The sequence below is a fragment of the Quercus lobata genome, chromosome 4 (genome assembly GCF_001633185.2).
Source record: "Quercus lobata isolate SW786 chromosome 4, ValleyOak3.0 Primary Assembly, whole genome shotgun sequence".
Taxonomy (NCBI): domain Eukaryota; kingdom Viridiplantae; phylum Streptophyta; class Magnoliopsida; order Fagales; family Fagaceae; genus Quercus; species Quercus lobata.
Genome location: NC_044907.1, coordinates 33,572,662 through 33,644,750, shown reverse-complemented (window position 1 = coordinate 33,644,750; position 72,089 = coordinate 33,572,662). Strand labels below are relative to the sequence as shown.

The following is a 72,089-nucleotide window of genomic DNA, read 5'->3' as shown; positions in this document are numbered from 1 at the left end:
CCAGAATATTCCTTCTCAACACACACAACAAACAGTCCTTTCACAAACCCACAAACCTAGAATATCCCTTCTTAACACACATGGAAAATGAGTCTTTCAAAATTTTCAAAAATCCAAAAGAAATAAATAAACCCAAGATTGGCTTTAGATCATCTAGAATTCAATCCCAAGATAGAGAGAGTGAGATGAGAAAGTGATAAGGAGAGGAAAATGTGGGCCTTTAGATCTACTTGGAAACCCACTCCACACACAATACACAACCAAAAAACCAACCCACCACCTTTGAACCTTGCCGATCCCACTACCTATAACACATTCTTCCTCCTCACAAAGTGAAGCAATAGGGCAGAGTTGTGGAACCCATTGACTTGGAGGATCTTACCAACTTGATAGTTGTGGTGGTGACGACGAACGAAGGAAATGAACTTTGGGATTGGCCATGGGAGCTACCGAACTAGGGTGAAGAGATGTTGAAGAGTGAGAGGGAGGAAGTTTGATATTAGAGAGGAGGAGGAAGTTTGAGATTAGAGAGGGTTAGGTCATTTGAAATGAGAGAGAGAGTGAAAGAAAATCTATTCATAATTTTTTAAAATATTTTTTCAATTTTTAAAATTGAGAAATTTAAAAAGGTGATGGTTTTCATTTTAGAATTATTTTAAATGCTGACATTGACTTTTCACCGACATTTCTTACCGAGATTTTTTTTGTGAATCACGAATGAAGATACCTTCCATTGATTCTTGCCTCTCTCCAATCAAAATAGACATTAATTCTTCTTCTATCTTGCATATGGATACCTTCTTTATTCTTTTCTTTCAACAAATCATGCATACTGTTTATGTACACGGTTTGCCAACAAACAACTCATTTAGAACTTAAACATATATATATATATATATATATATATATATAAATTTAGAACCTAACAGCCTTAATATAAAAGCATAAGTTCTTTGTACGCATGACATGTAAAGTACATTGGGCCTAACCCCGTTGGGCCTATGGGGTTGTTTGGGTACAATTAAGGGGAAGATGAGATGGTTTGTGTTAGCGGTTTGACACATTACTTTTTGAGTGATTCATCATGTGTTTTAGCCATTATTATATTTTCCGTATTTTATTATTGGACCATTACACAATTGCACATTAAATACATAGGCATCTTAGCACAGCATCTTACCATTTTGTTAGTATACCCAATATAAAATTTAATGAAAGTTAACTGAAGGATATAAATTAAAATATTTTCAAAATTTTAGGGATGAAAAATGCTTTATAAAGTTTGGAGACAAAAAAAAAAAAATTTGCAAAGTTTTAAAGTATATTTTACGGATGAAAATAATATTTTAGCCATTATTATATTTTTTGCATTTGCAAATTATTGAATGGCTGAAATTGCTAGTCAAACTTGAAAATAATTTCAGATTGATGGTAAAATAAAGATTATTTGGGGGTAAATATTTTGTGTTTCTACTTTTAGTTTTAACGTTTTATACCCGAAAAGGTGTGTTCACATTTGATCAACATAACCACTGCACCCAATCACCCGCCATACCTACCACCTGACCCAATTAATCACCATGACCCACACATGGATTGCTTAGACCACCTAAACGCCCCCACCCTAAACTCCACTCCTCATCCTCGTCTTTGCTACCTTGTCCTTGTCACCATCTTTCTTGCTTTGTCCTATATCAATCTAAGTTTCGCAACCTCCAACACTTACAATCTTCGTTGCAATTTTGCAACCACTGATCACCTAAAACCACCAATCTCAGTCTCTCTTCATCCATTACGTGACCATCGATCACCAAAAACCACGTCTATGTTGTCCAATATCTATCGCCCACAACCAACGAACTCAATGTCTGTCTCCATTTTTATTTTTATTTTTATTTTTTTTCAGATTTTATGGTTTGAAAAGTAAGATTTTTGTTCATTAATAACCATTTGGGAGATGAGAAAATATGGGAAAGTAGTAAAAAAATATATTCTTTGGAGTATTTTTCCAACCCATTGGGACCTTTCAGGATACATAATTTCTCCCCTAACAATTACTTCTCCATTAGGCAAATGGATTAGCTATTTACCTAAACCTGTAGGTCATTGAGCGGATACCATGTTAGCCCTAAGGCGTTGGACTCTAACCATAAAAGTAAATGCTTGAGCTTAAGAAGATTTCGGTCCAGCAGGCCCGTAAAAATCATTACAATAAGTGGTATTATTGAGCCAAATATAGCAACAAGAAATAAAAAATAAATAAATAAATAAAGCACCTAAACCATAAAAAAAATGCTTTATTATGGAAAGAGTTTTGGAATAGAATAAAAATTTAAAAACTATTGGTATATTACTTTTCACTTTTTTAAGTCAATAAAAATCATTTTTTACAGGAAGGGAGGACAAACCAAGGGAGTCAATTTTGTACCTGAAGCCATTTTGATTTAGTCATTGAAATGATATATTTCGATATCGACTAATAACAATGTAACGTTTCGAGATTATTGCTATATATATATATATATATATATATATTCCATAACAATTTAAATCCTATGTTTTAAGTATATTTAGGTCCAATTCATCATTAGTTTTATCTTGCTACAATGGCCTAATCCATTACATATAAATCTAAATTATTTAATCATTATATCAAAAAATAAAAAAATAAATAAAATAAAAATTTGGAACAATTGTAAAAGGGTCAAACCGTCAGAGACCCCACCAAACTCACATGAATTTTGAATAGAATTCAATGCCTAAGTTTAACTTTTACCACAACCACACGTTACTTTCAAAAAGAATAAACACAGCCATATGTTTGTGGGTGTGTGTGTGTGTTTTTTTTTTAACATGATAGAAATTTTACTTTAATCTAATCTAAGTGTATATGTGTGTGAAACTTTCTCTTGGAGACTTGAACTCCAACCCTTCCCCCTCACACCATACAAACATTTATACTTGTGGAGTGACCATTGCGCCAAAAGTGTGTGATAATGCCATATGTTTTGAAAATGCATTGCGAAGCCAAATGCATTGAGTAGCCAAACACTCAAGGATGAGAAGACTGGTGTTGAGCGAAGAAGAGGAGAAGACAAAAAAAAAAAAAAAAAAAAAAAAAGAAGAAGAAGAAGAAGAAGAAGAAGTAAGAAAGAGAGATGCAAATTATCAGAACGAGGTCATGATGTAGTGGTAACTTCACCGGAACTTTGCCATTGTCTCAATGTCACAGATCTACTAGTTTTCACAAGCAAAAATGATTTCGGACAGAAATTAATATTTTGGCCGGAATGACCAAAATGCCTCGAAATAGTCGAAATCACCTGAAATAGTCCAGCATAAAAAGCGGTACGAAATGGGGGGTCACCTATACCGGTTTAGTCACCGAAACGATATATTTCAGCTATACCGGCCAGTACGGTACAAAATTGACTTCTTTGGGACAAACCTATACATAAAACAGGACAACATGAAAGCCATGGCGGCTCTAGGAATTTTGTTTAGGGGCATCATTAAAAATTTTTAATAAAACGAGAACTTGAATATATTGAGTTATCAAAAAAATAATAATAATAATATGTGAAGTTTTACAATTTTATTCTATTAGTTTTCAAATTTTGAATGTTACATGATAGTTTATTACAAGTATCTATTGCTAATGTGGATAGCTATGAGCTTATGACCATTTTATTTTGTTAAATTTGTCTAACATTTTTATCTTTGTATAGTTGTTATTATCTATTTGACTTTGTTTTTATAAAAATATTTTAGACTAAATGAGTAATCTCAACTCATTGGCCCGTATTAATTATTGACCCATACAAACACACTCATTCATATGTAAAAGTATACACTATGTGTCTACTTAACCAATCAAATGCTTAAACAATCACTAATTTTACAATTTTTTTCTTTAATTTTGCTAACTTTATAACAAAAACTTATTATAATACAATAACAATACACACACATGTAAAATAACCCTCTTTATATCCTAATTATTAAATTATATTTATATTGTACACACAAATATCCACACACATCATAATTTACACAAATAACAATATAACAAAAAGTAATATACATAATCAATATTAGACACTGTCGAACCGTGTGCCTTACCAATTCATTCAACGACCAATTGGTAAAGGATGAGAGGGCACAAATTTTTATAGCATTCGATCGCAAACTAAGCCCATTGATATTGGAGCGAACTGTGAAAATCCCTCACAATCCCTCCCTCACAATGCGGCTCCAACAACTCGAACCTATGACCGAGTTTTGATACCACTTGTCGGATTGTGTGCCTTACCAATCTATCTAACGACCAATTGGTGAAGGATGAGAAGGCACAAATCTTTTATAGCATTCAATCGCAAACCAAGCCCATTGGTATTAGAGCGAATTGTGAAAATCCCTCACAGACACAGTTACGCATATAATATAAATTTATAAAATAGAATTACACTTACAAATCACAAACACTTACTCTTTACTCTTAGAATTGAAAATACTTGTAATAAGGGTGTGCAAGATTTAAGTTAGGGTGTGCAAAAAAATATTTTTAAGAATAAATTAAAGTATTAAACTAACAGAAAAAAATATTTTTTGTATATAATAATAATAATAATTATTATTATTATTATTATCATTATTCTTGAAGTCAGGGGTTCATTTGAACCCTTGAATAGGCTGTAGCACCGCCCCTGCATGAAAGCATATGAATTTGTTGATCTATGAACTGTAATGAATTTTTTTCTTATCATAATTTATTTTTGGAGAACCCCAGAAGAAAATATATTCCTTTTATTCTACTCCTATCCCTAGTCAAAATAAGCATTGGTCCTTCTTCTATTTTGCATATGGATCCCTTCTTTATTCTTTCCTTTCAACAAATCATGCATATGGTTCCGTGTGCAAAGTTTCATGATGCATAAAGTGCTAAGGTATTGTTGAAGTTTCATAAACTTCAATGAGGCATCGTCTTATCTTAATTGTTTTGTGAATCGCGAATGAAAATACCTTCCTTTGATTCTTCTTTTCACTCCAATCCAAATAGGCAACGATCCTTCTTCTATCTTGCACATAGATCAATTCTTTATTCTTTCCTCTTTAACAAATCATACATATGGTTCCGTGTGCGAAGTTTTATGATGTGTGAAGTGCTGTAGACTATAGTATTCTTGAAATTCCATCTATCTACTTCAATGAGATTTCGTCCTATCATAATTTTTATGTGATTCACGAAAGAAAATACCTTCATTTAATTCACCTCTCTCCAATTGGAATAGGCACCAATCCTCATGTATTTAACACTGCACATCATAGGTGTGAAAGTGACTTTCCAAGTATAAGTATTTGTGAGATATAAGGAAACAAGAACCGAAGTTCTAGTTTTCAAAAAAGAGTTTTATACACATTTACACCTAAATTGAGGTAAAGTAGAATTTTTGTCTTGTAAAAAAAAATTCCTTTGTGTATCATGCATCCTGATCCCTTAATTATTCTTTCCTTCCAACAAATCACACGTACGGATTATATGATGCGTAACGTGCTATATATAGTAATGTTGTGGGGCACCCATGACCATTGATTTCTCTCTATAAATAATGCAAATAATCCTTCTTCTTTTTTTTTGTCAAGAAGGACGATTTTCATGAAACTAACTCCAAAGACATGTCTGACAGTAGCAACAAGTCCAGCGATGCTCCTGTTAGCAACCTAAACAAGGCACTCGGTATGTTTTCCTCCTATTGTTTTCTTTCTTATTTATTTCATTTCAATATTTATAAAAGTACAACATTATTGTGATTTCTTTTTGCCTAAACTTTAAGTTGGAACTCTTTGATGGTGTGTATATATATATATATATATATATATATAAACACACAGCACACGCGCTTTGCACGTGTAATAATACAAAATTTTTTACAAACTGCTAATGTGATGAGTGGTTATTGATAAATGAAAAAGTGATGTTAATGATAAGTCTAGATGGAAACTAATAAAAAGTTGGTCACATTACCAGTTTGTAAAAATGTTGTAAAATAGTTTGTGACGGTAGCACTACTCTTAAAAATGATATAGAGATAGTGTATAAGTTTTAGGTTGAATAGAGAAGATAAGAGTAATGCTACAGATGCAAACTATTTTACAACATTTTTACAAATTGCTGATGTGGTTTTAGTATTTTCCAAATAGTTATTGCAAATAAAAATGTGATGTTAGTGATGGACCCATGTTAGAACTAGTAAGAATTTGCTACATTAACAGTTTATAAAAATGTTGTAAAATAATTTGTGTCTGTAGCATTACTCGAGAAGATAAAGGAAAAACCCTAAAACTTAAGAATAGTAAATTACTCTTTTAACCAAATAGTAAATTACTTTTTTAATCAGTTTTTGTTTTTTAATTTAAAATTATTTAACTAAAAAATAAGAGTATTTTAGAAAAATTTAAGAATTTGTGTGAGGGTATTTTAGTAAGCTAAATGTTGAAAACAAAACAAAAAATCTTGTTATTAATAATATGTATATATATATATATATATATATATTTTAACTCTCTGTTGAGATGTCATTTTTGTCACATAATTTTATTTATTTATTTTTATTTTTTTTTTTTTGAGAAAGAGAATTCACCTCATAAGTTTTGTGTTTTAAATTTTCATCTCTAAAGTTCACATTTGTTGCTAAGGTTAATTGTTCTATCCTCAATTAAAAGTTGTGCCAGCTAATTGAGTTACAATAGTTACTATAGTTTATTTGAATTGGAATATATGTGTTTTGGCAGATCTGTGTACTGCCTTGTGCAATTAGGAAAGAAATTTCATAATAATTTTTTCCTTGATTGAGATAATTTGGTAATAATTTTCTGTCTTTCTTCTTTTTCTGGTTGGATTTATTTAGTAGTTATTGGTATTATTCAATTTTGTTGATGAGAAAACAAAAGAAAAAGGGATTGATTTTATCATATTTTACCATATTTATTTTGTGCATTTTTGTCCTGGTAGATTTGCCAAAGCTTGATTTAATTTTTTTTTTTTAATTTAGTGCGTTTGTGTTTTAATTTTATTTATAATTAAAATAAATTTTAATAGCTTTTGGAAATAAAAATCATTTTTAATGGGCAATGGTGGTTTGTGACAAAAGGACCAAGGGTGGCAAAAAATTTGAACAGCATATACTAAAATGAAAAATAGAAATTTAAGGGGAAATAATGAAAATTCACAAACCTTAAAGAGTGTAATTTTTTTAAAATAACATTTTTCTTACACTAATTTTTGGTGGATTTTATAGTATATTTTTGTGTTAGAACCTCATTTCGTCTTTCCTGTTTGTGTATTTGTTTCAAAAACAAAAAAGTAATTGTTTTGTATTACTTAAGAAAATACGTTGTATATAGTATAACTTATCTCATCCTCCTTTAAAGATTATACAAACACATTTAGTTGAATCATAAGTGCATGGTTCTTATTAAATTCTCACCCTCCCTTATTATCTGAGGCGCGTGATGTTTACCGGTGAATTCTCTTTCATTAATATTTCTATTCTTCCATATATATATATATTGAATTTTATGCCTTACAAACATTTTATTTTATCTCATTTCTTAAAAAATGAAACATATTCTTATTCTTTTTTCAATTGCCACGGTTTCGAAATTTAGTGCTATATCCCCTTAGCTTTTACAACAAATTCCTTCTGAAACAGATGCAACCCCAAGCAAGCTAGGGGAAACAACCATCAATAACACCACGCCTCATTCCGGTTGGAGAAGGGAAACCATCAAACTTGGAGGCTTTTAATAAGCTCAGAGCTGATATCGTCAAGTCCATTATAGATCTAGAAGCAGAATCCAAGTCTACCATTTCCTCTTCTACTAGTCTCACACCAGAGACCACTCCTGATAAACTACTTTGGGCGCGTGAAGAGCTTAAAGTTTGTTTAGATTCCACCATTGATAGTGCCTTTAGAACTACTGCTGACTTAAACCTGTTCAGAGAAGACGCTGCACTCCTGATTGACAAGAGCCAAGATCTTAACGATACCGAGCGTGGCCTTTTAGCTGTCTTCAGTAATGACCTTGATAGGATAGATAAGAATGTAAAGATTGCGGGTATAGAGAAGGAATATCTAGATGAGGATGCAGTAGAACTAAAGGAACTGGTCAAAACACGAGACGATTACAAGAGTGAACTTCAAAGCTGTCTAGATGATATGAATAGGTTGAGTGATGAGCATGAACAACTGCTGAAGAAGCTTCGTGAGCATGAAGCAAAAATGAATGAAAAGAAGAGAAATTGTGACAAAGTGTATCGTAAAAAACCCAGCATCGTTGGAAAAATAGCGCAACTTAAAGAAATTGAGGTGCGTTACGAACAAGAAGCTGCTGAGATTGAAAAATTGCGTAAAGTCCCTGAAATTGGTTGGAAGGGTTTGAAAGCTATTAAAAACTTACAAACTAGTTAAGCAATTAGTTTGACGAATGTAAAATTTATGTTTGGAAATCAAACAATAAATCAATTTCACAAATTTAAATTTGTATTGATGAATAAATATGTATGATTCTTTATATTTATTGTTGAAAATAAAAGAGAAGTGTGGGAGAGAGATATTGAAATTGCATATATATATATATATATATATATATTATTGGGGCAAAACTTAGGTATAATTCCTTAAGTACAGTTACTTAGAGGCTATTTGGATGAGTGATTTCCATAACTCTCAATTCTCTGTTTCCATAACTTATAAGTCAAAAATGGTGAGACCCATAACTCATTATCTATTTGGCTACACGATAACTCTGTTTCTATAACTCTGTTTTCATCACTCAATTCTCTGATTTTTGAGTTATAAGTTATGGAAACTGAAAACACATTTTGACTGTTTTTAGTTTCCATAACTCATAACTCAATGACATTTTCGTAAATAAACAAATATGAGGGACCCACAGCCGCAACTTTTGACCATTTTTCCCCCTTTCTTCTCCACTTTTCTTTCTTCTTTCAGTACTGGTCTCTATTGGCTATCCTCTTTTTTTTTTTCTTCTTCTTTCACGTTGGCTGGGTTCTTTTTTTCTTTTTCCTTTTTCCTTCTTCTTTCACTAGTCTCGTTGGTTGTTTTTTTTTTTTTTTTTTTTTTTTCATGGGTTTGATTTCTGGGCTTTTTTTTTTTTTTTTTTCTTTCACTGGTTTCAGTTTCTAAGTTCAATTCTTTCTTTTCTTTTCTTTTTTTTCTTTTTTTTTACTGGATTCGGTGAGTTTGGGTACTAAAAAAAAAAAAAACCTGCACCAAGTGACAGGTATTAGGTCCACAAATAGTGTGAAAAATATTGAGTGATGGGAAGTAAGTGATGGTGCCAAACAACCTTGGTATTTTAGAGTGATGAGTGATAAGTGATGAGTGATGGAAATTGAGTGACCAAAAATATACATCCAAACAACCTCTTAGGTTTCCTTCTTAATTTTTTGACACCTGTAACTTAGCAAATGGTTGTTGAAAGACCCATCTCTTTTCTTTTCTTTTTTCTTTTCTTTTTCCATTATTTTATTTTATTTTTTGGTTGCCTGACCTATGATTGCAAGAAAGCACAAAGCAAGAGCTTTCTTTAGTTTAGATCTAAGAACTTTGAATATTGATCATACCAAGCTTCTCCATCTTCTTCAATGGAATGGAAATCCCAACCGTTAGACAAGTCAAAAAGCAAGTCTTGAAATCTAATCCACTGCCGCCGCCGAAGACCTCGGAGTAGTCGAAGCTAGAGCTCCGAACATCAAAGAAGACCTCGAAGCCTTCCTCGTTGACCGCCAGGAGATCAGGGACCAAAATGGAAGTGGCACATAAGGCGTGGAAGCTTGCAAATATCTCGTTGTAGTCCTCGGCGCGTGGCAAAAGTGTAGCAGCCACTCCAAACCTCAACGGCCTACCATAAACGTCGTCGTACAAGCCTTCGCATCCGCCATCGGTATGATCAATGTTCAAAGTTCTTAGATCTAAACTGAAGAAAGCATCTGCTTTGTACTTTCTTGCGGTCACAAGTCATGAAACCAAAAAAAAAAAAAAACAAAATGAGATGGGTATTTTAACGTCCATTTGCTAAGTTACAGGTGTCAAAAATTAAGAGAAGAACCTAAGTAATTGTATGTAAAAACTTGTACCTAAGTTTTGTCCATATTATTATGTATGTGATACGATACAACAGACGGCCTCAACATGGAGGCACATGTAGTATGTGTGCACAACATGTAAAGTTCATTGGGCCTAAGCCTGTTGGGATTATGGGTTTGCTTGGGTACAATTAAGGATTATGTGAGATGGTTTGTGTTAGCCATTTGCACATTATTTTTTGAGCGGCTGCTCATGTGTTTAGCCATTATTATATTTTCTACATTTTATTATTGGCATTTAGTATTGGACCATTGCACATTAAAAATATAAACATCTCAGCATTCTTTTAGGATACAAAGGATAAAAGTTAAGGAAAGTTAATGGAAGGACATAAAGTTTAAAATAAAACATTTTCAAAATTTTAAGGATTAAAAATTGAACTTTTCAAAGTTTGAAGACCAAAAACAAACTTTTTGCAAAGTTTAAGGATGAAAATGATATTTTAGTCATTATTATATTTTCCGCATCTGCAGATATTTTGGGTGACTAAAATTGCTTTTCAACCTGCAAATAATTTTAGGTTGATGGTAAAATAAAGACTCTTTGGGGGTATCCTGAATCAATCTAATTTTCGCAAACTCTAACACCACAGTCTCTGACTTTGTACCACCAATTATCCACAACAACCAATCTCAATCTCTCTACCTTTTATTTTTGCAACCATCAATCATCCACAACCACCGCTATTTTGTCCTATATTGATCACAAACAACCACCGATCTCAATCTCTCTCTCTCTCTCTCTCTCTCTGTTTTCTGTTATTTTGAATTTTATTGGTTGAAACGTAATATTTTTGTTTATTAATATTTGTTTGGTAGATGAGAAAATGCTAGAAAGTAATAATAAAAAAATATGTTTTTCATAACATTTTTCTAACCCAATGAGACCCCTTAGGATGGATAGTTTCTCCCCCAAAAATTACTTCTCTAGTAGGTGAATGCATTAGAAACTATCCGTCCTAAGGGGTCTCATTGGGTTAGAAAAATGTTATGAAAAACATATTTTTTTAATTACTTTCTAGCATTAGAAATTTACCTAAACCGGCAGGTCCCTTGATCCCATGTGAGCCTAAAGGCTAACATAAAAGTAAATGCTTGAGCTTAAGAAGATTTCGGTCCAATGAACCTCTAAAACTTACTAGGATAAGCAGTAATATTGAACCAAATAAAAAATTTTAAAAAAGATAAAAACATAAAAAAGATAAAGCGTCTAAACTATAAGACAAGTAAGCATTCCTAGATCATGCATGCACATGGTGTGCCCATACAAAAGGTTCTGTTAAGATTTTTGGAAATAAAAGTTAAAGGCTTATTAGAGTATAAATAAGAAAGATTTAGTACTTGTTTGATATTGTCATGGAATGTAAAGTTTTAATCATAGAGTAGCTTTTACAATACAGAGGTTTAGCTAGGGTATGGCTTCAATCCAGTGTCCTGTGACACTAGACCCACTGCAATCATGACATGCGTCCATTTTCAAACATGTGTCATGATCATAACGGGTCCAATGCACTAAAGACACTAGATATAAGCCATGCTCGTTTAACTAAATGTATCTTTAGCAGTTGGACTTCCCAAAAAAAAAAAAAAAACTTTAGCAGTTGGAAATTTACTTTGAATAATACTTTTAAGGTTTTGAATTTATAAAACTTGAATAGTGAGTTGTAGTGCTTTTTCCTAAAATTTTAAACTTAAAGTTGCTTTCAGCTTTAAGGTCCTCTCAAAACCCTTTAGCAAAAATTCCAAAACATTGATTATTTCAACTAAAAGAGTTTTAACCCCTTAAAACACTTCTTGACTCCTCCGAAAGAGATTAATGTATATAGAGATTGTCTTGAAAAACTTTAGTATAGTATCAAATTTTAATGCTTTTACATTCATTTATTTTCTCAATTTATTCTTGTTAGTTCTTTTAGACCCATGTACACTTAGATTGTTTAACCTAATTAATTAACCAAGCTAATACTTAGGTTTATTATTCAGATCTAGGTTAAACACAAACAATCATATCACTAAGTGCGGAAAAGTAAAGAAGACAAGTGATATGATGACCTACGAAACCAACAAAACCGTATAGTTTCAAGGCAAAAAATTTAGGGAGGATTTAACCTAAACTATCCTTAAGGCAACAAATTCACTATATAAAATGAAAGTTTTACAATAGATTTTTCCCTAAATCTAATGCTATCCCTTGTAGTACTTACTCACGTGACCACACGCAACTCCAAATCCATGGACTATTCTATCTAAATTTGTTGCACACAAACACCCCCATTTGTGCCTCTAAAATCCCACTCAAAGCTTTAAACCATTAGCAGTAGTTGATCTTGTAACAGCAACTTCAGATCTATCGGTTCTAATGATGTGTAGATGGAATTCCGGTAGTGACTTTGAAAGGAGAAGGCACAATATCTTTTAGATCTCTAAAGAGCACTACTAAAGTCTTTTCCAAACATGTCTTAGGGTTTCCTTTAAATACTTAGTGAAATAGCTTTGAAATCCAAATCACTTAATGGGCTAATGGGCTTAATTAAAAATTCTACAGATTCATGTCTTGATCGATCGAACCATAGTCTCAATCGGTCGAGCCATATTCTCAATCGGTCAAACCTAGTATGTTTTGAATTCCTGAACCTACAACTTCCTTATTCTTGTATTTTTGACTTTCAACACCTTGATTATTGTCTAATAAATCCTATAAACTCTAAGTTCTATATTTAAACAAGTTTGTATTCACGGATTGCCAATTGTTCTAAACATTTAAAACCTAACAATTCTTAAGTAATCATGTTGTCTAATTAAATTTATTGTGTTTAAATTATTCTTTTAAATTAGCCTAAAGTTGCATTTGTTTTTATTAAAAATATTTTCCTCATTTTCGGGTGTTTGATTCAAAGAAAAATAATGGTAAACCATAAAATATTTTAGGTTGACCAAAAAAATAAGTCTCTCAAACGCATAAAACAATTTATGCCTCACAAAAGGCCCCCCACCCCACCCACTATTGCGGCATAACTGACCCATCGAGACCCGCCGTGAGCCATGCATAGTGACAACTTTGACCCACCTAAAGCGTAATTGGGGCTCGAGAGAGTGTGTGGCATATCACACACACACTCTCTCTCTCTCTCATCAACACATGCAATCACAAACCCATGGCTATTGCTACACCAATGACAAATCCATTACTCTTCAACCATATCTACTTCGGCGATCCATCGTGACACTGTGATACCTCTCTCTCTCTCTCTCATTGAGACCAATGACAATGACAAACCTATGGCCACCACAATACCACTAACTAACCAATGACCCTTCGGCCATCGTCTCAACGACCCACCACAACACCATTATCTATTCTTCTCTTTAAGTGTGTGTTTCCCCACTCCACCCACCCCTTAGATTTTCGGTGAATTTTCATCATATTTTGTTAATTCATACTGGATTTTGATATTGTGAAGTTTGTATTCATGAACTTTTTGTGCTTTCAAAGTATTTTCACCACATCCAAACATATGAAAATATTTTCAAAGTGCATTACCAAATAATGTTAAATAAAATTGTTTCCTAAAAATAATTTTTTGCTTAAAATTTCTCACACTGAAAAATATATTTTTACATCAAAACGAACATAAATATTATTTATTTATAGTAAGCATTTTAAGTTATACTTTTTTGGGAAAAAAATTGTAACTTATACTCCTTTCTTAACATTTTTCCGAATCAAATTTATTTTATGTTTTATATTTTAATACTTTCCTCTTTAAACTAAATCTCGGTATGCCAATCCTACAGTATATAATTATCCTTCTTAAGTGGCTATAGAAAATTCTCTCTTAAAATTTTTTTTTAAAAAAAGTGGCTCTAGAAAATAGTGAACATTCTATATGTCGATCACTAATTTGGCCTGGAAAATGTACCATTATTTTTCTATGTATCTACAAATTTAACTGGATAGCCTTGCACCCCTTCATTTCCAAGTTCCAACCAAAGACTATTGCGTGGTTTTAAGGTGCGTTGCATTGTTGCGGAGTATAAATGTACTTTGATTTCCCATGATATGTTTTGAAGTGCTTTGCATATTGTTCCAAGGTACACATGACCTTTGATTTCCCTCTATAAATATAGCCATGGTAATTGATATATTTAAACCCATCAAAAATTTTTTTTGATATATTTAAAGTTCTTTGCATTGTTGCCATGTACACCTGCAGTCTGATTTCCCTTTGATTTCTATCTATAAATACATGTCTTGTATTGTAATTTTTCGCTCATAGTAGCTCAATATATTGCTCTCTTGTTATAAAAGACATTTTCAGAAACCAAATTCTTCAGTAATGGGGCGGTTCTCCTATCAACCAGGATGAACTCGGTATGTTCACTTTCCCTATCCAAAGTTATTTCACTCTAATATTTCGTTTCATATTTATTCATTTTTATGTTTATATAAAGTATATATTATTTTCTATGATTAAAAAAAAGTACATCATATTTTCTAGAATGAAAATAGCCAAATACGTTTTGGCAAAGTTTGTGACAAACTAGCACTGTTTTAGAAATGCTTAGCAATTTAGCATTTTTTTAGTACTTGAGTTTTATAAAAATGAGTTCTAAATAGTACTCGAGCTTAGCCAGTGCCACGCTGGTGACTCACTAGGAACTCGAGTTTACTAAACTCAAGTATTATTTATAACTCGATTTTGTGAAACTTGAATACTAAAAAAGTGATAGATTGCTAAATATTTTCAAAACAATGCTATTTTACCACAAATTTTGTCAAAATGTGGTATTTGGCTATTTTCACCTATTTTCTAGCGCTCAAGTACTTCTATGTTTAACTCTGTGATGACTTCAGATTCTGAAGGTAAGAATAGGGCTCCTAAATGCCAATATCCCATTCCAAAGGACCCAAACCCATCGAACATAGAGATATTATGTCAAATCTAATTCTTTTATATTTATTATTATTTTATAAAGTAGATAATAGATGGTTGAATTTCACTTTTCTAAAAAAATTGAGCTAGTAGAATATGCAATGCCATTCAATATGTCCTTTGCTAAATTGTGTATACTGAACAGTGAACACATTGGAATCGTGATTGGATTTGGCTTCTCAAATGAAATGCAGAAGATTTGTGTTTATCTAACGATTGCCTCTTTATTGTACATATTGTATTGCAGAAGATCAATAAGACATTTTCCGCCAACTCATTTCTTAGTTAAGATAGAGTTGTATGGTTTATTGTCCGACGATTTTCCTGGGAAGGTACTCAAAGATGCAATGTGGAGTGATACTAGGGCAGGAACAAAGAATTCTTTTGACTTTCACATGGATGAGTTGAAGAAGCTAGATGTAAAGGCATATGAGTGGCTTGTGAAGTTAGATGTAAGAACATGGAGCAGATATGCTTTTAATCCAAGAGGCAAGAGTGACACTCTTGTAAACAATATAGCAAAGTTTTTCAATGCTTGGATTTTGGAGGCTAGGGATAAACCAATGTTAACAATGATGGAGATCATAAGAGTGATGCTGATGCAAAGGTTGCAAACCAAAAGAGATCATATGAGAAGGTATGAAGGGAGGGTTTGTCCAAGAATCCATAAAAAGCTTGAGAGGATAAAAAGCAAGGTTGTACATTGCATTTCTCATTGGAATGGAGAGTCCAAATATGAGGTGGAGTATATTTATGGTGGAAGATATGGGGTGGACTTGAATGAGAGGACTTGTGGTTGTGGGAGATGGGGATTGAGTGGAATCCCATGTTTTCATTATGTTGCTACAATAATTGAGGATGGAGAGCAACTTAAGACTTATGTAGACATTACTTGCAATAAGGAGACATTCCTTAGTTGTTACCAATAGATGGTAAGCCCACTTCCAAGCTATGAACAGCGGCCAAAAACACCCTATAACTCAATCAAGTCCCCAAAATTTACAAAGAAAGTAGGCAAGTGTAAAAAGGAAAGAAAAAGGAAGGCTAGAGAACCCATTAATGCATTTAGGGTGAATATGAAAGGAATTGCTATGAATTGTGGGAATTGTTTCCAATGGGGCCATAATCAAAGAACCCACAAAGCTCCTGATAACCCCAACAAGAAGGCTTATAAAAAGTAAAAGAGAGAGCAATCAGGACAATCATTTGAGTCTAGAGCTAAAGGGAGTCAAAAATTACCAGTGAATTTCAAGTACTACTTTGTTGAACTTTTCATCCAAATGGTTTCATTGATTGAATATTTATTGTATGGTTGTATATTATATAGGGTACTCAGCAATCAAATATGGGTACTCATCAATCAAGTCAAAGTCGTACAAAGAAGGACAACACCAATGGAAGCAAGAAGGACAAGGGAATGGCTAAGGCCTAGTGATAGCAAGAAGAAAACTAATTTTTTAATTAGTTCGATATTTTGTTTAGTGATACACATCCACTGATGGGGCCAGTATACTTTTGTTTTACAATTTCGCTGGAAAAGTGGAATTATTAATTAATTGGGTGTTTTTTTTTGGTAAACAATATATTATTTGTAAACAGTCATTTGATATTTCAATTCATGACAAATTGAGATCATTTTAAGAATACTGATGGAGCCAGTATAGTTTTGTGTTACAAATTTTTTGGAAAAGTGTAATTATTAATTCATTGGGTGTAATCTTTTTTGCAAACAATATACAATTTGTAAACACTCATTTGATATTAAAATTCATGGCAAATTGAGATCCTTTTAAGAATACTAATGGAGACAATATACTTTTGTTTTTCAATATTGCTGGAAGAGTGTAATTATTTATTCATTGAATGCTATTTTTTGGCAAACAATATATACTATTTGTAAGCACTCATTGATATTTCAATTCATGGCTGGTTGAGACATGTTCATTTTTTGGTGTTTATGTAATGATATTAGTACATTACAAACTTGAATTACTTTGATGACAAGATTTATTTTCTATTTTTCTATGGGGATGTAAAAAATTGATTTTTTTTTAATTTTAATAAAGAAATTGAAGAGCCGTAGAGTTCAATTTGGACAAGGACTTCCCCGTACCTTTATTCCAATGGAAAATAAAAAGTGCACCTTAAAATAATCCCATTTAATTTAAAAATTAAGCCAAATTGAGAACAACAAAAACAAAAAGTTATTTCCCTCTATCATATATTGCAAATTTTTTTAAGTATATTAATTTGAATGAAGTGAGTTTTTACTATATTGAATTGTAAAATAGTAACCGAAATTGTTTACACCCCAACGCAAGTGCTCTTACTCATGGGTTGAAATGTTGCATTGGAGAATGTTTTTTCTTTTTTCATAGGGTCATAAGTGATAAGACAGTCGGTCCAGATTCTGGGGACGCCAATGCAAAGTTGTCAAGCACTATTTTTCTTTTTTGACTTTCTTTTTCTATCATTTGAAAAATACATTTGACCTCCGACCCCCCAAACGCGCCTTTATTTCCCTCTATCTTCTATGTATAAAAAGGATGCAAATTATCAATGTTTTTCTCAAAAAAAGGATTTCCAGAAACCAGAAAATTTTGAAGTGATGAAGTCTGGCGACTCTGCTACTACCAACTTCTGCGACGAACTCTGTATGTTCTCTTTTCCCTCCTCTTCACAATTATCAAATTTGAGTCTATTATGCTCTGTTTCTTTGTTGTTTATTTCATTTCAGTGTTCATAAAAGTACTTCATGAATGTTGTTTATTTTTCCATATGAGTTATATGAATTAAGCAATTAGAATAAGTTCGATTTTTTATTTTTTTGAATCAGTCTGTCGAGCCCGCAAATATTTTGCTGTAGTTGTATGTGATAAACATTATAATCGTCATAATTGAAGTCGGCATCTTAAATGAGAAGTATATGATAGTCTTTTGCTGGAAAATAGGTTGGTGCCTACTAAGACCTCTCCAAAACCCCGCAAAAGTAGAAGCTTTGTGCACTGAGTTCGACGTTTTTAAGCCTTTTCTTATACTGCTTAATCTCTTCTAAAAGCTACGATACACGATTATACAAAGAAAAAAAAGAAAAAAAGAAAATGGAGAGTGTACACAAGACTGAGACAGACTTGAACTATTTTTTGAACCTATAGAGATATCTATGCATTTCTACTTTGGAGTTGGGGTCTTTATTCCTGTTATAGCCTATGTGACTATTTTGATAGGGATGACATTGTAGGTTTTGGAAATAGAAGGATTAGAGTGTTAAGTTCCAATTTACGATAATGAGATTTTTTTTTTTTTTAGTTAAAATTTGTTTATTTGTAGAAAATGGCTCAATTTAGGATTAATAAGCACTTTCTAAATGTGTTTTGCACTTCACGAAGTATGTCATGTCCAAACATGACATTTAGATTTTATCACTTCAATTAGATTTTCAAGGGGACTCTGAAATTGTGTTCAAGGCAGTATTGTTGGCTACACCCCATCCCTCTCTCCATGATCATTTTGTTAAAGACATTCAGTCTATCTCAAACTCTTTTAGAGCTCACTCCTTCTCTCATGTTAGAAAGCAGGGTAATCCTGTAGCCCATGCTTTAACTAGGAGAGCTAGGTTTTCTTTCCCTTTAATTGTTTGGATGGAGGCTGCTCCTCCAGAATTTTCTTCCTTTGTAATTGCTGATTATCCAGTGTGATTCTTAATAACATCGGGGTGGATTCTCAAAAAAAAAAAAAAAGAGTCAAAATGGTCTTTAAAGTATCCATATAGAGGGGAAAAAAGTTTTTCATGTAACAGGTCTGCAGTTGTCAATTTATGATCCCAAAATATTTTATGTTTATTTGTATGACATGCCCAAACTTAAAATTAGATTCTATCACTGCACTTCAATTAAATCATTGTATTTTCAAGTTGGATGATTGAAAATCATTAAAGAAAAAGAGTCAAAATGGTCTTATTATTATCATTATTATTATCTTTTGCTATGTAAAAATGGAAGAGGGGGGGGGGGGGGGTGAGATGGGGGAGGTTGGGTTTAAACCTCAAATACTGGGCATTATAGAGGGTGCTGGTACCACTGGACTAACAGCTCGAATCCCCCCAAAAGAAGTACGTATGACTCCAAAAAAAATTTATAGGAGTCTTGATCAAGTAGAGAATATGACTAGGCAATGAATAGACAATGCATTTAGCTATCAATAACATTCCATGTGATAGATTACAAAATGACATCTGCTGCATTTGCATGAACCAGTACTGCATTATTCATTTTAAAATTCCTTTAGAGTTCAATGATTCTGCTTTAGGACTGCTTGTTTGAAAACATTTCCGAACCCCAATCCATATGTCATTACCCAATATTTAGTAGATTGCCTTTTAAATATTCCTAATGTATTTGCAGCAATCAAAAGATCAAAAAGACATTTACCTCCAACTCATTACATGCTTAAAATAGAGTCATTCTCTATACTGTCCGAGACTGTGGAAAAGTATGATTCCGGTGTTTTTGAAGCTGGCGGGCACAAATGGTGGACCCTACTGCTCTACCCACTTAATTATTTGTTCAATTAAAATATAAATGTTTTCTTTGTCAAGAGGTCTGTCTTCTTTCACAGGAGGTTGTCTCTCTATCCCAAAGGAAACAAAAAAATGAATGGAAGTGGTCATATCTCCCTTTACTTAGCAATTGTAGAGACAGAAAATCTTCCTCGTGGTTGGGAGATTTATGTCAACTTCAAATTGTTCGTGTTTGATCAGATTCGGGACAAGTACTTGACCATTCATGGTTTGCTCTCTCATAATTGATGCAAATAAATATGCATGTATGTATAATGATTTCGTAAATTTATTTTCTATATCATCTTTTGTCCAGATGCTGATGATAGTTCAATTAAAAGATTTCATGACATGAAGACTGAATGGGGCTTTACCAAATTTCTTCCCTTGGATACTTTCAATGATGTTTCTCATGGATACCTTGTCAATGATTGTTGCCTATTTGGTGTAGAGGTTTTTGTTCATAAACAAAGTGGCAAACTGGAGTGTGTTTCCATTACAGAAAAACCTGCTAATTGTACTTTGACTTGGAAGATTGAAAACTTCTCGGCACTAGATGAAGAATCATATTCTCAAGAATTCACTGTTGCAGATTCACAATGGTATTTTTATTACTGGAAGTTGCACTTTTATTATCATTAAAAGGAAAGTTAATTTTTATGTTTATCAGCATTATTTTTAATTCCTTTTGCTGAATCCAGGAAGATACTGGTTTATCCCAAAGGAAATTCTAATGGAAAAGCCAAAGCGATTTCTGTCTACCTCTGCTCATGTAATTGTCTTCTATCGGATCTCAAATATTTTGCAGAATTCAAACTGCGAATAAGGGACCAAATCAACAAAAATCATGTAGAAAACACAGGTAAATCAAATATTTTCATCATATTTTCATTTCAAATGTTGGGGAAATATAGGCTCTGGTGGGGGTTTTGTTTCTCAATTTGCTTAATATTCTACCAGAGCTATGGTTAAACCTGAATTTCCTCATTATGTATGTGTTTCCTGTTCTCCTTCACTTGTTTTGTTCCACTGTAAATTTTGTTTTGTTCTCTTTTTTCAGCTAAACATTGGTTTTCTAAATCATTGAAAGACTGGGGCTTTTCGCAATTTTTGCTTCTACAGAATCTCAATGATGCATCGAAGGGTTTTCTGGTGAATGACACTTTAATTGTGGAAGCAGAAATTATGGCTGTGTCCAACATTAAGCTGTTCGCATAGTGATGGTGCCTACTATTTTTCTTGGAACCGCATTTGGTAAGATAGGCCGAATTTTTTTTTTTTTTTTTTTTTTTGAGACTGGGAGATTATCCTTATTGCAGTTGTAGAGATAATATCAAATTTGGAATAACTTATATATTTGTCATGGTTATCGTAAATTGTGCATGTTAATGTTATGTTACATGAATGTTCTGACTAATCTCTTTAGCTCCTAGTGTTTTGCATGCATATATATATATATATATATATATATATAGAAGGGTACCTATCAAAAATCATTTTTTCTGCATCTTAACCAAAGCTTTGACAGAATGCCAGCCTAATGGTGGTGCAATTCAAATTTCTCTCTCTGCCTTATAGACCTTCTCTCTCCCTCTATCTCTTGTTCTCTCTCTTTTTATTTTTTATTTTTTTAATGAATAGTAAACTTAGTGCATTTCATCCCTATAAAAATAGTCACATGTTGAGAATGCCATCCTAATGGCTGGATGTATGGTATCCAAGCCATGTTCTTATTGTAGTCACTTTGGTTTTCAAGTTTAATGGCAAAATTAAAAAAACATAATTGATACAATAACTTAGTATAAAAATTCAAAAACTTATATGAGACACATGACACAAAATTGAGAATTAAATTAGATTTTCTCTGAGCTTTACCTCTCTCTTTATATATATATGGATGAAAGTTCCTCCAATTTAAATCACATGATATATTTTATAATTACGTGAACGAGTGCTTAAGGAGAAGAGATAAGTGTTTGTCCAAATAATAACACCACTTACTTCAAGTCAAGCCCCACACCTATGATCCATTTTGAAGGGAATTCAAATCCTGAATATGAAAGAGTCTTGGGCTATATAATACGGTCCAAATACAGTGTAATGAATCATATTGGGCCAAATTCCTTATATAATTATTGATTCATTGGGTGTTATTTTTTGGCAAACAATATATTATTTGTAAACACTCATTTGTTATTTCAATTCATGACAGATTGAGAATACTAATGGAGCTAGTATAGTTTTGTTTTACAATTTTTCTAAAAAAGTGTAATTATTGATTCATTGTGTGTAATCTTTTTGGCAAACAATATACTATTTGTAAGCACTCACTGATATTTCAATTCATGGCAAATTGAGACATATTCATTTTTTGGTGTTTATGTAATGATATTAGTACATTACAAATTTGAATTACTCTGATGACAAGACTTATTTTCTATTTTTCTATGGGGATGTAAAGAATTGATAGTTTTTTTTTTTTTTTTTTTTTTTAAAGAAATTGAAGAGCATTAGAGTTATTGCATAAAGTTCAATTCGGACAAGAATTTCCTCATCCCTTTATTCCAATGCAAAAACAAAAAGTGCACCCTTAAAATAATCCCATTTAAGTTAAAAATTAAGCCAAATTGAGAACTACAAAAACAAAAAGTTAACATTTCCCTTTGTCATAGTTACAACAATATCTTGTTAATCATTGAACACTATCAAAAAAATTAATCAAATTGGGTACAAAGGGGTGGAAGCAGAATACTAGTTCCATTCTTATTATGTCACAAACCATTTTTTTAGTACTCATACATAAATAGTCACTTCAAGTGACATCCAACATTAACACTTGGACTTAAACAAAATCCTCTTATGCTTTGCAACTTTGTTCTTTTTGCTACCACTAGGCCTTGTCCTTGGCCTTTCCCTTGTCCTTCTTGCTTCCACTAGTGCTATTCTTCTCTATATGAATTTGACTTGATTGTTGAATACCCATACATGATTGCCAAGTACCCTATATAACAATACAAGCACAATATCAATGCATTATTTTGAGGGAGTGACAATGGACATTCATCCATGATTGTGACACAACAACACTTAAAACAACCCTCTTCTATGTCACTGAAGTACAAATAGCTACATTTGCAACCACACTACACAAATACAAGTCCAATAGGCAGTCAAACCCCAAGCCTGAAAATTAAACCAAATCAAAAAATTACAGAGAATAATGATGTTAAGAAACAATAGAAAAAACTTCAGCCTAGCTAAATCCTACTCCTGGGTAATGCCTACACAAGTGAATCCAATGAGAATAGTAATGCCACGTTCAAAGTGTTTGTGAAGGACATGAACAAGATGAACTCAAATGGCGAATCATTTGAAGGTTTCTGCATTGAAGGCTTCCTAAGGTTAGGGGTGTCCAGCCAGACCCGGAACCCAACCAACCCGCCCAACCCGGCCGACCCGGCCTGAAAACCGTCCGACCTGACGCCGACAACGGTCGGCAGCGGTCTCCGCCCAGAAAACCCGAGACTGGCGGGTCGGTTGACGGGTTTGAACATGAAAAACCGATTTTCAACCGACCCGACCGGAAAACACATCGGAATTTCAGTTCTCTGCCGATTGGAGTGGGTAGCCGGCCTCATTTTGTCCGATCTGTCGAGATTTGGTGAGATCTTGTCGAGATCTGGCCTGATCTAGTCGAGATCCGCCGAGATCTTGCCCAATCTCTTCAACTTACACTGAGAATCGGCCTGATCTCGTTGAGATCCAGCCTAATCTCGTTGAGATCCGCCAAGATCTCTTTGAGATCCGGTCAGATCCAGCAAAAACCAGAGATTTTGGCAAAATTCGGTGACGATTTCTACAAAATCCGGTGATGATTCACACAGTTCGAAACTGACCGATACCCGATCAGAAACCGATGACATCCGACCACCCAATCCGCTACCTTCGGTGGGTCGGTAGGGGGTCCAGGTTTAGGAGACCCGAAGTGATCAGGTCGGTTCTGGGTTGGGCACAAACCCGACCCGGACCGACCCGTGGACAGGCCTACATAAGGTGCTGGAACCATTTAGAAGAAGAAAATTTGAAAAAGAAAATGTTACAGTTTAAACAACTAAATGTAATATAACCACAGCTTTTTAAAATTTCCTTATGCAATTTTTAATTTCAATTAGTTTATATGAAAGCACACATAAATCTAGCCATGAAAATTATTTTTAAGTAATTGCAAACCCATCTAAAATCCTACCAAACAACAAAAACCCATTAAAACATTGGTCATATCTCTCTTAGGCAATTCATCAAAAAATTGTATAGCATACTCAAAACCAGTTTTGTTCAAATGGAAATTTCACCACAGCCAACTCTACCCAATCCACCACAAGTCTTGAAACACCTGGATAAGTGTAAAGTGTAACAGGTAAGCCCAAAAATTAAATCAAACAAAAAAAATGCAAAATTTCACATATGGAGATTGAGATTAGAAAAACAGAGAGTAGGAAAAAAAAAAAGTGTACCGATGGCAAGACGAGGTATTGATTTGATAGGTGTGAATAGTTTAAGGAGTAAATTGGCCAATATAAAAGTTCAGGACTTTTGGCCAATGGTTGAAAGTTTAGGGGGGGTATGAACATTTTTCCCTATACTTAATACTAAAAAGGGGTAATTACAGTAAATTCACCTGTAGTTTGGCCTAAATTCATATTGCCTACCTGTGGTTTGAAAAGTGTCACTTTGTCCACCTGAGGTTTGCACCGTTAACCTTTTATAACCCACCTCTCAATTTGCCATTAAAAAAATACATTTTTAGACAAAAATAAACATAACTTTGAATCAAAAAGATAGGGTTTGAAAATTTTTCAAAAATGGATGAACATTGAAAATGAAATTTCAAACCATTACAAATAAGCACTTTGCCTTCTTCCTGTAAAACAAAATTATACATAAGCAGAAAAGTTTCAACTTTCAATCATCAATCATCAATCCCTTGCATCCAAGCATTCAAGAATTTATTTTCGATGGAGATGCTCTAGTCATCATCAATCTGGTTCAAAGGGAGGATTTTTGCACTTCTCACTTGAGGATTTTTGCACTTCTCACTTCGATAATATCATTAAATTAAGATTGCGAAGCTTTAGCCATTTTTGTTTCAACCATATCGAAAGGAATTGAAACTATGTTGCTCATGACTAAGAAAGCCAGGAATGTTGACATTTGGTTTGGCTGGATGATGTCCTAGCTGAATTGGAATATGATGTAACTTGTGGTATTTCATTGTGGTTCTAATGAAACACAATACCCAACAATAAAAAAAAGGCCTCACCTAATGGTTAGATCTACCAATTTGAGCTAAAAATTTCCACTAGAGGTTACCAGTTTCATTAGAATACAAACCAATCTCAACCACAGTCGTAACTTCACCGGATTCTTCAAAGCGGCAGAGAGGTTTGTCTTTTCCCGAGACCCAGGGGCACCAAATCCAACACCACCACTCCCACAGCACCCTCAAGCCAACAAACCAAACCCCCATGCATGCATTCAACCAGACACAAACAAACATTTTCTAAAAATAGAAAAGAAAAAACGACACAAACAAACACTGCCACGCCATCACTGTCAGCTTTTCACCATTCACTCCAAATGAACAAAAACCCAATAAAAGAATTGAGGAATTGCCTCTATGAACAAACTCCCAGATCATGAGCGGCTGGTCAAGTACAGGCTCTAATAATAACCAGTAGCATAACACAAAAGTATAAAAGTTTTTATATTTTAAATTATTTGTTGGTTTGGTTATTCTGTTTTTGCTTTTGTTCTTCTTTTAATTACACTACATTTAATTTGTTTTCCTCTTTTAAAATGGAGTTACGGTGGTGGGTGAGTAGTGTTACATTTAAATTTAACAAAACCCTCACTTTTGATCTTAGCTTCTTGTCTTTTTAGGTTTTTTTTTTATTTTTTTTGGTGGCCGGGGGGGGTGGTGGGAGGAGTGAGACATAAAAAGTGAGCAAAAATATATTTTTATCCTCATTCGTAAGAGAGGTGGTTTATGGAAACTTAACGGTACAAATCTCAAGTGAACAAAGTTACACTTTTCAAACCACAAGTAAGCAATGTGAATTTGGGCAAAACCACAGGTGGATTTACTATAATTACCCCTAATAAAAATAATACTTATTAAATGTACTTGCCTAGATATTAGAAACTAATAGATCAAGGTGCTAAGGCCACAAAATGGTCATGTTAATTGTACTTGACCTAATGGCTTATCAAGGTAAATATTTTAAGGGTAAATTCCATAAACATACCTTGAGGTTTGGCTTAATGCCAACCAAGTCCAACACATTTCAAACCAAACCAATTTGGTCCCTAAAGCCAATTGAATCCTAGACACTGTTAGCCACGTTAATTTCTCTCCCTTCTCTTCTCTGTTAGTCTCTTCTCTCTTCTCCTTCCCTCACTCTCTTTCTCTCTAACCTCAGATTTGCCATAGCCACATGCAAACAATAACCCAATTCTACTTATACCAAAACTTAGCCAACTCCACTAAAACAAACCCGAATCCAAAAAATCAAACCCACCACCGTAGCAAAACTACAACCATAGCCAAACCCACCATAGCAAAACTACCACCATAGCAGAACCCACAACCACCCTCACCCTTACTTGAACAAAAAATCCAACCCCATATCAAAGCCCACCACCATTGAAAACCACCACTGACCACAATCCATAACAAATCCAAACCCATATCGAAACCCACAACCACTGGCCATAAAACCCAAACAATCGACAACAAACCCACCACATATCAATACGCATAACCACTCCCAAAGCAAATCCACCACCATCGAAACCCACCACTATTGAAATCCCAAATCCAAAAAAACCCACAGCAAATCGAAACCCACCACTGGCAACCCATAACCAAACCAAACCACCAGCCCGCACACACCATTTCCTTTGCTTGAGAGAGAAGAGATAGCTAACCCAAACCACCAACCCATCAAGGGTTAATTTGCCCAAGGAAAAAAGAAAGAAAAGAAAATAGAACAAGCAAAGGAAAAAGAAAATAGAAAGAGAAAGTTAGAGAGAGAACCATCTTGATTGTAGCTTGTAGCGACTATAGCTTGCCTGCGGTAGCCATAAGTTTGGGGGATTAGAGTTTAGGGTTAGGGAGAGGATGCAAAAAGGTTGAGATGAGAGATCAAAGAAGAGAGAGATGAGAGAGGAGAGAGATAAGAGACTTAAATGACTAACGGACTTAAACGGCATGTAGGGACCAAATTAGGCTTAAGAATGAAATTGGTTAGTTTTGAAAAGTTATGGACCTGGTTGGTATTAGCTCAAACCTCAGGATAGGTTAATAGAATTTACCCATATTTCAAAAAATTTCAACTTTTAAGTTTTCTTATTTACTTACTATGTTACTACACATAATTGGCATGTGAACAAAACAATAAAAGAAGCAGATGAGAAGAATAGGAAGCAAACACAAATGATGAAGACGAAGATGCAATAGCAGCTGGGGAGAGGGTGATCACCGACTTGGAAATAACCATAGACATGGTGGTGAGTGGCAAAGACGACAAAGACCCATGTTTGACTTTTTTTTGCTTCTTCCTGTCTGATATTGATTATCAGCTGAAACGTTTGATTTTCATTAGTACATTTGGTATAGTCCGATATTAGCCGGTATTTTGAGCTGCACGATATGGAGGTGTTTCTATTCTAGTTGACTGACCGGTAGGATAAATACTGGTTGTATCAGTCGATACGGTATGGTATTCACTCCTCTGGTAATTATACCTAAAGATATTAATAAAATTTATTTTAGTGATTTGCACTAAACCCTAAAGTGCTCGGAAAGGAGGTGACACAATGTAGAAATTTCTCTAGCACATTTTCTTGGGAAATTAAGTCCTCTTAATCTGGAGAGTATATTGTCGAGCTTTTTATTATGTAGGATAGTTAATCCATCATGCTTCAATATGGTGAAAGTAGTTTGCACCTGTTGTGGCTAGATTGGTACAATTTATTATGCGAAAATGCCAAAACAGCCATTTTACTTGAAAAATAATACTTTTAATCAGAGTTTTAACTTCGAATTCATTCGTTTTAACTTTGAATTTGATTTGCGAACTATTGTTTTGAAGGGATTTTCTTGATATTTAAGATAGATAAAAATTATCTCAATCGGATGGTTGGTTCAAAAAGTCAACTTTTTGACTAATCTCGGTTATTGTTTAGTCAATGTTGTCCAAACTTAGCCAAAAATGGCAAGTTTGAGATTTTGGATTCTTGGGTTATTAAAATGATTCGTTCAAACATTCAAGATAAATAAGATTATTTATTTATTTATTTATTGAAAACATGATTTTCAACCTTTTAGGGCTTAAACCAGCATTTTGACACACTAATTAAGACTAGACAAAATACGGCAATAGAAGACACGAAGCAATTCAAAGGAACATATATGCCTAAAGTTGAAATTAAATCAAAAGATCAATGTAAAGAGACAAATTATAACCACATTATCCAAATGTATCTCAATTCTCAAAATACCATACATAAGAGTAAAAAGTACCCAACAAACTACAATAAGATCCAACAAAATATGAAGAAAACAAAAGGAAACTCCCCTAAATCTGTGCAACTCTCCCTGTCATTATGCATATCCCCTAACTATAATCCTGAAATTGCTCTGAATCTCCCCCTCAGAACACAGCTTTCTATGCACCGCTATTTGCCCCTTTTGTCATGAAATGACAAAGGGACTCAAGTCGATGATCAATCATAATAAATAACATCCTCATGGAGTGGTTCTCCAATATCATGAACCGTGAGGAAAAGAGGGTTTTGATCTTTTAGGGTGTGTATTGTTTGGAGATGAAATAGGGAGGATGGAAAACATTGGAAAGAAAATAGGAGAGAAAATGAATTTGTGTGTTGTTTGGTTGGGAGGAGGGGAAAGAAAACTTTTGCGTGGGACCTAGGCATTTTCCACTTGGGCCCACAAAAACTTTTATCTCCAAAATGGAGAGAAAACATTGAGGCCCATTGGGTGACAAAAATACCCTTACTTTTTATTGCTTTCACCTACCTCTCTCACTTTCCCACTACCTATGACCTGATTAGCCTTTTGCATCTTCATCCTTATCTCTTTAGCATCTTCACAGCACAGCAACATGAACTCTAGGCTCTCTCTCTCTCTCTTGGTGCCTTGTCCTCATTCTATTGTATTGATCCATGGTTTGTTGTTGTTGTTGTTGTTATTTTATTTTATTTTTTTGTCGTCATCATTGGTTTATCTACCTTGTCATATAGATATATATATATATATATATATATATATATATATATATATATATTTTGTTGAAAATATCCTCCCAGTTTATGTAACAATGGTCATGTGGATAAAGGTTTTTTTTTTTTTTTGGGTTGAAAATGTCTTCCTAGTTAATGCATAATCAATTTTTGTCGCCCATAAATTTTAAATTATATAAAATAATAAAGAAAATAATATAAATGTATATGTATTTGTGTTAATTTTTATATTATTTAATGAGTGTAAATATATCTATTTCTTATATATTATAACAAGGACATAATAGTCAATTTATATAAACTACATTTTCTATCCTCTCCTTTTTCTCTCCAACCAAACAAAAAAGTTTTCCACTCTTCCACTTTTTCACCTCTCCAACTAAACACACATGAGGGAAGACCAAATATTTTCTATCCTCCCATTTTCTATCCTTCTACTAATTTTTCATCCTCCCACTTTTCCACTCTTCCAACCAAATAGAGCTTTGAGATACTTTGCCCTTGCCTTTGGTGTATATGATATGTATGTACTAGCCTATGTGAATGAAAAGCAAGGAGCAAACACACAAAATCAAAATAGGCACAAACTGTAAGGGATGAAGGCAATGGCATGGTATAATGAGAGGAAATTGGCTACCAATTCAACGAGTGAGGGTTCACCAAAAATATTTAGCCTAAATATACTTTAAAATACCACAAGGAGCCAACATCAATATCACAAATCCACATATAACCCAATTCAATCAAGAAATTAGAAGGACAATGACAAACCCAACTAAAATTAACCAAAACCCAACCATGGTTGATGCAATGTATGATTCAAAAATGAGAAAGATGGATTAGGATTAGCTTAAGATGATGTTTGGAATGGATTTGAGTTGATTTTGAATGAATAAAAGCAAATTTGAATATTGTGAGTAAAAGGGGAGATAACAGATGAGTTGGACAACTGAAGGACAATTTAATTGTTTAAAATAATAGTTGGACATAATATTTTATTGAAGAAAATATTTTAATTGCCAACAAAAGGAAAAAAACCAACAAAAAGACAATTTTTCTTTCTTTCTTTCTTTCTTTTTAGGGCCATTTGGGTCACTTGATTTTTTAGGGTCATTACTCATTGGTTGAAATGCTGCATTGGCGAAAGTTTTTTCTTTTTTCATAGGGTCATAGACAGTCAGTCCAGATTGTGGGAACACTAATTTTTTTTTACTTTCTTTCCCCATCAAGAGTATTGATATTAGTAGACCCATAAATTTAACAATATGACTTTATAAAAAACTATTTAGTTATATTAGCTTTTCACTTTACCAAATTTAGCTTGTATTAAAAAGTAATGTGAAACAGTCAAAAGAAATTTTTTATTAAAAAGCTGTGTGAACACAACAATTTCCCTCTATCTTCTATGTATAAAAAGGATGCAAATTATCAATATTTTTCTCAAAAAGAGGACTTCCAGAAACCAGAAAGTTTTGAAGTGATGAAGTCTGACGACTCTGCTACTACCAACTTCTGCGATGAACTCTGTATGTTCTCTTATCCCTTCTCTTCACAATTATCAAATTTGAGTCTATTATGCTCTGTTTCTTTGTTGTTTATTTCATTTCAGTGTTCATAAAAGTACATCATGAATATTATTTATTTTTCCATATGAGTTATATGAATTTCCCAAATTCTTTTCTAAAAAGAATTAAGCAATTAGAATAAGTTCGATTTTTTTTTTTTTTAAAATAAGTCTGTAGAGCCCACAAATATTTTGCTGTAGTTGTATGTGATAAACATTAGAATCGTCATAATTGAAGTCGGCGTCTCAAATGAGAAGTATATGATAGTCTTTTGCTGGAAAATAGGTTGGTGCCTACTAAGACCTCTCCAAAACCCCGCAAAAGTAGAAGCTTTTTGCACTGAGTACAACGTTTTTAGGTCTTTTCTTACTGTTTAATATTTGTAGAAAATGGCTCAATTTAGGATTAATAAGCACTTTCTAAATGTGTTTTGCACTTCACAAAGTATGTCATGTCCAAACGTGACATTTAGATTTTATCACTTCAATTAAATCATTGTATTTTCAAGTTGGATGATTGGGATCCATTTAAGAAAAAGAGTCAAAGTGGTCTTTTAAGTATCCATATAGAGGGGAAAAAAGGTTTTCATGTAACAGGTCTGCAGTTGTCAATTTATGATCCCAAAATATTTTATGTTTATTTGTATGACATTTCCAAACTTAAAATTAGATTCTATCACTGTACTTCAATTAAATCATTGTATTTTCAAGTTGGATGATTGAAAATCATTAAAGAAAAAGTTTGTCCAAACTTAAAACTCAAATACTGGGCATTATAGAGGGTGCTGGTACCACTGGACTAACAACTTGAATCCCCCAAAAGGAAGTATGTATGACTCCAAAATATTTTTTGTAGGAGTCTTGATCAAGTAGAGAATATGTGTGATAGATTACAAAATGACATCTGCTGCATTTGCATGAACCAGTACTGCATTATTCATTTTAAAATTTCTTTGAGTTCAATGATTCTGCTTTAGGACTGCTTGTTTGAAAACATTTCCGAACCCCAATCCATATGTCATTACCCAATATTTAGAAGATTGCCTTTTAAATATTCCTGATATATTTGCAGCAATCTCAAGATCAAAAAGACATTTACCTCCAACTCATTACATGCTTAAAATAGAGTCATACTCTATACTGTCCGAGACTGTGGAAAAGTATGAGTCCGGTGTTTTTGAAGCTGGCGGGCACAAATGGTGGACTCTAATGCTCTACCCTCTTAATTATTTTTTCAATTAAAATATAAATGTTTTCTTTGTCAAGAGGTCTGTCTTCTTTTACAGGAGGTTGTCTCTCTATCCAAAAGGAAACAAAAAAATGATGGGACTGGTCATATCTCTCTTTACTTAGCAGTTGTAGAGACAGAAAATCTTCCTCTTGGTTGGGAGATTTATGTCAACTTCAAATTGTTCGTGTTTGATCAGATTCAGGACAAGTACTTGACCATTCATGGTTTGCTCTCTCATAATTGATGCAAATAAATATGCATGTATGTATAATGGTTTCGTAAATTTATTTTCTGTATCATCTTTTGTCCAGATGCTGATGATAGTTCAATTAAAAGATTTCATGACATGAAGACTGAATGGGGCTTTACCAAATTTCTTCCCTTGGATACTTTCAATGATGTTTCTCATGGATACCTTGTCAATGATTGTTGCCTATTTGGTGTAGAGGTTTTTGTTCATAAACGTAGTGCCAAACTGGAGTGTGTTTCCATGACAAAAAAACCTGATAATTGTACTTTGACTTGGAAGATTGAAAACTTCTCTGCACTAGATGAAGAATCTTATTCTCAAGAATTCACTGTTGAAGATTCACAATGGTATTTTTATTACTGGAATTTGCACTTCTGTTGTTATTAAAAGGAAAGTTAATTTATATATTTATCAGCATTATTTTTAATTCTTTTTGCTGAATCCAGGAAGATACTGGTTTATCCCAAAGGAAATTCTAATGGAAAAGCCAAAGCGATTTCTGTCTACCTCTGCTCATGTAATTGTCTTCTATCGGATCTCAAATATTTTGCAAAGTTCAAGCTGCGAATAAGGGACCAAATTAACAAAAATCATGTAGAAAAAACAGGTAAATCAAATATTTTAATCATATTTTAGTTTCAAATGTTGGGGAAATATAGGCTCCAGTGGGGGTTTTGTTTCTCAATTTGCTTAATATTCTACCAGAGCTATGGTTAAACCTGAGTTTCCTCATTATATATATGTTTCCTGTTCTCCTTCACTTGTTTTATTCCACTGTAAACTTTGTTTCGTTGTCTTTTTTCAGCTAAACATTGGTTTTCTAAATCATTGAAAGCTGGGGGCTTTTCGCAATTTTTGCTTCTAGAGAATCTCAATGATGCATCGAAGGGTTTTCTGGTGAATGACACTTTAATTGCGGAAGCAGAAATTATGGCTGTGTCCAACATTAAGCTGTTCGCACAGTGATGGTGCCTACTATTTTTCATGGAACCGCATTTTGTAAGATAGGCAGATTTTTTTTTTTTTTCTTTTTGGAGACTGGGAGATTATCCTTATTGCAGTTGTAGATATAATATCAAATTTGGAATAACTCATATATTTGTCATGGTTATCGTAGATTGTGCATGTTATGTTACATGAATGTTCTGACTAATCTCTTTAGCTCCTAGTGTTTTGCATGCATATATATATATATATATATATATATATAGAAGGGTACCGATCAAAAAGATATATAGAGAAGGTTTTTATTTTGTTTTTATTTTTATTTTTTATGGTTAGTTGTAGAAGGCAAAATCCAAGTAACTCGGGGCAAGTTTAGGCCGTGGTTGAGCTTGCAAAAATTCAGAAAGTGAGTCCTGAGCTTGCTTGTAGACTGAGTTAATGGGGAAGACCTGAGATGAATTCCAAAGCTTGTTCCTTCTAAACCAGATCGTCCATGAAATCATAGCAAAAAGATCAACGTTGTCCTGGATTCCATAACATAATCTACTAACTTTGAAAAGCTATCAAAAATAACATTCAAACGAAAGTCCCACTGGGAATCTCTTCTCCAAGCCTCTTAAATACCTGGGCAGGACCACAATGCGTGGAGGGCATCTTCTGGATCGCGATGGCACGTCATGGGTTGGATCATCAAACACAGTTCGGTGAGCAAGGCTAGCCTTTGTGGGAATAGCATTTTTGCAGGCTCTCCGAATAAAATTTCTAACCTTAGCTGGAGTTGAAAAGCCCCAAATATTCTTCCAGAAAATTCCTGTTTGTCCTGTGATTGCAGAATTGGGTTGTAGCTGATGAGATTCACTTTTAACTTTAAGGAACTGATAACCCGATTTAACAGAATAGAAGGTCTTTAGCAGTTGGAAAATTACTTTAGCAATACTTGGTGAATTGTAGTGTTTTTTCCTAAAAGTTCTGAATTTCAATTTTAAACTTCAAAATTGCTTTCAGCTTTAAGTTCCCTGTTAAAATTCTTTAGCCAAATTGCGAAAACGTTGGCAATTAGAGTTTTAACACCTTAAAACACTTCTTGACCCCTCCAAAAGCAAACCAGACACAGCCTAAATATTGTATATATTCTAAAAGGAAATCAAAGTATATAGATAATGTCTTGAAAAACTTTGGTATGGTGTCAAATTTTAGTACTCGTGCATTTATTTATTTTCTCAATTTATTCTTAAGTAATCAAGCTGTCTATTTAAAAGACCCCCCACCCCACTCATCACCGCGGACCAGCAAACCCATCAAGACCCAACGAGAGCCATAGTTACAAGTTTGACCCACCTAAAGCAAAATTGGGGCTAGAGAGCCAATGCGATACACAAACAGCAGATATCTCGCCCTCCCTCATCAAAACTGGCAACAACGGACCCATGGCCATCTCGCAACACTATCGACAAATCCATGACCCTCCAGCCATATTGACTACTTTTTGCAAATATCTTTTAATCTACAGTAAGCATAAAAAACAAAATACCCTCTATATTTTAAGTTATATGTTTTGGAAATCAATTATTTATTTATTTTGAAACTTATACTCCTTTCTTAACATTTTTTTGAATTATTTTTATTTTTATTTTTCTTTTTATGTTTTATATTTTAATCTTTTCCTCTTTAAACTAAATCTCGGTTGGTCACTTTTAGAGCATTTACATCAATCTCCTCAAATATTTAGCTAAGCTAATCCAAAAAAATTTACTTTTGCTTGTTTAGCTATCTATTATTTTCATACACATATATCAGTCTCAATATTTTATCAACATTAAAATCTAATGTAGTGAGGATAGAGGCTTATTACATGTAGAGATGAGACTATCATTTTTAAAAATTTTAGATAATTTATTGAGGCTGATACATGCTTGTATTTGGTTGATGAGTTTAGATAAATTTTTGTTGAAATATTAAATTGGTGAAACTGATGTGAATGCCCTTACAATACACAATTGTCCTTCTTAAGTGGCTATAGAAAATTTTCTTTAAAAGAAAAAAAGTGGCTCTAGAAAATAGTGAACATTATTATATATGCCAATCACTAATTTGGCCTGAAAATGTACCATTATTTTTCTATGTATCTACAAATTTAACTAGATAGCCTTGCTTCCCTTCACTTCCAAGTTCAAACCAAAGACTATTTAGTGTGTTTAACTTTAGAGTATGTTTGTTTGGAGGTGAAATACGGTGGATGAAAAACTTTAGAGAGAAAAAGAGGAGGGAAAACTTTTTAGAGGGTGTTTGATTGGGAGGGGGAGAGAAAAAAAAATGTGGTGGGGTCCGAGTGTTTTCTCTCTGAGCCCACCAGAATGTTTTCTCCCCAAAATGGAGAGAAAACTGGGAAAGAGAGTGATTTGTTATATGGAAAAAAATGCTCCCAGTTGCTTTTCTGGGCAACATTGGCTTTTAATTTTTTATCTTTTGCTTTCCTGGGACACTTTGCCCCTTTTTTTTTTATAATTTCATGGGCAACGTTGGCTCTTTTTCTTTTTTCTTTTTTCTTTTTTTTGATTTCTTAGGGCGTGGGGTGACAATGATTTGTTTTCTTTTTGTTATTTTTTTTTCTTGTTTAACTAGACGTGATTTTTTTTTTTTGACATGATTTTTATTTTTAATAAATTTGGGTGATTGCTTTTTTTTTTTTTTTTTTTTTGTCACTTTCTTTTTTTAATTGGGCATTATTTTTTAACAAGGGTATGTGAATAAATTTATACAAACTAATTTTTTCCATCCATCCTTTTTTCCATCCATCCACTTTTCCACTCTCAACTAAACAAAAAGGAGAGAAATTAAAATCTTTTCTATCCTCCCACTTTTCCATCCTCTTATCATTTTCTATCCTCTCACTTTTCCACCCCTCCAACCAAATGGACGCTTAAGGAGCATTGTAATATAAATGCACTTTGATTTCCCATGATATGTTTAGTGCTTTGGACTGTTCCAAGGTACACATGACCTTTGATTTCCCTCTATAAATATAGCCATGGTAATTGATATAAAGTTCTTTGCATTGTTGCCAAGTACACATGCCATTTGATTCCTTTGATTTCTATCTATAAATACATGTCTTGCATTGTTATTTTTCGCTCATATTAGTTCAATATATTGCTATCTTTTTATAATAGATATTTCATGTACGTTTTTAGACCCCTTAAAACACAAGTTGTTTAACCAACTTATTTAGCAAAGTAATTACTTAGATAAATTATTCAGTTTTAGGTTAACACATTCGAATCATATCATGTAAATAATGCGGAAATATAAAGAACACACGATATGATAAACCAGGAAAACCAAATCGGTAAAAAACCTAGGGGGGATTTAACCTAGCAATCCTCAAGGTAAAATAGATCCACTATGAAATAATTGAAAATTTTACAATAAGACTTAGACCATTAACATCCTATTGCTACCTCAAGTAGAAAACTTACTACCACGACCACGTGACAGCTTCGAGTCCACGGACTACTTCTTTCTTTGATTCACTGCAACCACGAGTTCTCCTACTTGTGACTTTGAGACCCCACTCAAAGGTTTTAGATCTTCTTTTAGTTCTTTATGCAGCAACTGAAGCAATCACCAAGTTCTTGACATGAATCTTGATCTTGATAACCCTAAGTGTGTATGACGGTAAACACTTCTAGATCTCACAAAAGATTCAACACACAACACATGAAAGACCTTTAAAACGTAGCTAGGGTTTTTCCTTTTATACTTGGAGTAAAACATAAAACCCTACACATCATATGGGCTTGGGCTGAATTGGAAATTCTGCAGAAAAATAAATCTGCACGAGATTCAATCGATTAAGTCTAACTTTCGATCGATTGAGCTTTGCAGATTTAGTCAAATAAATTCTACAATAACTCGATTCTAATTTTACAAATAAACACACTTTGAGCAAGCCTAAACCTAGACTCTATGTTTTGATCATTGTTTGCCAACACATTACAAATTGAAGTTCTAATACATTTAGTTCCTAAAGTCTTAGAACCTAACATTTCCAAAAACCAAACTCTTCAGTAATGGGCGGTTCTTCTATCTACCAGAATGAACTCTGTAAATTCCTAAAACACTCAACAAACACATAAATGCATGTGTGGGAAATACAAGTAAAACAAAATAAATTCTTGATTCCACAATACATAAAATAAGACATATACCATGAATAACCTCATAATATAAATCAATAACTAATGTATCATATGTGAGACAAGAAATAATAAAAGAAACATATAACATAGTGTCTCCCCTTAACATATACAACCCATAAAAGATAAATACATCATAAAGCTTAAAAGCATACATCATGAGCAAAAAAAAAAAAAAATGAAATACATCAAAGAAGCTCCTAGGTACAATCTATGTACTCCAAAACAAAACTCCCCCTATCTCCATGCTATATGTACTCCCCCTTTTTGTGATGAATTGCCAAATGGCAATCATGACTCATCATCAAAAGGTGGAGGCTACGGAGTAGAACCTCTAGCACTTGCTAAATCTGCTCGTAAAGCCTGAAGCTCAGTGAGCACATCCAAGAGAAGCTGACCATGCGCCGCCTGAACGGTCATGACAGTATCCAACATACTCTGCAAGGACGAGTCGCTCAATGAAAAAGCAAGAGGATCGACAGCAGCTGTAGGGTCTACAAATTCCTTAGCAGTAGGGTCACTAGATGGAAGCCTAGGTGCAGCACCTGTAGAAGACTCAACTCTAGGGCGTTTAGAGCTAGCTTTTAATTGAGCTACTCTTTTCCTAAGAAAGGTGGCACCTATAGGAGCTATAATATGGATGGGCTTAGATGCAGGAAAATCTTCTAAACCTAAATCTAAAATAATCCTATGAATAAAAACCGGAAAGAAAAGACCATGAGATTTGGCACTACTCCTATGAACCTCAACAAGAGAGTGAATGAAAAGAGTAGGAAAATTCATAGATGCATTGATAACAAAAGCATACAAAAATGCACATTTCTCAATGGGAATAGTGTGTAAATGAGAGATAGGCCAAATGGAATGACAAGAAATCCGGAAAAACAAATAATTGAGCTTAGTAAGCTCATGGGAAATGACACGAGGATCAGTACCCCAACTAATGGTAGTACTGGTGATGAAAGACATGAAGTCATCAAGAGGAAGGGTCTCGGTGAAAGGGTACACAGGCTATTGTACCAAAGGTACACCAAGAGCAGAGGCCACTACAGTAGGAGTAATGACATTCTCTTCACCACTTATCCAACTCATATACTGAGTGTTGGAATCATTGGAATGGATAGAGAGGTTCGAATAGAACTCTCTAATCAAAGCAGCCAGAGGAGGATGCTCAACCTCCAAAAGTGGCAACTAGCCCCTATACTCAAAGTTCCTACATATCTCTAGATCTAACTCATCTAGTATGACCTTACACTCAACCCAAACCGACCTATAGATGTTTAGCTTCTCATAGGTTTCCTAGTTTTTTTCGGTTCTAAACCTATCACTCTAGAAAATAGGGGTAGAGGGAGTGGTGGTTTTCTTGGCTCTAGTCTTCCTTACCATGATGCTAAGGGTTGGAAAAGAAAAACATAAACAAAGAAAGAAAACCAAGGGCAGACTACATTAAAATAAAAAATAAAAAAATAACAATCTAAATGATGCATGTAATGAATGCAGACATGATGCATGCTCCAATGCATTGAAATATGTTCAATTTTATTTTATAGACCATCAATTGACTTGAACACAGAGTTTTAGTTCAAAAACCCCAAAATCTTGAAAAACCCAAATTCAAAAATTAAATTTGTTCAATTAATCATTACACTAGTTAGAAAAACATCATATAATGATATAATCAATCAATAACACAAGTCAATTTCATCAATTTTAGCCCAATCGAACAAAATCCCAATTTCACAAAGTTCCAAGCCCTAGAAAATTCAATTTTCCTCAAATCACAAAATTAATCAAATTAATGCATGGGAATCATGTTAATATTATCTAAGAACAAAAACCCATAGATTTATTTTGATTGAAAACAGTTGAAATGATCTCAAATCCAAAAAATGCTTTATTCAAAATTTTCAATGAAAATACATGAAAAATGTGATTTTAATGAAAAAGAAAAGGTAAAAGAGACATACATAAGCTTGAAGACAAAAACCCTTGAGAGATTTGTGGAAGAAAACGGCAAAAATTGCTTTAGATTTGATCGGTTGAAGAAAAATAGTGAGAGGAGTGTTTGAAAAGTTTCAATAAAATGAAGAGCACGTGAGAAAAGTCTTTTTAAAACACTCATTGACCGAATTTCGATTGGTTGAAATTGATATTCGATCAATTGAGCATTAATCGAGCATCGATCGAGCCATGCAAATTCAAACCAAAATTTTTATCAGAATTTCAATCGATTGAGCAACAAATTCGATTGATTGAAAATCTGGAAAACTCAATTTTTGAAAATCAGAGCAATTTTATGTAGAAACTTCCCAAAACATTTCATGAATGAAATGCATGAGTGTGAGATTAAAAGTTTTTCAAAAACACTTGAATTCAACCCAGATCTTCCAAAAACAAGTTTTTCAACCAATTTGTCCCCAAAACTCAAACATTAAACATATTTTGCATCAAAATCAAGGAACATATAATCTTGGATGGCCAAAACTAATTCACACCTCATATCATGTACTAAGTTTAGTAAAGAATAACTTATGTAGTGTGTGCAACTAACAATAGCAAGAGATACATGTGAGGTGATATGTAGATAGTATTCAATCACAATTTCTACAAAATTTATCACATAAGTTTGAAAGAGACTATCACCTTAAGAGTTACATCATATAACTCTCACATATCCTAGAAAACAAGCTTGCAATCATGTAAGGTTTTTTTTTTTTTTTTTTTTTTTTTTTTTTTTTTTTTTTTGCCTCATAATATATACACAAATTTTATTTCATTATGAAATTATTAGATTAGCCAGATAATGTACACATCAATTTTATTTCATTGTGTCGTCTTTATTATAGCCCGATAATGTACATACCAATTTTAGTTTTAATCCGAGGGTATATCTTATGTTCTTTTTGTGCATGTGCTATACTTTCTCGAGCATAAAATCTTATGATATGCACTAAGGTGTTCATGATTGGCTAGTAAACAGTGGTGAGATGGTTATTTATGCCTTTCTCATTAAGTTCAAGTCCTAACAATCAAAAGCATGTGACTTCAAAATCAAGATCAAGTGATCAAAAACTATAAATAACTCCCACACAACATGCACTACATAGCTAAAACTAGCAAAGTGTAGTAAAATAAGCTCATCCAAGCTAAACAAGGTACATAAGTATGTTATGTAAAGATAATATGGCCAACCTTGATTACAAATCCAAGATATATAATACAAAACACATTTTTCCTTCCTTTTTTTTTTTTTTTTTAAACATAAACAACATATCATGAAATGCATGAATATTATGCAATACAAATCCTAAAAGCAAAAAGAAAACAAATTATCAAAAGAAGAATGGTCACAAAGAATATAGAGATGAAGCACAAGGATCATGAGAGCTAAGGATGACTAGGGACACAGAATCACACCAATTACTTGACGAAGTGTCTCAAACTTACTTCTATCAAGAGGTTTAGTGAAGATGTCAGCATTCTGACATTTAGTAGGGATATATTCAAGAACCACAATCTTTCTTTCAACCAGATCATTAATAAAGTGATATCTAATCTCTATGTGCTTAGTCTTAGAGTTTTGAATAGGGATCTTAGAGATATCGATAGCACTAGAATTATTACAATAGACAACCATGGTGTCTTGTGATATCCCATAATCATTTAAAATTTTGTTCATCCAGAGAAGCTGTGAACAACAACATCCATCAGCAATATATTCTGCTTCTGCAGTAGACAGAGAGACAGAATTTTTGTTTCTACTCATCTAAGCAACAAGATTGGCCTCTACATAAAAACACCCACTAGTGGTGCTTTTTCTATCATTGGCATTGCCGGCCCAATTTGAATCTAAGTATCCAGCAAGAGATAAATTTGACTCCTTGCTATAAAACAATCCATAATCGCAAGTTCCACTAACATATTTTATGATTCTTTTAACAGCATTCAAATGTGAAACCTTAGGATTAGATTGAAACCTAGAACATACACCAACACTGAAAGCAATATCAGTACGACTTGCAGTTAAATACAAAAGACAACCAATCATGCTTCTATATAATGTAACATCAATGGACTCACCTGAAGGATCATTGGTTAGTTTTGCATTAGCAACCATTGGTGTTCTAGTATGTGCAGCTTCTTCAAGTTCAAATCTCTTGACAAGATTTCTAGCATACTTTGCTTGGTTGATATAAATTCCAGAATCCGTTTGCTTCACCTGCAATCCCAAGAAATAAGTTAGTTCATCAACCATACTCATTTCAAACATCTTCTTCATTTCATCAGATTGAGCAAGAGAATCATTAGTAGCACTAAAAACAATATCATCAACATAAATTTGAGCTACTACAAAATAATTTTTATCCTTTCATATGAAGAGAGTAGTATCTGCAAATCTTCTTTTGAATCCATGTTCGGTGAGATAGGCAGTTAACCTATCATACCATACCCTTGGAGCTTGTTTCAAACTGTAGAGGGCTCTCTTCAACTTGTAGACATCATATGATCTGTGAGAATCAATAAAATCCTTTGGTTGTTTAACATACACCTCTTCTTGCAACATCCCATTCAAAAATACATTCTTGATATTCATTTGATACAACTTGAAATTCAAATGACTAGCTATGGCCAAGAGTATTCTAATGGATTCCAATCTTGCTACCGGTGCAAAAGTCTCATCAAAATCAATCCCTTTCACTTGTGTGTATCCTTGAGCAATAAGTCTTGATTTATTTCTAATGATTGTACCATGTTCATCTGACTTGTTCTTAAAAATTCACTTAGTTCCAATCACATTTACTCCCTTTGGTCTAGGAACTAATTCCCACACATCATTCAGAACAAATTGATGAAGTTCTTCATGCATGGAATTAACCCAATCAGCATCTTGAAGTGCTTCATCCAATTTCTTCAATTCAAATTGGGATATAGCATGAGTGAGTAATCACATTCAAGGCTTTGAACCTCAATCTCATGTTATCATTCAGACTACCCAATGTGTTTATGACAGGGTGATTTAACTTTATTCTAGAAGATGGACCTTTGACCAGAGATGTGGAGGTACCTTTTTGTTCTGATGAAGAACTAGGCTCACTTTGTTCTTGTTGAATTTCACGAACAGGTGTTGATGGTTTTGAACTTGGTACTAAAACAGCATCATTCAATAACTGTAGTTCTTCATCACTATGCTTCCCAACATAATCTTCAAGAATAGAACCATCACCTCCATAGTCTTTTCTTGAACCGGATGAGTGTTTTTTGAATGAGTTTCTGGACATATTTCATCATTGATCACCACATTTGAAGACTCCATGACTGTTTTACTTCTTAGATTATACACTCTATATGCTCTACTAGTAGAAAAGTATCCCAAAAAGTATCCCTTGTCGCTCTTTGTATCAAACTTTTCTAGGTTTTCCAAATCACGTAAAATATAACAGTCATTGCCAAATATCTTGAAGTATTTGGTTCATCTCCAGAGTTCATAAGGAGTTTTCTTGGAATCAGGTCTGAAATACACTTGGTTGAGTGTATGGAAAGCAGTGTTAACTGCTTCTCCTTAGAAGAACTTCGGCATCTTCTTGTTATGTAGCATGACATGAGCCATCCATTGCATGTCCCATTCCAATCGTTCTCCAAGAGGTAAGGTTCAGTTAAAACAATAGGCCGAGAGAAACACAAGGCAATATGGCTGTGATTGAGTAATAGTACTAACAAACAAGAGATTAAAGGTGAAAGAGGGAACACAAAGAACATTTGTGAGGGTAAGAAAAGAGGACAACATAACAATTCCCACATATGTTACTTTTGTGATTTCCTCATTAGGCAATTCAACCATAGACTGTGTAGTAGTAGTAATAGTGGTTAACAAATACATGGAACATACAATATGGTTAGTGGCACTTGTATCCATGACCCAAGTATAACTATTATAGGCTTTTCTATTTACCACTTGTGCAGAAAAAACACTATGACTAAGATAAATACCTACTACTACAATGGTAGAGGAAGTTACTTCATTAGCCATAGGAACTTCTTTTCCTTTAAATATTGAACCCAATGATGAATTTGGGGTACCAATCAAAGCCAACAACTGCTAATACTACTCAGAAGTGAAATTGGGATAAGTGAGAATTGAGAGAGGAAAAGGCATTGGTTCTTGAACTTGAGTTGAAGACACATGATGGGCCATTGCAGTTTTGCCTTGAACTTGAATCCAGGTGAGAAACCATGTAGCTTGTAGCATTTGTTAGCTGTATGCCCTAACTTACCACAATGAGTACACATGGTTCTTTCTTTGCCTTGAGTGCTATTGTTCCCACTGTAGTTATTCGCAGAATTAGCATTGAAGTTTTGTGTCTTTGCTACCAAAGTAGTGGATTCAACACAAGTATTTGACCTATTACTCACAGAACTTTGCAGCTCTTCTTGAATCAATAAGGCATACACTTTATTGATTGATGGAAGAGAGTCCGTCAATAAGACTTCAGTCTTTACTTGAGAGAATGAATCATTCAAGGCCATCAAGAACTTCATTACTGACTCCTTAACTTTCAAATCAGTAAGCCTTTTGTTCACATTACAAACACACTTTCCACAAGTACATGAAGGAAAAGGGATATAATTTTGCAATTGATCCCAAAGAACTTTCAACTGAGTAAAGAAATCAGTAATGGAAACTTCACCTTGATGAAACTTTGCAATCTCCTTCTGCAGATTAAAGATACTCAGGCCATTTCATTGAGCAAACCTCTCTCTCAAATCATTCCATATTTCCAGAGCTGTATCTTTATAGATGATACTAACTTGGAATATTTTAGAAGAAATTGAATTGGTCAGCCATGTTCCCACCATGTTGTCACATCTAATCCAAGCTTGAATTGTTGATGGAGATGATACCAATGGAGATGATAGAGTCAATGTGCCATCAATGAACCCAGAAACCAACTTGTTCTTGGCAAGTAAAATTTTTCTTACTAAACGAACCTAAGCTGGGTAATTTTCACCTATTAGTGGTTGAGATACAAGAAATGTACCAAGACTCTCTCCATGATGTAAAAACAGAGGATCATCCATCAGTGAATTTTATGAAGGTGGAACATTTTCAGCAATGGGAATAGATGTAGTAGCAGTAGTGGAAGCCATTGCTAACAAAAAGGTTTCTTTTAAGAAGATGATCAAAGAAATAGAGCAAAAGAAAAAATTGAGATCAAAGAACCCTAGAAAAATTGTGGAAAATCTTAGAGCTTTAGCTCTAATACCATATTAGAAATTTGGTAAAACTGAATAATTGGATTAATTAACAAAACAAAACAATAGCTTATATATAAGCTGTACAAGAAGGAAAATTGAAAAACTAACCTCCTAAACTAACTAACTAACACACGTGTTTAACCATAAACATTAACTAGCTATCACACGTTCTAATTACTAACAGATAACTAATACAACAATTAAGCTACAAGTCATTTATTCTACATTAATTATAACTACAGTCGTTTTGCTCTCCTTCCATTCTACAGCTGTCTTTGTACACTTCTTTCGATTCTATCTGTTCTTGCTTCTTCTTCTTATCTTCATTTTGATATTATCCTCCCTCCCTGTAAGAAATGATTTTTATTGACTTATAAAAAATTATTCTTACCTTTGAAGGGAGTCCATTTGGAAAAAAAAAAAAAAAAATCCTAAATGTTATGGGTTTTCTATATAAAATAAAGAGTTGTTTTACGTTATCCCATATTTTTTTTTTAGTTAGTATGGTACCCACGCAAATCTTGACAGTCAATTTTAATGGTTTTAATCTTGACCATATATTTTAGTTTAGTAGAATACCAATTACCGGTAGTCCAAGTTACCTATTAAAAAAAAAAAAAAAAAAAAAAAAAACAAAAACAACGTACTAGAACTTCTTTCTCTCTCGTGTTCTCAACTCTGGGGGGCAAAGTAGCGAACCCTTGCAAGACTAGCTTAAAGGGGATTGTTTTGGTTCCTACTCCTTCTGAGGAATTTTTTTTTTCTTTCTTTTTTATCCTTTCTGCATCCCGATTTATACACAAGTTAATATGAAACACTAATTTCAAATTATCAATGTTGTTTGCATATCAAGCCTTGAAATTTTGGAGTGCTTTGTTGTAGTTTCTAGTCCTTCTCGTCAAAAAGAGTGATACGAGTGTTAAGTACAAGAGATTACTTAATCTTACTCATCACAAACACGAGCCATAAATCTCACTTGTTTAGTTGTGTATAGAGATGCTCATCTAAACTACAAAAGATACAAAGTTTAAAAAACTTTGTTTCAATGGCCATATAAGGTACACAAGTACCAATGTACACAAAACACACACTGTTTTTATATTTTTCTAATTTTTCAATTTTTTTTAATGAAAAACAAAATAAGGCAAAATTGAAAACAAACAAACAAACAAAAGCATGTTAAACAATGCAAAGCATAAAACTAGACTAACTCAACAACAAGAAAGCAAAACAGACAAGTAATGCAAAATCAAAAACAAGAAGGGGAGAGAGAGAGAAAAAGTAACTAAATCACTTGGAGCCTTTTTCCTTCTATACCTTGAAAGAACATTTTCGTTTAGCAAACCCTTGATCCAGCGGTGATGGGGAAGAATTGAAACCGTTTAAGTTCGAAAGGAACATGAGGGCTTTGAGTAGATCTCTAAGAGGAGTAAAAGAGGATGGAAATTGATTCTGTTTTCCCGATGAGATCATACTGTTGCTCTGTTGAGTGGCTAATCACTTGTAGTAATTAGGTCAACTATGTCCAGTTGCTTCACAGTGATGACAGAGATGTTGCTTCTTCTATTTAGGCTTTTGAGTGTTTCCTTTCTTAGCCCTTGGGTTTTTAGTCTCTTCTTATCTTGCTTAGGGGATGCTCCTAAGATAGATTTACCCTTATTTATGTTCTCACTAGCTAACACATTTTTCACATCATTGTTTTCAGATTCAACATTATTAGTAGAAGAAACAAAAATAGTAGTACTAGTAGAAGCAATACTAAGAGAAGAGAAATCATACCTTAAACCGATTCGATTAAAAGTAGATTTCTGAAGACTGAGCATCTCATCAAGCTTTGCACTTGAAGTCCTTTCCAACTGAGCTCTGACTTGGAACAACTCTGCCTCAAGTTTCTTGGTCTTCTCAGCCAAGAAGTTTTTCTCAAATCGTAGTGCTTCAATAGTCTGATTGGTTTCATAAAACTTTATGGAAAGCTCTTCTCGATCAAGTTCCAAATCACTCAGCTTCTTGGTGGCCAGCCTATATATTTTCATAGGCTGTATGGATATCATCTTGATCATCCGTTTTCTCAAACTTAAAATCCACCAAGTCCTCTTCATCATCCACATCTTCAACAATCCCCTCAGTAGGATTTACAGTGGCAGTGAAGGCATTTAGGATTCCATCATCCTTATTATCAGAACCATCTTCAGGCTCGGTGTCGCTAAAAGTAGCAACAAGTGCCTTGCTCTTCCCAATGGTCTTGAGATACGTAGGGCACTCTTGTTTCATGTGATCGAATCCTTGACACCCAAAGCATTTTGGTCCTGAGGGAACAGTGTACTGACTGTCATCCTTAACATCCTTCTTTCCTTTGTCTAGGTTTTTGAACTAAGACGAACTGGACTGCTTGCGGTCTTTATCAAATCCTTTAGCATTGGCATTCTTCATAAACTTTTTGAATTGCCTAGTGATATAGGATCTCATCTTAGAATCTTCATTGTCTGAAGACTCATCAGTGTCAATGCTCTTGGCCTTCAATGCCATGCTCTTTCCCTTATTAGATTTCCCTATCCTTGTCAAACCCAACTTATAGGTTTGCAGATTGCCAACCAACTCTGTCAAAGGAATTTTATTAATATTCTTTGATTCCTTAATTACAGTGATCTTGGCATGAAATCTCTCAGGTACAGATCTAAGCACCTTTCTAACAATCTTGGGTTCGGGAATGGTTTCCCCAGATTAAAGGCTGAGTTTACTATGTTCTTAAGCTTGGCATAGAACTCATCAAATGACTCATCCTCCTCCATCTTAATCTCTTCTGAGCTCGTGGTAAGCCTCTGAAGCATTGAATCCTTGATAGCCTTGGTTCCTACATAGGTTGTTTGGAGGATGGCCCATGCTTTCTTCGCAGTTTTAGTAGAGGATATCTTCTTGAACTCCTCATTCGTGGCCGCACTAAATAAAACATTCAATGCCTTGCTATTGAAGTTTTCCGCCTTGATCTTAGTATCATTCCAATCGACCGACGCTTCCTTTGGCTTGGTCCAACCTATCTCCACAGCTTGCCACACTTTCTCATCTAAAGACTGCAAGAAAGCTCTTTTGCGTACTTTCTAGTAAGCATAGTTAGTGCCATAAAATAAAGGATGTATAATAAGAAACTATCCTCTATCCATGATAAACAAGGGTCAATGGATCACACAACAAAGATTAACCCTAATTAGAGTGTGCCTGCTCTAATACCACTTAATAGGCCAAGAATATATTGACCCCTTGTGATGAATTAACCAATTATTTAGCCAAGTTAATTAATTAATTCAATTAGCATGCAATAAGCGTGGTAGCACAAATAAATTACCAAGTAAGTTAAAATGCACCGAAAAAAAATTGACACAGTGATTTGTTTATAAATGGGGAAAATCTACATAACAAAAACCCCACAGGGTGATTTTAAGGTCACCACTCCCGAGAATTCATTATTATCACAACAAGCAGTTACAAGTAAAGGAATCTTAGTACCTTATACTAACCTACAGTTGAAACCTTATCCTAATACCCAATTGGACTTGTTTTATAGTGACAATCTCTCCTTTCAATGCACAGCTCCCAGTACGTGACTAACCAATTCGATGCGTGGATCCCAGTACGCGGCTTACACACCAACGTGAGAAAGATGTTGGTTGCAAAGTTCTTCAGTTCATCCACACGATAAAGATCACGAAGCTCCTTGGTTATAAAACCCTATAGTGTACAGACACAACAACTTCTTGAATAGAAAGATAAACTAGGGCATATGTCTCCGGTTCACAATATGCTTTTGAAAAACTTTTGCATTGAGGAGCATCAGCTGTGACGGCCTTTAAAATAATCCTTATATACGTTTAGGGTTATGAGAAAAGAAAGCCCAAACATCTATATATGGATTGGATGAAAATCATAACTGAAAATCTGATTTTCTTAAACCTCGATAGATACCCTATCTATTGAGAAGCTGTTGAGCATTGGGTCTAAATAGCCTTTTAAATCTCGATAGATACTAACTGTCGAGTTTTAAAATCTAGCACTTGATTTTTGGACTCACTTGATTCTTGGACAGACTTGCATGACTTTTAACACTTGAACTTGAAACCTTGTTCCTTGAAGTATTAAACACATCCTAGATTTACCCAATTATAAGTAAAGTGCATTTTGTCAAAGGATTAACCAATTCTATATTGACATATATTCCTAACATAATTCACATATGTCCTAACATTGAGTATGCTTTTAATAGGGTTAAGACATAAGACATAATGAAGTGAAGCCAACCTTAGGGTTGGGCAGTTTTGGGTGCCTAACACTTTCCCAAGATCGTACCTTAACTCCGAACCCATATCTCTGGTAGCAAGATCAAAAGGTCCTTCATCAAGAGGATGCTATATATATGGTTCTTAAACCATTGCAAAACTAAGTGGCAAATCCCATTGTGTCCACAAACTTCTCATCATAATTTTTCTTCTCTTTGGCATGCAAGATTAGGCCATCCTTCTGATCCTAAACTTCATGCTTTGAGTCATGTTCATCATTTTTTTACACTTTTCTTGTAATAAAAATTGTAATGTCTATCCTATGGCAAAACAAAAAAGATTGCCCTTTCCTTTCAATAATAAAATTAGTGATTGTGCTTTTGATTTAGTTCATATGGATGTATGGAGGCCTTACTCTACTCTTACTTTAGATGGCTTCAAATAATTTTTTACTGTGGTTGATGATGCATGCAACCAAAGCTACATGGATATTTTTAATGAAGTCCAAGTTTGAAGTTAAGCAATTAATTCTCTCTTTTTATACCATGGTACATACTCAGTTTGAGCTAAGAATCAAAGCTATAAGAACTAATAATGGTATGGAATTTCATATGCCAAAGTTCTTTAATGTTGATGGCATAATCCATCAACATACTTATGTTTATACTCCATAACAAAACTCTATTGTGGAGAGAAAACACCAACACTTACTTTCCATAGCTAGAGCCTTACAAATACAATCTCACCTTCCAATCCAGTTTTGGGGTGATTGTGTTCTAAATGCATCTCATCTGATCAATAAACTACCTTCACCCTTGTTGAATGATAAAACCCCTTTTGAACTTCTTTTTCACAAACCTCCAGATTATGGTCATCTCAAAGTCTTTGGTTGTCTTTGTTTTGCCTCCACTACTACTCAAACTAGAAATAAGCAGTTTGATCTTCAATCCCACACTGTTTCATTTCCAGGGATGTTGTGTTTCATGAAACTGTTTTTCCTTTTAGGTCCATTGCTATTGCTTCTACTCTATTTGATTCTATTGTTTCTCTTCCTTTGGATTTCAATTAAGAGCAGAAAAAGACTAAATCATTGCTCAAGAAAAACATAAATAAATCATAATAAATTTGAACTAAATTGATAACAAACTATTTGTAGATAAATTTTATATTAATTTTTTGATTCAAACAGTAAACACTAAAAATTATCAAAAGCTTTAGAAACATATTTGAAAACATGTTAAGAGAAAAATAACTTGTAAAAATCACACCCAGATGTCATAACATATGAAGTGTCAACAGGTTCCATTCAATTTAGTCCGAAGGAATTTTTACTAACTGAGAGAGAGAGAGAGAGAGAGAGAGAGAGAGAGGGATGAACCTGGTGCCACTGGAAGAGAGAGGCGCCGCTAGAAGGAAGGAGAAGGTGTCGTCCTCACGTTAGGGATTTTGGATTTTAGGGAGATAGTGTTTTAGATGGGTCTACCCCTATCTAACAAAATAAGTAATTTTTTTTTATCAAATTAAGAAGATTTGATTTGGGTTTTCTAAAAAAAATTGACGTGTTGTCTTAAAAAAAAAAAAAAATTTGATGTGTTAGTCTAGGTGACAGTTGATGTGACAATTTAAAAAAAAAAATTATTTAGGCTATTTGACATGTCAGACTTTTCCATTCAAGAGATAACGGCAGTGACTAAATTGACACAACACTGAAAGGTTAGGTACCAAATTGACACAATTAAAAGGTTTGGAACCAAATTGAAATATGATGTAAAGATTAAGGACTAAATTGAAATATGGTGTAAAGAATAGGGACCAAATATATAATTTACCATTTTGTTAATTAATCCAATTATTCATTTTTACCAAATTTCTGATAGACAAACCTATACATAAAACATGACAACATGAAAGCATATGAATTTGTTCTCTGAACTGTAATGAAGTTTCTTCTCATCATAATTTTGTTTATGTGAACCCCAAAAGAAACTGTATTCCTTTGATTCGACTCCTATCCCTCTAGTCAAAATAATCATTGGTCCTTCTATCTTGCATATGGATCCCTTCTTTATTTATTCTTTCCTTTCAACAAATCATGCGTACGGTACCGTGTGCAAAGTTTCATGATGCATAAAGTGCTATGGTTTTTCTAAAAAAAAAAAAAAAAAAGTGCTATGGTATTGTTGAAGTTTCATAAACTTCAATGAGGCTTCGTCTTATTCTTTCCTTTCAACAAATGATACATATGGTTCCGTGTGCAAAGTTTTATGATGCGTAAAGTGCTATAGACTTAGTATTGTTGAAGATCCATCTATTCAATGAGATTTTGTCTTATCATAATTTTTAAGCGAATCGCGAAAGAAAATACCTTCATTTAATTCTCCTCTTTCTCTCCAATCAAAATAGGCATCAATCCTTTGTGTATCTTGTGCATCCTGATCCCTTGATCCCTTAATCATTCTTTCCTTCCAACAAATCACATGTACAGATTTCCATGATGCGTAAAGTGCTATAGTAATGTTGTGGAGAACCCATGACCATTGATTTCTCTTTATAGATAATGCCAATTACCATTATTTTTTCAAGAAACTAATTCCAAAGACATGGCTGACAGTATCAACGAGTCCAGCGGTGCTCCTGTCAACAACCCAAACAAGGCACCCGGTATGTTTTCCTCCTAGATATTTTATAAAAGTACATCATTATTGTGATTTATTTTTTGCCTACTTTAAGTTGGAACTCTTTGATGGTGGCATATACTTTAAATGTATGAAGAGAACTCCAAACTTCCGAAACTCCAATCCGTGGGAGTTTTTTTTTTTTTTTTTTTTTTTTTTTTTTTTTTTTTTTTTTTTTTTTTTTTTTAAAAATTTACCATCTACTCTTTCTAAGGATTTAGGTTCTAAAAAAACGATCTTTAATAGTTAGATAGACACCAAGCTGGTCTCCAAAAAAACGAAAAAAAAAAATGACACCAAGCTTACTAATGTAAATTTATGTTAGTATGTAACTATACCGATTCTTTTATTGCTTATTGCACAAATTTTATGAAGGAGAATAAATTATTATATAAAATATTTAAGGTTCTATTAAATTTTTTTTATATTAGTTTTGAAAGATAATAGTAATAATAATGTTCTTTTTTCCCATTTTGTTTAAACCTTATCTTCATCCTAGAAAAATTAATATATCAATAAAAATAAAAAAATACATCAAAGAAATTCACCAAGTAAAAAGAAGAAAAGAAAATAGATTATAATTGGAGAGAAGGAAATAAAATAGATTATATACATGAGTTGTTCAATTTCCCAACTACTCTTTCAAAAGATTTAAGTATTAAAATAACGATGATTTCTTGAATCCGTTCGAGCTGGCGAGATATTGAAGTGAGCATAACAAATGAAAAGAATATGATAATATTATGAGGATTATAGGTTTTTTTTGGTGTGTGTCGGTCTTCCAATCCCTATTATAGATTATTACTTATTATCAGGGAAATTAATGGAGGGCTTATCTCGATCATCTAAAACAATAAACACTTGGCAAATATACAAATTACATCTTTTAACTTTGATGAGTTGTCATTTTTGTCTCATAATATATATACATACATACATATATATATATATATATATATATATATATATATTTATTGGAGAGAGAATTCATCTCATAAGTTTTTTGTTTTTTGGGTAATTTTCAGGACAAAATGGGCTTCTGTCCTTTTCCACAAAATTAATTAGCCATTTTCCCTTCTTCCCAAACTAAATAGGAAAATGCCCCTCTTTTGAAACTCGACTTTCTCAAAATCGAGTTTAAAAAAAAAAAAAATTCTAAAGCCCTATAGTGACGTTTTTAAGGACCTATATTGACGTTTTAAGAATCTATAGTGACGTTTCGTAACTTGATATCCATGAAATTGAGTTATAGGCAATAAAATTGCCTATAACTCGATTTCATGGATATCAAGTTACGAAACGCCACTATAGGTCCTTAAAAACGTCAATATAGGTCCTTAAAAACGTCACTATAGGGTTTAACTCGATTTTGAAAAAGTCGAGTTTCAAAAGAGGGGCATTTCCTTATTTAGTTTGGGAAGAAGGGCAAAAGGCTAATTAATTTTGTGGAAAAGGGCAGAAGCCCATTTTGTCCTAATTTTCATATCTAAAGTTCACATCTGTTACTAATATTAATCCTCCTACCTTTAATTAAAATTTGTGCCAACTAATTGAGTTACAATAATTATTTTGGTTTATTTGAATTGGAATAAATGTGTTTTGGTAGATCTGTGCACTACTTTGTGAATTAGGAAAGAAATTTCATTAAAAAAAGAAAAATTGTTTGTTTGCTTAGGCCCCTTAAAACAGAGATTTTTTAATCTAATTAATTAACCAAGTTGATAGTTAGGTTTATTATTCAGATTTAGGTTAAACAGAATTAAAGCATATCATGCAATGTGGAAAAATAAATAACGCAACGATGCGATTACCCAGGAAAACTAATGAAACCAACAATTTCAAGGTAAAAAAACTTGGGAAGGATTTAACTTGACCTATCCTAAAAGAAAACAAATCCACTAATAGATAATTGAAGTTTTTATAATAAGATTTAACCCTAAATCTATTGCCACTTCCAGTAATAACTTACTGACACGACCATGTTCAAACTTCGAATCTAGGGACTCTTCTCTCTTAGATTTACAGTACACAAGCTCCCACGCTTATGACTTTAAGATCTCACTCAAAGATTTTAGATCACCACTTTTTGATCTTGTAGCAATAATTAGATTCCACCGGTACTTGATTGTAGATCTTGTTTTGGTAGATACTTGTAGAGTTAGAAGGCACAAAACCTCCAGATCTCACAGGAATAACTCAAAGGTCTTCCAAGAGTCTTCAAAACTTAATTAGTGTTTTCCTTTTATACTTAGGAATGTTGGACTGAAACCCTAACTGTTTTCGAGGGCTTGGGCCTGATTTAAAATTCTATAGAATCTATTTTTCTGCGATTTTCGATTGGTCGAGCTTGTCCTTTGATTGATCGAGCTTCACTGAAATTTAATGCTTTTTCTTGTAGCTTGAATGTTCTTAAGACTTGACTTAAATCACCTAATTGAGCAATGACTAACACCTATTCTAGACATATTTTTGTTCTCAAATGTTTTCAAAAACCACATTCTCTTCAACTAAATCAATTATTTATCAAGATTCAAAAATTTTCTCCTCAAAAATTTCAACTCAAACCCTAAAAGGAATATTAAACATTTCAAAAAGCATAATCTTAGATAACCACATTAATTAGCACACAATCACATGCATAGTGTTTAACAAAGATTTGCATGTTGTGTGTGCAACTAGTAAGTGTATAAGATATATAAAAGGTGATACGTAAATAGTAATTAAAAAAATTTCCTACAACTTCAGTCACATTAGTTTGAAAGTGATTATCACCTAAAGAATTACATCATATAACTCCCACATCTTCTAGAAAACACGTTTGCAATCATGTAAAAGCATTTTGTTTTTATTTTTGCTTTTCTTTTTCTTTTGATTTTCTTATTCTTTTTGAAATCAATACCTTGTTTAATCTTACTATGCAAGTGCTACACCTTACCGAGCATGGCTTTTATGATTTGCACACTGTTCATGATTGGCAAGTAACAGTATTGAGATGGTTATTTATGTTTTTTTTCTAGGATTTTTTAGTCTTTTCAATCAAAATAATGTGACATAAAAATTAAGAGCATATGTTTAAAAACCATAAACAACTCACACTATTAAGTATTACATAGCATAAACTAGCAAAGTGAAGGAAAATAGCTCATCAAAGCTAAAATCGGTACAAGTCATGAAATGTAAATTTCATTGGCCAACCTTAATTACACACTTGGTAATGTTTAATACATTTTTTTTTCTATTTTATTTTATTTTATTTTAAAAAAAAAAAAAAAAAAAACCTAGAATGAAATGCATGAATGCAGTACAAAAGAACTCACAGGTTTTATCAGTTTTGAATTATGGTATTTGTTAGTGTTGTATATGTGATAAATTTAAGTATAATCTAAGCTGTGGAAGTTAAATGGGTTTATTACTTGATAATTGTTCATTTTGAAATTAATAAATGTTGTCCACACCACGCCAAGCTGTATTAGACATTGAAACTTAAAAATTATGATTCTATCCACGTACTATAAATAAGTTACAGTATTTTGAAACTTGGTTTTTTTTTTGGTTGATAAAATGGGTTTATTAAGTTGTTCATTTTGAAATTAATAAACGTTGTCCACTGCATGCCAAGCAGTATTAGTCATTGAAACTTAAAATTTATGATTCTATCCACATACTTTAATTAAGTTACTGTAATTTCAAGTTATAATTGAAAACCATTAAAAAAGAAATGAAATAAGAGTTCGAATATGTAACAGGCCAAATATATGCAGTTGTTAATGCATGATTCCAAAGAAATTTTTGCTTATTAATTTTTTTATTTTTTCATTCTTTTGTTTTCAATTAATGTTTCTTTCAATAATCGTTTTCTCATCTATGAGCCTTGTTGTTAGACAATGTGATTGGGGTTTATAATGATTTTCAATACTTACCCAATATTTATAGTTTGTCTCATAATAGTAAATATTCTATTGCAGCAATTACAAGATCAACAAGAGATTTACCTCCAGCTCATTTTTCACTTAAGATAGAGTCATACTCTTTACTGTCCCAGGCTGTGCTGGAAAAGTTTGAGTCCTGTGTTTTTGAAGCTTGCCAGCATAAATGGTGGACTCTAATGCACTATCTTCGTAATTGTTTGTTCCATGAAATTACTATTATTTGCTTAGTCAGTCATCTCTTTTTTTCTAGGAGGTTGTATCTCTATCCAAGAGGAAAGGCGAAAATCATTGGGACTGGTCACATCTCCCTTTACCTGGCAATTGCAGAGACAGAAAAACTTCCTCTCGGTTGGGAGGTTAATGCTAGCTTCAAGTTTTTCTTGTATGATCAGATTCGGGACATGTACTTGACCATTCAAGGTTTCTACTCTCCCAACAAACATGCATGCTTAATATTATTATTTTTCATGATTTTGTTTGTTATATCTCTTCTTTTGGGTACGTGTAGATTCTTATGGGACAATTAGAAGATTCAATGACATAAAGACTGAATGGGGCTTTGCCAAAGTTCTTCCCTCTGACACTTTCAATGATCCGTCTCAAGGATACCTTGTCAATGACTGTTGTGTATTTGGCGTAGAGGTTTCTGTTTATGAGCGAAGTAACAAACGACAGTTTGTTTCCATGATTAGAGAACCCCCAGACCGTACTATGACTTGGAAGATTGAAAAATTTTCAACACTAGATAAAAGTTATTACTATTCTCAAGAATTCACTGTTGGAGGTTTAAAATGGTATTTTTTTTTTTTTTTTTTTTGGGGAGGGGGGGGTGGGGAGGGAAATAACTATCACACACACCATATACATTCAGTTAAAAACATGCATGTGTGTAATAACTACTGCTCTTTATTTTTGTATTTTTATTGTTAGTTGCACTTTTCTTGTTATAAAAAGGAAAGCTATTTTATACTGGACTTATAAGCTGTTGTTTCCAACTCATTTCACTGAATCCAGGAAGTTACTGGTCTATCCTAAAGGAGGTACTAATCAAATACCCGAAGCGATATCCATCTACGTCAATTCATGCGACAGTATTCTATCTGAGCACAGCATTTATGCAGAATATAAGCTACGAATAAGGAACCAAGTCCAAAATAATCACAAGGAAATACAAGGTAATTCAAATGTTTAATCATTTTCATTTCAATGATGGGATAAGAGGGGGCGTCCTTTCAACATGCTTGATATTCTACCAGAAGTATGGTCGTACTTGGGTTTCCTCTCTTCACTATGTAATTCTTACCTGTAAGCGTAATTTGTTTAAATTTTTTTCTTTACAGATAAACAATGGTTTTCTAAGTCAGATAACGCCTGGGGGCTTCGACAATTTATGTTTCTGAATGACCTCAATGATGCATTTAAGGGGTTCCTTGTGAATGATACTATAATTGTAGAAGCAGAAATTATTGTTATGTCTACTGTTAAGTAGATCCTAATTAGTAACAGTTCATATCTTGGAACCACATTTGGTTTTAATTTGGGAATATCATTGTTGCAATTTGAGACATATTATTATCAATACTAATCAGTTTTAATTCGTTAACATTGCTTTCTAAAAACCACATATTATTCTACCTTTTCAGTAAAAAAAAACAAAAAATCACATATTATATATATATAAGAAAGCCAGATGGAATTAGCAAGCCAAGTGTTGCTGGGTCCATTATTTTGTCTTTTTCTACATCCTTGTGCCTAAAGCCCATATGATACTTTAACTGTACAAGCAGAAATTATAGTAATGTCTAACTTTATGTTGTATCCCAAGTAACAGTACATACTTATCTTGGAACTACATTTGGGGTGTGATTGGCTTTGGCATCTCAAGTGAAAGAGAGAATCTATGAAAACAATTTTTATGTTGCAATTTTGATATGACAGATTATGAATGATAGAAAAAAATGGTGGATCTTTATGTTGAAAGACTATATTATCATATGATAATATTTCATTGGAAATATAATCATATTTTTCTTACTTCTCGGTCTCTTGTAAAAGTTAGGAATTATTAAGTTTATTTATTTATTTTTTTTTGGTAAATAATTGGAAGGTATTAAGTAGTATTAACACTCTTTATTTCGCCCGTTCCATTAGCTTAATGGGCTTTATTCTCGTCCACTTGATTCCATGCCATTGAGAACACGTTGGTGGGCTTAGAAGTCAGTAAGGATCCCTTTAGCCCGAGCTTAGTTCCTTTGAAACCAAATAAACCAAATTCAGGCAAAGAAATAATCATCATCCTCCTTATTAGTCCCTACCACAAATATTGTAGGAAACATTTTTGACCACATGCCTTGAAGCCAATAGACTTGCAAGCCCTCCAGATTAGCACCTTAATTTTATTCGAGACCTTGGAATACCAAATAGCTTTCTACAATCCTTGCTTTTCGCAGTTATCTGAACATTCAACTTGGTGGGGTTAAAGATCGATTTTGAGCCAAAACCAAATGATAGGCAAATCGCACATTTTTACTCGAGTTATAGCAAATTTTTGAAACTCCACACATGGACATGGTATTTATCTTTGGAATATACAACTTATTCGAGTTTTTCTAAGTACTTCTCTAAAGAGGCAAGAAACAGATCTTTCGCAACAAGTAAGGTCAACCGAAATAAATTCTCTGGCATGTGTGATTTTTGTTGGCCGTTGAATACAGTAAAGTCATTTTTGGGATTGAGATCAGGTGCAATACCTAGAATATTGCACCTGATGTAATTGCTTTTAATGGTTAAGATTGATAATTACAAAAATCAACTTTTAATCTCAACTAATGATTAAAAAAAGTTAAGAAAATTTTTATGAGAAATAAAAAGAAAAAAAAATTTGTGAGACAAATAAGGTGAATTGAAACCGGTGTAATATCCTAATTCGTCATTTTTGGGTCTAGCTTTCCTCCCATTTCAAACACTCATGTTTTCTCCCGTTTTAATATAGATGAAAGACACCTGATAGACCTACAATCTAAAGGCTAAAAAAAAACCCCACGTCATTCTCTCTCTCTCTCAATTACTGACCAAGCAAACCCACTATCATACTCATACACCCAACACGTGAAATACAATTTTTTTCTTCTTTATAATTTGTCTTTCTTTCCCTTTCCTTGCTCCAATCTCTCTCCAATATCATCACTGTCAACCGGGTATTAGAGCTACGACCAGATCTTGCTAGAGAAGAAAATATCATCCAAATTGAAACAAAATTTTTTGGACAAATTCAAAGAACCCAGAAGAGGTAAAGCAAGAACTCTCTCAAAATTTGTCTCTATCTCCCTCAAAAAGAAAACCCCAAGAATGACCCATAACAGTAAAATCAAAGAAATTTAAGCCACATACCAGTACCCATTATCAATCACCCATCCATCCAGTATATCACAAAATGAAGTGCTAGAAACAAAAAGAGAGAAGAGTAATCATGCAGCAGTGATGAAATTCGTAGCAAGAGGGAGAGACATAGACGTTGGAAATTAGGAATATAAAATCAAAGAAAAATTTGTTAAGCTTCTAAGTATTTGTAGCAGCGATCTTGATGTGCTAGCCACGCATCTCAGATGGCGTCTCCGACATTATTTTTGACAACTCCTTGACATCCTTTGCCAATGGTGTTAGGTGTATGTATGATAGTGCCTAGTGGGTTTGCTTGGGCCGTGAAAACTACTAAGATAATGAGAGACAAAATTGAGAGAGAATGACATGGGGTTTTTTTAGCCTTTGGATTGTTGGTCTGCCAAGTGTCCTTCATCTATATTAAAACAGGAGAAAACGTGAGAGTTTGAAACGGAAGGGAAGCTGGACCTGTCATGTTTTTCCCTCTATTATACATTTTGGATTGTCTATAATTTGACAAAAAAAATGTAGGAAAGTAAAAATAAAATGACATATTTTATTTCATTTTTTTCTTTCATTTAAATTTTCCCTGTACTCTGTAAGATGTAAGCAACAGATCTTCTTTAACCAAAAAAATTAAAAAAAAAAAGTAGCCGATTAAAAAAAGTATACGTACAACATTTATATATTTACATTGTATTTGTATTTGTAATATAAACTTACATTGTAGAACAAAAAAAAAAAAAGAAAAGAAAAATGCTATATATATTTGCAAAAAGTGGTAAATATTATATACTTTTTGCAAATGTATACGACATTTGTTACTTTCTTTTTCTATAATATAAATTTTCACTCTACCATGTAATGTAAAATAAGAATTTCTCTTGTTAGGGAACTTGGAGTTGAATTGACATTTTCCCATGTACAAAATGCTTGGAGGTCTAGGGAGGAAAGAGTTTGAGTTGAGAGATTAGCAGTATACTATAATTATCTCTTAAAAAAAATTCCCTTATATCATAATACCATAGAATGCAAATTACAAATACTATATATCTCCTAATTATTTCGGAACAAAATTTAGCTACAAAATTGATAGTAGCCTAAGGCTACAACACTTCTCAATAAAATAAATATTACTACATATTTTGAAAATTTAACTATTGAATTACATATTCTTTACACTCTTAATACGTATATGTCAAATTTTGTGTTAATCAGATATTATTTATTATATGATCTATAATCTTATATTTTATGCTTAATTTTAAATTACAAAAATTTGCAATTTAAACAATTTATTAATGACATAATTATTGATTTTTAATTTTTTAGAAATTTTGCAAGAATAAAGAATATAAGAAAAAGACGTAATTTAATGGTAGATTTGTCAAAAAATCACCTCTAATAAAAAAAAAAAAAATTTAAATAAGGTTGTAGTCTAAGACTATAATCAATTTTATAACTAAACTTTGTCTATTATTTTGCCCTATTTCTATTTTTGTAATCACAAAAATACTTTTAGAAAAGGAAATGAAAAACAAATTTATATGAACAAACTATATATATGATTATATTCCCCTAATCCACATATATTCCATTCTACTTTGCCCTTAACTCCCCTTTCTTTTATCTCCAACACAATTGAGTTGCCATGGAACAAACACCCCGTATAACCATTGTCCCAAGCCCGGGGATGAGACACCTCATCCCACTCGTTGTGCTCGCCAAGAAACTTGTTCTCGACCACAACTTTCGTGTCACATACATCATTCCCGCATCCGGGCCTCGGCTCAAGGCCATGAAGGCGGTCCTTTGAGGTCTTCCTCCAAGCATCAAGCCCATCTTTCTTCCCCCAGCAAGCTTGGAGGACTTACCCCAAGGTGTTGCTATTGGAGCCAAAGTTTCCCTCACCATGAATCGCTCTTTGCCATCTCTTCGCAACGTGCTTAAATCATTAGCCGCAACTACCCATTTAGTTGCTTTGGTTGTTGATCCTTATGGAAGTGACGCTATAGATGTTGCTACGGAATTCAATGTGGCATCATATACTATCTTCACATCAAATGCTATGACATTGTCATTTCTCTTACATTTTCCAAAGCTAGATGAGTCAGTTCCATGTGGATTTAAAGACCTACAAGAACCACTTAGACTTCGGGGTTGCTTACCTATTCACAGTAAAGATCTCATAGACGATGTTCTTCATGGCCGCACAAATGAGAACTAAAAATGGTTGCTTCACCATTCAAAGAGACTACATTTGACAAAGGGTCTAGTGGTCAATACATTCATGGACTTGGAGGCTGGAGCAATAAAAGCCTTGCATGATAATTCACATGGTAGACCACCAATTTACCCAATTGGACCCATTGTACGGACGGGGTCAACTAATCCCATAGATTGGCACGAGTGTATAACATGGTTGGACAATCAGCCAAGTGGCTCTGTGTTATTTGTTTCTTTTGGGAGTGGTGGAACACTCTCACATGACCAAATACTCGGGCTAGCCATGGGGTTAGCAATGTGTGGACATAGGTTTATATGGGTTGTAAGGTGTCCCAATAATGATTCTGCTGATGCGGCCTACCTTACTGACAATGGTCATGTGGATCCTCATATTTTTTTACCGAAAGGGTTCATGGGGGGACAAAGGAGCAAGGCTAGTGTAGGGAATTTAATAAAAATTCCAACCAGTGAGAAACAAAACAAATAGAGAAAACACACGCCAAAGAAAATAATCACACGCATAAGACAATATTTACATGGTTCGGCAATTTGCCTACGTCTACGGAGTTGCAGGGATTTCACTATTATCAGGGAAAATACAATAGTGCACAAGAACACTCTCAAGAAACCCAAATCCTAATTACACCCTAGCACTCTCTCACAGAAAAAAATAAGAATAGAAGTTGGCTTCCTCTCTTTTCTCTATTTTCTCTCATGCGGCTGCTCACTAGGTTAATTGGAATTACTCTCTATATATATTCTCACGGCTGCACTTGCTTCTAAAAAACTTAATATATATATTTATATATTAAGGTCAAAGCCGGCTGTTTAGGAATTGCTATTCCTAGTTACATTCGGTCAATAGTGACCGACTTAAAGTGGACGTGGGCTTGTGGCAATTCAAGCCACACATGGCCCACTTCAACAAATCTCCACCTTGGCTTGAATTGATCAAGCTACACAAGCAAACTCCTCCATCAGCTCCACCTTAGCCCTTAAGGGCTTACAAGCTGCAAACACCAGCCACAATTCTCCATAACACAATCCCTCATCCCTGCAACTCATCCTCCTATCCTCAAGCTAGAAGACCAATTGAAGCTGCGCACAGCTTCAACTTCTCAATAGTGACACCCTTAGTCAACATGTTTGCCGGGTTCTTAGATCCACAAATCTTCTCAAGCATTACCAGCTTATCTTCAACAAGGTAACGGATAAAGTGGTATTTTGTCTGTATGTGCTTCGACTTTGAATGAAAAGCCGAATTCTTGGCAAGAAAGATTGCACTCTAACTGTCACTGTGTAGAATGCCCATCTCCTGCTTCTTACCCAATTCATCAAAGAAACCATATAGCCAAATCATCTCATTTCCAGCTTCAGTTGCTGCAACATACTCAGCTTCTGTACTAGACAAAGTAACAATCTTCTGTAAATTTAAAGCCCATGATATAGCTGTACCACCTAGAGTAAAAACAAACTCAGTAGTACTCTTTCTACTATCAATATCACCAACAAAATCAGCATCTACATAACCCTGCAGTTTCAAACTTGCACTTGTGAAGCAAAGACATGTATCTAATGAACCCTTCAGATATCTCAGAATCCACTTGACTGCCTCCCAATGCTGCTTTCCAGGCCTACTCATGAATCTGCTCACAACTCCCACTGCATGTGCAATGTCTGGCCTTGTACATACTATAGCATACATCAAGCTGCCAATAGCTGAGGCATAGGGCACCTTGCTCATATGATCCCTTTCTACTTCTGTCTTCGGTGACTGCTCTTTGCTTAGTTTGAAATGACTACCCAAGGGTGTGCACACTGGTTTTGCTTCATTCATGTTGAACCTGCTGAGAACTTTCTTCACATACTCTGACTGTGAAAGCTTCAATGTACCATTAGCCTTGTCTCTAATGATTCTCATACCAAGGATTTGCTTTGTAGCTCCCAAATCTTTCATTGCAAACTGTTTGGACAATTGCTTCTTCAGATTATTAATCTCCTCAATGCTAGACCCTGCAATAAGCATATCATCTACATACAACAGTAATATGATGTAAGAATTGTCAAAAGACTTAGTATAGTAACAGTGATCAGCTTCACATCTCTTGAACCCAATTCTATGCATAAAACTGTCAAATTTCTTGTACCACTGTCTAGGAGCTTGTTTTAGGCCATACAAGCTCTTTCTCAGTTTGCAGACTAAATTATCTTGTCCTTGAGCAATGAATCCTTCTGGCTGAATCATATAAAGGTCTTCCTCCAAGTCACCATGAAGGAATGCTGTCTTCACATCTAACTGCTCAAGATGTAAGTTTTCTGCAGCCACCATTCCCAGTACTAGTCTGATAGTTGACATCTTCACAACTGGAGAAAATATCTTTGTGTAGTCAATGCCTTCCTTCTGCTGGAACCCTTTAACAACTAATCTGGCCTTGTAACGTTTGCTACCATCATACTCATTCTTTATTCTGTATACCCACTTGTTGTGCAAAGCCTTCTTTCCTACTGGCAATTCAGTCAGTTCCTATGTCTGATTCCCCAACAAGGAATCCATCTCATCCTTCATGGCTAACTCCCACTTGCTTGAATTTTCATCTTGCAAGGCTTCATCATAACACTCTGGCTCACCACGATTAGTCAACAGGAGAAAATTTAAAGTGGGTGAATAACGCTGTGGAGGTCTAATGTTCCTGGAAGATTTGCGGACTTCAGCTACAGGTGTACTCAGATCTACCTGTGAATTTACATTCTCCTTATCTTCTTCACCCCTTTTCTGGACAGTACCTTCAGTCAATTCATCTAAGTTGACAAACTCAGATTTCTTTTGATCTATTTCTGTAACATCTGACACTACAGTTGACCTGTCCTTGTACATAACCTGTTCATTAAATATCACATTTCTACTTTTGATGATTTTTCTGTTTTGTTCATCCCAAAACCTATAACCAAATTTCTCATCACTATAGCCAATGAAAAAACATATTTTAGACTTTGCATCAAGTTTACTACGAGCATCAGAATCAATATGAACATAGGAAACACAACCAAAAACTTTTAAGTATGAAAACTTTACCTCTTTACCGCTCCAAACCTCCTCAGGAAGTCTGAACTCCATGGGAACTGAAGGTCCTCGGTTTATCAGGTAAGCTGCAGTACTAACAGCATCAGCCCAAAAAGTTTTTGGTAGTCCAGCATGCAACCTCATACTCCTAGCACGCTCATTGAGAGTTCTATTCATGCGCTCAGCTACACCATTCTGCTGTGGTGTCCCAGGAATGGTCTTCTCCATCCTAATTCCCTGTGCAGCACAATACTCACTGAACCCTCCATCTATATACTCTCCTCCATTATCTGACCTCAAACATTTTACTTTCAAACTTGTTTCTCTCTCAACCATGGCCTTCCACTTCTTAAAGGTTTCGAATACATCTGATTTATTTTTCAGAAAATAAACTCATACCTTTCTACTTGAGTCATCAATGAAAGTGATGTAGTACCTTGAACCTCCAAGGGATGCAACCGGAGAAGGCCCCCACAAATCAGTGCGTACTAACTCCAATTTTTCAGCCTTCGGTGTCCTGCCAATTTTCAAGAAGCTCACCCTTTTATGCTTTCCTAAGATGCAACTTTCACACATGTCAAAATCAATGGACTTCAATTCTGGTAATTTTCCTTTTGACAGCAGCATCTTCATCCCTTTCTCACTCATGTGACCAAGTCTTCGGTGCCATAGGCTTGTATCGGTACTTGCATCAGCAACTGCAATTGTGTCTCTTGGACTTGAAGTCATGTACAGAGTACCAGTTTTCTTTCCACGAGCCAATATCCTAGCTCCCTTTGTAACCTTCCAAGTACCACCAACAAATAGTATTGCATGTCCTTCATCATCAAGTTGTCCAACAGAAATCAGATTCCTCCTCAGGTCAGGAATATGTCGAATCTTCTCCAGTAACCAAACAGACCCATTGGGCAACAATATTCGAACATCTCCCATACCCACAACATCCAAGGCTGAACCATCAGCCAAATACACCTTACCAAAATCACCTGCAACATAATTCTGTATGATTTCTCGGTGTGGAGTGGTATGAAATGAAGCTCCTGAATCCAAAATCCAATCATCAAGTGGACTGTCTACTGCAAGAAGTAATGCATCCTATACCTCTTCTGTTATAGCATTAGCAGAATCATCTTCATTCTTCTTCTTAGGACTTTTGCAATGATTCCTAAAGTGACCTGTTTTCCCACAATTCCAGCATTGTACTTGTTGGTCTGATCTAGATTTACTTTTGTTCCGATTAGAATTTCTGGATTTTGATCTGCCCCGATTTGAATTTCTATTATTACCTCTGCCTCTTGTCTCAAGGTTTAGGGCAGAACCAGATCTTGAGAATTCACCTGCGCGAATCTCCTCAGCTAGAATTAAATCTCGTATATCATTGTACTTGAGTTTTTCCTTTCCTGTAGAATTACTTACTGCCATCCTCATTGCCTCCCAACTGTTTGGCAAAGAAGCTAAGACGATCAGAGCACGAATCTCATCATCAAAATCAATTTCTACAGAAGACAATTGATTTGTGATAGTATTAAATTCATTCAGATGTTGTGCTACTGATGCATTCTCTGCCATCTTCAGATTGAACAGTTTCTTCATCAAGTGCACCTTATTGTTTGCTGACGGCTTTTCATACATACCAGACAAAGCCTTCATCAGATTTGCTGTGGTTTTCTCTTTTACAACATTGTGTGCAACAGACCTAGACATAGTTAACTTGATAACTCCTAGTACCTGTCTGTCAAGAAGAGCCCATTCCTCAGCCTTCATAGCCTCAGGTTTTGTCCCTAAAAGAGGCAGATGCAATTTCCTCCCATAGAGCAATCTGCATCCTCCAATACGCGAAGTCTGTGCCATCAAATTTTTCTATTCCAGACACCTTTCCTGCTTCCTCTGCCATTACTCCCACTCAAACCTAACCCTAGGCTCTGATACCAGTTGTAGGGAATTTAATAAAAATTCCAACCAGTGAGAAACAAAACAAATAGAGAAAACACACGCCAAAGAAAATAATCACACGCACAAGACAATATTTACGTGGTTCGGCAATTTGCCTACGTCCACGGAGTTGCAGGGATTTCACTATTATCAGGGAAAATACAATAGTGCACAAGAACACTCTCAAGAAACCCAAATCCTAATTACACCCTAACACTCTCTCACAGAAAAAAATAAGAATAGAAGTTGACTGCCTCTCTTTTCTCTATTTTCTCTCATGCGGCTGCTCACTAGGTTAATTGGAATTACTCTTTATATATATTCTCACGGCTGCACTTGCTTCTAAAAAACTTAATATATATATTTATATATTAAGGTCAAAGCCGGCTGTTTAGGAATTGCTATTCCTAGTTACATTCGGTCAATAGTGACCAACTTAAAGTGGACGTGGGCTTGTGGCAATTCAAGCCACACATGGCCCACTTCAACAGCTAGTGGTGTCAACTTGGGCGCCACAGATCCAAGTCCTCGGACATGGCTCAACTGGTGGATTCCTTAGCCATTGTGGTTGGAATTCCACACTTGAGAGTGTTGTCCACGGCATACCACTAATCGCTTGGCCACTCCACGCAGAGCAAAAGATGAATGCGTTAATGTTAGTTGAAGATCTACGAGTTGCGATGTGACCAAATGCCAATGAACTTGGGATAGTGGAACGAGACGAAGTTGCAAGCGTGATAAAGGGTCTAATGGAAGGAGAAGAAGGTGAGAAACTACGCAGCAATATGAAACATCTCAAGGATGCTGCGGGAAAGGTACTGAGAAAAGATGGGTCTTCTCTACTAGGACACTCTGAGTTAGTATTCAAGTGGAAAAAGCAAGAGGGCATTTAAGTTCAAAATTTCCAAGCCTTTTTTTCACTTTCGTTTTGTTAATTTTCTACCATATATGAATTTATGCACTGTGTTTGAATAATTGAATTTAAATATCACAATGTGTTGTGGCATTTTCTTTCGCTACATTTTGCACTTTGTGGTTCGAGGGAAATTAAGGGAAGAGATGAGAAAAGAATACGGTGAAGGAAAGGACAAGAAAAGGGAAAATAAAATATTTATCTAATAACTAGTTTGGAGTGAAGGAGAGGGGCGAGGATGATTAAAGTAGAGTTAGTAGAAAATTATGCTAATTTTCGATCAATTTTACTCTATTCCTTTTTAATAACTAATCATGATGATATAAAAATTAAAATTAACAATTTCCTAAGTCATAAGAGTTATTTTATGGATATACAGAGAAAGTAAAAAAAAAATAAAAAAAATAATTGGTGGGGTACAAAACTCTTAGGGTCTGTTTGGATACCGCTTATTGGTGAAAATTAAAAATTGAAAATACTGTAACAAAATAAATTTTAAATGTGTGAATAGTGCCGTGGAACCTAGTTTTAAAGTTAGATTTGCATTTTTTCGCATTTATAGGTCTCATGAATAGTGCCCATAGACCCACTAAAAGAGAACCATTCGTTGGGAAACGGGCAAAATGCGCTTCACAAACTCACACTTAGAGATTGGCTAAGTTGTTTCTGAAGCCTCATAATATCCTTAAAATCTTGGGTTCAAATGATGTGATACGTGTAAACTATTTGTCTCCTCAATACTCTCTCTCTCTCTCCAAAAAAAGAAAAAGGAATTCTTTCTCTTCCCTTCCCTCCAATTCCCTCTAACCAAACACTCTAAGAAAGATGGAGTGTGGGGTAATCTCTCCAAAAACTCTATTAAGAATTTAGGATAGTATTATTTTAGTTTTAAATGCCCCCCTTGACATTTTGCACCTTCAAGTTAGTTACCTTCCTCATGGTCTACACGTAGCCACGCCTTGCCATTTGATTTAACTTAAAAAAAAAAAAAAAAAAAAAAAAAAAAAATTAACATCATTAAACTCATGTGATTTACTCGGAGGAATTAAATTATAAAATGTAACATGATTATAGAGTGAAATATTTGTGCATACTATTACTAATAATATATCTTTATAAGCTGAAAATAATCTTCCACGTCAACTGAAACTCAATGTCTCGTATCTCATATGACAACACATTTTTATTCTAATGCAAATTGATCTTCCTACGCTACTTGAAACTCAAATTAAGAGACCCTATATTTTAAACTCAACATAATCATAAACACTACTACTAGTTATGTCTTATTTTTTTATGATATTAAATCCCTAATTCCTTTTGTCAATATCTCAACTATTTTATAGTTTTAAACTCTAGGTTTTTCCTCTATAAATCGAAATTTTAAATAATTAAAAAAATAAATAAAGTAAATTTGAATGTTGTTATACTTTTAACACTTTTACATTGATTTATTTTCTCAATTTATTTAAGTAATTAAATTACATGTTTAAACTTCATTTATTTAGATTATTTTCTTGAGATGATTGTTTTTAATTATGAGAATATTTTTTTCCCTTTATTTTTATATGGACAAAGTTTCCCTTCAACAACTAATAGGAAGATGACATTTGTTTTTGTTATGTGCAATACACACAACTCACTTAATCCAACCAATCAAGTAACTGACGGGTACAAGGCATTTTCTTATTAGCGGTGGGAGCTTGCAACTAAACCTTCTCATTTTTATATTAATATTCTGTATACATTTTATTTATTTATTTACTTTCTATTAATATCAATTAATTTTTATATGATTAATTTTACTTCGAATCGTTGTCCTCTTAAACTGAAATCTTGGCACAGTCCCTCTCACGACATAGGTACCCACACAAACAGGTTAATGCGTGTGTATTGGGTGCACCACGTCTTTACTGCTTCGGCACCTTAAATTTGCTCATTAAATGAGTTAGCTTTACAATCTTTGAAAGGTCATCCAACACTTTATTAGAAGAGTACAGAGTGTGCGAGGGAAACGCTGAAGAAGAGAAAAAATAACCTGAAGAGAAAAGAGCAACATGCTCATGGATGGAAAGTTCAGTTCGAAAGGTGAGAGAGTGAAAGAGTGTAAAATTGAAAAAAAAAATTTGTATTTATTCCTCAAGATTTATTTTGTACTTGCCCGATTGATTGAGAACTTAAGTATTGGGGATGTATTTTTATGTTGTAATCTCATTTTATCATGTTAGTTTTGTAAAAATTTTCCCTGTAATTTTTCTCCTTATATTGTAAGGTTTTTCCACACAAGATTGGTTTTCTTGTGTGGTTGTGTTTGATTGGATTATTTTTGTTACATTATTTTTGTTGTTACTTAGAATTTTGAAGTCATCTTAATTTAATTAACGAATAGACCTATAGAGATTTATTCCCCAACACTTTGGCCTATTGGCACTCATAGACGAAGTCAGGATTTGGAGTTGGGAGGGCGGCTTTGCTACTCGTTGTGTGCGGCGGTTTTGGCCTCTGACTTTATTGCTTAATCACTGGGATTTTTTTATTTTTTATTTTTTATTTTTTTTTAATGTTTGCATGCATACATGTTGGATAAAGAAAAAATTATTTTGTTTAAACTTTTTGAAGGACCAGGATTTTTTGTTTTTAGTAAAATATATTGATTGGGCTTAATTTTTTTTTTTTTTAAAGATTTACTATTAGTAATTTTAGTTGTTGGGCTATTTTTTTTGGGCTTATATATTTTGTTTTAGATCTAATCTATTAATTTTTTTTATGGCCTTTAAAATGTGGAAAATGCTAAAGTTACAAATTTTTTACAAATTGCTAATGTGGTGAGTGGTAATTGGTAAATAAAAAAATGATCTAAGTGTGTGAACTAATAAAAATTTACTACCTCAACAGTTTGTAAAAATATTGTAGAAACATTTGTGACTATAACACTACTCTTAAAAGAATAGATAACATTGTTAGTGGGGGGGGGGGGGAGGGGAAGTGTAATTTTATTGAACAAAATCACTAAAATTAGGGTATTGCCCCCAAGTTCATATCTAACTCTGTCCCTGTTGGCAACTCCACCTTGTAGCGATTGTTCCATCTTCGCTTAGCTAAAAAGGAAATCTTGTCGGATCATAAACTTTTTAGTTTTAAATATTTCTTTCATTCCTAAATTTTGGTCTAATTTTGTTTTTCGTTCCTTTTTTTTTATCTCTTTTTTTTTTTTTTCTTTTTTTCTTCTGTTTAGAAAACATTCTAATTTATATCCTTCCATCAACTCATGTTAACTTGCTAGATAATAGGAGATACATTGCTAACTAAAGTAATATCAATTTGATAGTCAATTGACTTGCTTAAATGATTTAATGAGTTGTATGAAATATTTGGATATTCCTTGATGTAAATGTCAAAGTAAGGTTCTCGTCTATTTTGGAACCTCTTAGAGACTCTAAAATTTAATTTTGTACTGTTCTCAATTTTACATTTTAAAAGTAGGTTTTCATATTTTTGTAATCTAATTTTGTGTTAACACGAATTTGGGTTTTTGTGTTGTCTCCTGGCCACCATTGGAGTGCATTGGTAGAATGGTAGCCCTAGGATTTCTTTCCTTATTTAAATGCATTGTAATGTTCAAAGTAATTTTTTTTTTTCAATAATAAAATTTCAAAAAGAGTTTTCTCTTTTATTTTTCTCTTGTATTCTGGAATTTTCTTTATAAATTAGGGTTATAGCTTATAGCAAACGTATTTTGTTTCTTTTGGATTTCCACCTAGGCCATGTTATATACTAATACTAGACTAATCACACGCTAAGTGTTAACTTTAAACTAACCCAAGTTTATTTTACTTACATGGGCCTACAAGGGTTTGGGCTTTTGGATCATAATATCTTTTTCTTTTTTTCTTTTTGAGAATCTAATCATAATATCTCTAACAACAATAATCTTTGGGAGTATAGCGAAACTAGCCTTCACTTTGTTATTTCTTTATTTTTAATTGGAGCATTCTATGTATTTAAATTTAATTAAATGTTTTTTCTTTTTACTTAAAATCTATTTTGTTTGAATGCAATTTTTTGAATATTATTTTTTATGAATTTATTATTCATTTGTGAGTTGTTCATCTAACTTTTCTTTTATAAATATTTCAAAACAAAAATTGTTATTCGTTTCTGAAATTTTCAAGTAAAATTTTTTTTTTAATTATTATATTGTGTTCATTGCTAGTAACAAATTATCTAGAGAAACCTTTTGAGACTCAATTAAATTTTCATCAAACACACACACACACACACACACATATATATATATATATATATTGTTAACAAATAGCATATATATATAAATCTATAAAGATAAATTTTATTGAAAAAAAAAAAAAAAAAGAACAAACAGAGAAATGAGTAGAAGGTGGTCAACCTACTCTTTACTCTCTTTTTACTTTTTTTTTTTTATTTTTTTAATTTATATATTTTGTCTTTGATAAATAGATACTTTTGAGTAATACTAGAGATACAACAAAATATCCTAATAATTTAAATTAGAGATTGTGGTTGGCCCATGTGTGAGCTGGCGTGTTAATTTATGAATGTTGTGAAATTATTGTGACAATTGTTTTGTTTCACCAACATTACTTTTTTTTTTTTTTAAGCTATCAATCAGCTAACATTTGCACCTACTTAATTTTTTATTGGTATAAAAATGTTCTTATTGACTAAAATTTGGGATCCTTGTTCCACTTGAAGGAGAAATTATTAGGTCTTTCAGGAAAACTGCTGACGTGGTTCTCATTGACCTCCCAACCAATAAAATACTGTTATTTATGTAAATGTGATATCATCTAGTAATTTTTATTTTTTTATTCCTTGCGCTGATTATGAAACTCACACATACATTTGCATATATGACATCATCTCATTGGTTAGGGAGGATCACATCAACAGTCCTCCCAGTATAAATAATAATTTCTCCACTTGAGGGCCTTAGGCGACTCCTTAATTGGCCTAATGGTACAGTTGGCCCTGCTTCTTTTGTCGCGATAGTCTTCATTTTATCACTTCTCTAGGTTGTTATTTTAATGTCTTCCTTCCTTGCGATAGACTTTGTAGCTGCTGCTGCTGCAAACCAACCTTCACTTCACAACCACTGAGATAGTCTTTCAGTCTTTCCATGACAACTCCAATATTTTCTTACTTTCCTTTAAAAAATAAGTGACCACCGTCACCATCAATTTTCACTTTCTCAGCCAACCAAGAACCTGAGGAGAACACAGAATCATTTTTTTAAGCTCA

General features: G+C 33.7%; 2 protein-coding genes and 1 pseudogene across 2 annotated transcripts; all 3 read left to right on the top strand.

Moving 5' to 3' along the window:
• The first annotated feature begins 17,692 nt into the window (after window positions 1-17,692).
• Window positions 17,693-21,000, top strand: LOC115984138 (MATH domain and coiled-coil domain-containing protein At3g58370-like). Its single transcript, XM_031107059.1, has 6 exons — window positions 17,693-17,759; window positions 19,509-19,635; window positions 19,723-19,892; window positions 19,980-20,265; window positions 20,365-20,525; window positions 20,724-21,000. Exons 1-6 carry the CDS (start codon window positions 17,714-17,716, stop codon window positions 20,879-20,881), a joined length of 948 nt encoding a protein of 315 aa, XP_030962919.1. The 5' UTR covers window positions 17,693-17,713; the 3' UTR covers window positions 20,882-21,000.
• A 9,376-nt stretch (window positions 21,001-30,376) lies between these two features.
• Window positions 30,377-33,185, top strand: LOC115984139 (annotated as a pseudogene).
• An 18,107-nt stretch (window positions 33,186-51,292) lies between these two features.
• On the top strand, window positions 51,293-56,849 carry LOC115983430. Its single transcript, XM_031106101.1, has 6 exons — window positions 51,293-51,356; window positions 55,336-55,465; window positions 55,550-55,719; window positions 55,808-56,093; window positions 56,314-56,474; window positions 56,640-56,849. Exons 1-6 carry the CDS (start codon window positions 51,296-51,298, stop codon window positions 56,786-56,788), a joined length of 957 nt encoding a protein of 318 aa, XP_030961961.1. The 5' UTR covers window positions 51,293-51,295; the 3' UTR covers window positions 56,789-56,849.
• The last annotated feature ends 15,240 nt before the right edge of the window (window positions 56,850-72,089 follow it).

Coding starts and splice junctions, on each gene's coding strand:
- LOC115984138 (XM_031107059.1), top strand. CDS start 17,714: ATGAAGTCTGGCGACTCTGCTACTACCAACTTCTGCGACGAACTCT. Junction 19,893..19,979: donor CAAGTACTTGACCATTCATG/GTTTGCTCTCTC, acceptor TCTTTTGTCCAG/ATGCTGATGATAGTTCAATT. Junction 20,266..20,364: donor ACTGTTGCAGATTCACAATG/GTATTTTTATTA, acceptor TGCTGAATCCAG/GAAGATACTGGTTTATCCCA.
- LOC115983430 (XM_031106101.1), top strand. CDS start 51,296: ATGGCTGACAGTATCAACGAGTCCAGCGGTGCTCCTGTCAACAACCCA. Junction 55,466..55,549: donor GAAGCTTGCCAGCATAAATG/GTGGACTCTAAT, acceptor CTTTTTTTCTAG/GAGGTTGTATCTCTATCCAA. Junction 56,094..56,313: donor ACTGTTGGAGGTTTAAAATG/GTATTTTTTTTT, acceptor CACTGAATCCAG/GAAGTTACTGGTCTATCCTA.